Source organism: Nicotiana tomentosiformis, chromosome 12 (genome assembly GCF_000390325.3).
Source record: "Nicotiana tomentosiformis chromosome 12, ASM39032v3, whole genome shotgun sequence".
Classification (NCBI taxonomy): domain Eukaryota; kingdom Viridiplantae; phylum Streptophyta; class Magnoliopsida; order Solanales; family Solanaceae; genus Nicotiana; species Nicotiana tomentosiformis.
Genome location: NC_090823.1, coordinates 84261077 through 84333165, shown reverse-complemented (window position 1 = coordinate 84333165; position 72089 = coordinate 84261077). Strand labels below are relative to the sequence as shown.

The following is a 72089-nucleotide window of genomic DNA, read 5'->3' as shown; positions in this document are numbered from 1 at the left end:
GGCTAACAGTTACGTTCGATTTACTATCTATGCTATGATTGGGAAAGCTACGTCTAGATTAGAGAAGAATTAAAGAGAGCATGATCTTAGCTCTGAGTGGGAGGTGGATTTGTGGTTAGGATAGGAATATACCTAGTCACCATGCTTAATTAAATATCATAATTTTAATGCATTCTTAGTAGATTATTTTCATAGGAATATAGGCGTTAATCTATTTTGAATAGGCGAGTAGTAATTCGGGAGAATACTACGAGAGCAATTGTTCGATTAATTAGCAACCATGAGTAAATTGTATAAAAGGGAGAGTTAATTAGAACACAATAGGATTGGTGAATCGATCACAACCCTGGAATATTTGTCTCTACTAAATACACAATAACTATTTTGTTGCTTGATAAATTAGTTACTTGTTAGAATTATTGCTTAGAATAATCGCACTTTTGAATTTTGATTTACTCGAATGAATAATAATCTTGGTGAAACTAGTGGGTAGTTGACACTTGTCTATGGGGATTCCACACTCGATTTATCACTTTATTACTTGTATGACCACGTATACTTGGGTGTGCATTTTGGAGCAACAAGTTTTTGGTGTCGTTGTCGGGGACTTGAATATTGACTATTTTCTAGTTTTTACTTTAGTTGTTTATTTCGTCAAGTCTAATGTTTCTTATTGGTTGCTCTGCTCTCAGGAACTTTGATTGAATACGAAAGGTCAGAAGCTAGGATAGACTTCAAGGCTTTGACCCCGAACCTGAGAAAATATTTCACAGGAGGTTGCGGGAAGTAAGGGACACAAATAATCTTCAGGCACTTGTTCAATTTCTTGTGGACATGGCAGAGGAGCAACAAATGACTGTTTAGGAGGTGGCGATGTCCAGCATTGCTAATGTCACCTCCAGCATTATGAAGCGCAGAATCGTTGGGCACTTTAAGCTGAAACAGAGCATGATTCAGCTACCACATGAGAATGGGCAATTTATGGGTCTTCTACATGAGGATCCAAAACAACACATCCTGAACTTCTTGGAGATTAGTGATATTTATATCACTAACGGAGTCACTCCAGAATATGTGAGGCTCACACTATTCCTGTTTTCTTTGTTGGGTGAAGCAAAGCGGTGGTTGAAGGCGGAACCAGCTAACTCTATTACATCATGGAATGAACTGGCGAGGAAATATTTGGCATGATTCTTTCCTTCAGGCAAAACTGCAAAGAGCATAAGTGAGATAGTCTCCTTCAAACAGAAGTTGGGGGAGTCTTTATATTCAGCTTGGGAAAGGTTCAAGGGGCTACTCAGAGATTGTCCTCATCATAACCAGACAAATGAAGTGTTAGCTCACACATTCATAGAATGTCTCTATCCAGAGACAAAAATTGTGGTGGATGTTGCTGCAGGAGGTCAAGTATTAGAGAAAAGATTTGATGAAATTTATGCCTTATTGAACAAATTCTCCAAAAGCAACCCTGATTGGCAAGGAGAGATGGGCAGAAACGTAGTGCAAAAATCTGCAGGGATTCTCGAGTTAGATATTGTCTCTGCATTATCAGTGCAGGTTTCTGCATTGGCCAACCAAGTCAATACGATGACCTTGGTTATTAACAAGCAACAAGCTCAGCCAGTGCAACAGTTTCAGTTATTTTGTGAAGTATATGGAGAGAGTCACACGAGCAATTTATGCCCAACGAATCCATAGTCTGTCTATTTTGTGGGTAATACAAATAGGGGTCAGACAAACTAGTATGGGAACATATACAATTCTAACTAGAGGAACCACCCAAACTTCTCTTGGGGTGGAAACCAAGGTGCTCAAAATCAGTACTAGACACAAGCTCCTCAACAGCAATATAGAACACCATAGGCTGAACAACCTACAAACCCGACGTGTCACATTGAGGAGATGCTAAAGAAATTGACAGCTGATCAGCAGGCCCACGTAGCAGCTCACTCGGCAGCTATTCGAAATTTGGAGAGACAAATGGGGCAACTTGCCAGTGCCCAAAATACTCGACCAGTTGGAGCCCTTCCAAGCGACACTGAGGCTAATCCTAAGGCATCCATTAATGTTGTTTCATTGAGGAATAGGATATAGTTAGAAGAAGTCCCATCGAAAAATAGAATGCAAGTGAACTTTAATGGGAAATCATCCACCATAGAAGCAGAATCATAAAAAGTAAAGGAGTCAGAAAATCCAACTGAAGAGGCGGTGGCTAAGAAACCCAACCATTAGTTGCGAGGCCACCTCCTCCGTTCCCTCCGATATTGCAAAAAGTGAAGGATAATGCTGCTTACAAAAGTTTTCTTGATATTTTGAAGCATGTAAAAATCAATATTCCGCTGGTAGACATCCTGCTAGAAGTACCCAAATATGCCAAATACATCAAAGACATAGTGAAAAATAAGAGGAGGTTGGCAGAGTTTGATACTGTAGCACTCACTGAAGAATATAGCTCAATAATTCAAAGCATGCTACCTCAAAAATTGAAGGATCCAGGTAGTTTCACTATCCAAATCTCGATTGGTAATTACGCAATCGGGCGATCTTTGTGTGATCTTGGGGCGAGCATAAATTTGATGTCGCTATCTGTGTTCATACAGTTAGGGTTGGGTGAGACGTGATCACGTCCAAAGCACACTTCAAAAGAAGTATGAAACAGTTGTATACAATAATAGAAACCCAACTAAGAGTCGGTATCGAATCCACAGGGAGCTAAGATGGGAGTTAGGGGTATATATTTCGACTTGAGCAATTGGATTTTCTAGATTGCACTTCCACACAAAGATATATTTTCTATTTCTAATTTTACTCTAATGATTGCAAAATAAAGGAAGAGGACTAGAGAAAATTGTTTTAAAGGTTTTTTTCAAATGGATGAAAAGCCTAGGGTTGTGACCATGACCAAGGTGTTTGCCTAATGGGATAAAGACTTTAATGCTTGTTTCGTTGATTGGGGTGTATATAGCTATCAACTCTAATTTACCCACTCAATACCTCTCGATTAGAGAGTGGTTTTGTCCAATTTGGCTTTCTCAAGACCAAATGGGTATCAAACAAAACAGTTGATAAGATCTCAAGTCGGGTTATTACTATCTCTAGATTGAACCCTTTAATTGGGTTAATCAATCTCTCAATTGACCCAATTCCTTGTTAGCTAAGTTATCCTAGACTCTTTTTCGAGTAGAGACTAAGTCAAATAGGCATGAACTAATATTTGCAACCATTAATTCTATAATTAAAGCATGAACTAAGCTAAATAATAAACAACCAATCATAAATAAGCACTAAATTAGATACCGATAAGGTTAGGGTTAGGTCACAACCCTAGTAAACGTTTAGCTACTCATAATGGATTTTGAAGAAAATAAGAAAAACTAATTAGACTAATAATTGAAGCTAAAAATGATTAAATCTATTGTAAATACACCAAAGCAAAGTAAAACTTCCTAAAATAGTAAATAAAAATGGCTACAGCAACTTCAGAGGTTCAAATTTGACCTAATTTTATGAAACTCGTCTATTTATACAAGGCTGAAAATCTCGGACAAAAATGCGCCTCGGGAGCTTCTCCGGCCGCACAATTCCATATGCGATCCGCAGATTTCTTCATCTGGCAGGAGCTGGAGTTCTGCGGCCGGACATTTCTAGACAGCGGTCGCAAGGCAACTCTTCTGTGATCCGCAGATTTCACACTGCGGCCACAAGGCACTCTTCTGCGGCCGCACAATTCTTGTGCGGTCCGCAATTTAATGAGGCTCTAGACTTGGTATTTTTGCATACTTTATGATCTTCGACTCTTAGCCCAGCATTGCGGCCGCACAATTCATATGCAGTCCGCAATTTACGCAAATATCTTCTACATTTTCCTTCTTTGTTTGCAGCCGCAGATGGAATTCTGTGGTCCGCAATTTCTTCTGCGGACCTGACATTTGTGCTTCCGCGGCCTTTATTGCCTTGTTCTTCATACTACTCCTTTTTGAGTCGAGCTTCATCTCATGAGACCAACTTCCAGCTTTCCTGTAATTTTGCGTAATTTCAATAGTTTTGGGAACACAATTTAATGCTTTTAGACTGAAACAAAAGCTAAAAAGAACTAATAAGCAGTCAAAATCCCCACTTATGAACTCTCCCAAACTTAAGTCTTTGCTTGTCCTCAAGCAAATAAATTAGTTCCCACTTTCAAAAGTTAAAGGTCATTTCAGCGAGTCGAAGGTGAGCCATCCACGCATCAGTTGGGACCAACAATTACCCACACTACTCATGTATTATCAACAAGGAGACAAGTTAAACATTTATGCACATATAGTTCTAATGTGACATTTGAGCTTCAAAAATTGATTTCACTCATCAAGGACTACTGCTCTATCATATAGGTCATGGTGGACTCCAAACGCTTCCTCCTTTACTTTCCATTTTCTTGACTCCCTTAATAAATTTAGAACTCAATCTAAAGATTTATGAAAGGTTCACTCATCTCTCTCAAGAGAATGTTGCAAGTACGGCTTCAAGTACCATAGGCTTGCCCCACATGTAGATCGTCACTAATGTAAGCTCACTCGGCTTGAAATAAAGTAGGGCTTCTTTTGGGATGTAATGAAGGCTTATGGATTAGGGTTGGATACAATATGGGTCAGTGGTTACACCTTTCCTTAAGCACTCCATTTTTCATTTCTCGGCTCACACTTTGCCAATTCTTTGAGGCACTTTCTTTTCCTTGGGGAACTAGAGATACTTAACATCATTCTTTCTTGATCATTACATTCATTTTCTCCCTCTTTGATTTCTCTATGTTTGGGATCATTACCTCTCTTTGAATCCCTTCAACTCTTCCACTTATTCACTTTTTTGCATTTTTCTTTTTGTTCTTTTCTTTTCTTTGCCTTTCCTTCTCATCATTTCTTTTCTCTTTTTGTACCTTAATACCTTTTTCAAGTTCCTCATCTCTCCCCCCAAACTTAAGTTTTTAGCCATTTGATTCACAAGAGTGTTAAGGAAAGCTCGGGTGCCAAGAGAAGGTCGAGACGAAATGGGTAAAGGCTTGTAACATGGTTGTCAAATGAGAAAGGCTCGAGGCTCAAAGGGGTTGACTAGGGATAACAACATTGGTAGGCAATAGAAAACTCAAACGGGCTAAGGAATACCTACAATCACTTCTCAAGCCAAGCATCTCACCCCTCACGAAACTAGATTGTTAAAGAGGATAGAGTCGAGGTCCCACGACGACCACATTCAAGATTGAAAATCACTACGGTTCAATTAAACCACTCGATGGTTTCCAAAGTCAACACAAGAGTCACAAAGTCACTAACTAGAGCTGTTTTTCTCAAAAATCTGGTTTCTAACCATAAGCACGTAGTTAAGTGTGTTAGTACCAATTGAAGAATGTTTGAATCTTATAGCATGACTTAATTAGGTCTTTTTATTCATTGCTATTACTATTATTACCTAAACACCAAAAACGGACTCATTCCCTTAAGAAGGTTGTCACTCTATCCATCGTTGGGATGAGTTACCCGGTTCACACAAAACCTACCTTTGGAAAGAATCGTGGCATTAAGAATACCAAGGGCTTATTATCTACTAGAACATAAAAATAAGCTACTAAATCAAACAAAGAAGCTACTAACTCAAACTAAGAACTCACAAAGAAACAAAAATAAAGAAGCTAATTAACAAAAACTACTAAATATACATAATGAGAGAAAAAAAGAGAATATATACAGAATAAGAAAGAGAAAGAAAATAATATCAAGTTATTACAGGCCAAATGTCTCAGAATGTACCAAATATCATCACAATAAACTACACCCCCTTAATAAATATAAGCATTGTCCCAAATAATATCTATGTCCCTAGCAATGTCACCTCCCTCAGTCTCATCCAACTTAATCTCATCATCCTCAACTCTGGGTGTGACTGGGTTGGTGAACATCCAACGCACTGCCTCGGCAGTGTCGGCAATAGAGTCTGGCTCCTCAGACTGGCCAGTTAGTGCTACCGAGGCTGATGGTGCTACAGGATCTGGGTCTAAAGGGTGTGGGTCGATCAACATGTCAAAAGGGATATCTCCAAATACAGCAAGCTTGGCCACCTGTCTCTGGAGCTTGTCCATTGACTTCTTGCTGGCTTGGGACTTTCTCATTTTCTTTACTTCTTTTCTTAGATCTTTGATCACTAACACATATTGTACTAAGGTAGCCATGATGGTGTTCTGGTTCTCTAGGATATTCTTTAATTTCTCCTAACCTGTCGGAGGAAACTAAGGTACATGAATAGTAAAATGTGCTACAACAGCACTGGATAAGCCAAATAGCTTTGCAGTTGCTGTCTGCATCCAGTTGTTGAGGCTCGCCAATATTTGGGAGACTCGCAGCGCAGAAAGTGAAGCAGTAAGCATGCGCACCGGCTTCAAAGCTGAAGTGGAAACTGTGACAGGAGCTGCAGAAGGGGTTGTGGATGATGGAGGAGGCATAGCTGTAGCACTAGAGGAAGGATCGGCCGAAGTGGATGGAACATCAACTGCCTCTGCAACTACCACAGCTGGATTATCAGACTTGCCTATGGTGGTAGACGGCTGACCTTTTCTCTTTGGGTTGTTCACATCCATAAGTGAGTACCATGAGAAAGGCTTCTTCGTCCTCACCTTTGTATCAAAATCCCTTGGTTCCACTCCCGCATCCGTAAGATACTCTATAATGGTGTTGGGGTACGGGTAGGAAGAGTCAACCTGGCAGGCAATCCCTGATATGTTGGCCAACATTACTGCACCCACATTGATAGGGTACCCGACCATAATAGAGGCAACTAAGACTGCCCAAGGAATCGGCAAGTGAGTCTCATTTTGACTCGAGTCCAGTCTAATGTAGATAAGTGATTGTCACCCTTTTGCTTCGTAGCTCAGTGTGCTCTGGTGGATAGGAACCCCACCGGTGATCCATGGTGGTGGTGACCCTAGTGCAGCTAGAATCTCCGCTAACCAAGGACGAAATGCATCCCCAAGTGCACTCTTTCCAGATATTCTTTTGGCTCAACATCATCAAAGCCCAAGTATGTGTTCAGTGTGTGCTGGTCAAATCGCACTTTGAAGTTTATCACTTTTGTCACCTCTGTCCCTATTTTGATATGTGCCACATTGGCGTAGAATTCCCAGACAAGGTATTCCTTAGCATCTACCACACTTTGGGTAATCCACCCTTTGCGTTCTCTAAACTGCCTCAGCACGGTCGGGTTGTACCTCTCTAAATTTGTCAATAAGAACTATCGCTCAAGTGTTAGCGACCTCGCCGACCACCAATTGCGAAAACTAGTGAAAGCTGCTAAGATGACAAATCGGTCCTCCCAAATATTTTTATTCTTTGTTCTTTCAATCCCAGCAGTAGTGGCATCTCCCCCTCTACCATCATCGGGGATGTCCTGAACTAATGTATCTAGTGCCTCAAGGACAGGTGTAGTGGATGGATCAGAAGCCTGACTAGCACTTTCCGAACCCTTAGAAGTGATGTGGGATGATGACAGCTCATCCCTCAGTTGAAATCTCCCTGATGACCTAGACTGTACTGTCTATTATTCCTAAACAAAAGTTGAGTTTCCCTCTGATACATCCCTAGACGGGGCATATGAACTCGTTTCGAAGAGATCTGCACCTCTTCTTCTCCCGAATGTTGTCTTTTTCTGATTTCTTGCAGTTGGGCACTAGGTAAATCTCTCTTGCCTCATCCCCGAGGAGGTTCACCCCTCCCTTTGGAAGTATCGCCTCTGCCTCTAGATTGAACCATTGTCTGTATCAAGCTAAGGTGGTTGTTAGATGCATTGCAATGTTAAGGCATACATAGGAGATAGGCAAGAATACACCAGAAAACATAGTGAGGGTCACAGACATAATATTCTTGCATGGTAAGGATCTGCGGTCCGCACAATTTTACTACGGTCGCAGATGAAGCCTTGCGGACCGCATAATTTCGCATTGCGGCCGCAGAAGTGAAGTTCTGAAGTTGGTCTTTTTGCATACTCTCTAATCTTCGACTCTTAGCCTAGCTTTGTGGCCGCACAATTCATGTGTGGTCTGTAATTTCCACAAATATCTGCTATATTTTCTTTCTTTGTTTGCGGTCGCAGATGGAGTTCTGCGGTCCATAATTTCTTCTACGGCAGCAGAATTCCTTCTGCAGACCGCACATTTGTGCTTCCTCTGCCTTTATTGTCTTGTGCTTCGGACTACTTCTTTTTGAGTTGGGTTTCATCTCGGGAGACCAACTTCCAACATTCCTGTAATTTTGCATAATTTCATTAGTTTTGGGTACATAATTCAATGTTTTTAGATTTAAACAAAGCTAAAAGGCGCTAATAAGCAGTCAAAATACCCACTTATCAAGCCGCGCCCAACCACCGTGATTTTACAGTTGGTTGATCGCTCCCTTGCTCATCCTGAAGGAGTGATTGAAGATGTGTTAGTTCAATTGGGTTCTTTCATATTCCCTATTGATTTCATTATCGTGGACTATGAGTCTAATCAGGAAGTCCCATTTATTTTGGAGCGTCCATTCTTAGCTACGGGCCGAGCTATTATTGAAGTATGCGAAGGAAAGATGACGATGAGAGTGAGTGATCGAATGGAGATATTCAATGTGTATAAAGCACTCAGATTGCCAGCCCACTATGAAGAGCTATCCATGATTTCTGTAGTGGAAAGTGATGTGATGTCATTGGTGCCTTATATGAGCCCCGTAGATCCTCTTGAATGAGTTTTGATGGGGGATGAAGAAGAAACCGAAGATGAGATAATGGAAAAAATTGAGCAAGTACTTAACATGACTTGCAAATATGTCCATGGGCTTGGGAGATTCGAGGAGTTGGACAGACCTGTTACTCTGACCCCTCCTAAATCATATATTGAAGAAGCTCCAAAGCTAGAGCTCAAGCCTCTTCCAACACACCTGCGCTATGCTTATTTGGGGAATTCTGAAACATTTCTAATGATTATCTCATCCATCTTGACCGATATGCAAGAAGAGAAGCTACTCAGAGTGCTTCGTGAGCATAAAAAAGCTATTGGGTGGATAATTATTGATATCAAAGGAATCAGTCCATCATTTTGCATGCATAAAATCTTTCTAGAAGGACACCACCCATGTGTTGAGCAACAAAGAAGATTAAATTCCATTATGAAAGAGGTCGTGGAGAAGGAAGTAATTAAGTGTCTTGATGCAGGTATCATCTTCCCTATTTCTGACAGCAACTGGGTGAGCCCAGTGCAATGTGTACCTAAAAATGAGGGATGACTGTTTTAGAAAATGTGAAAAATGAGCTAATTACTTCACCATAATGGGGTGGAGAGTATGCATTTACTACAGAAGGCTCAACAAAGTAACCCGCAAGGATCACTTCCCACTTCCATTCATCGACCAGATATTGGAAAAATTGGCTGGGCATGAATATTATTGCTTCCTTGATGGTTATTCGAGGTATAACCAGATTTTCATATGCCCAAAGGATCAAGAGAAGACCACTTTCACATGTCCTTGTGGTACCTTTGCTTTCAAGCAAAATCCATTTGGTCTTTGTAATGCACCGACCACTTTCCAGAGGTATATGATGGTCATTTTTACTGATATGGTGGAGAAATTTGTAGAAGTCTTCATGGATGATTTTTCAGTCTTTGGGTCTTCTTATGATGAGTGTTTGAAGAATTTAGGCAAGGTGTTGGCCCGATGTGAAGAAACACATTTAGTACTAAATTGGGAAAAATATCATTTTATGGTACAGGAAGGCATCGTGTTGGGCCATAGAGTGTCAAAGAGTGGCATTGAAGTTGATAAGGCGAAGGTGGAGTCGGTTGAAAAATTACCTCCACCCATTTCTGTGAAGGGTGTCCGGAGTTTCTTGGGGCACGCGGGGTTCTATAGACACCTTATTAAAGATTTTTCAAAAATTGCTGCTCCTTTGTGTAGGTTACTTGAAAAGGATGTGACCTTCAATTTTGATGAAGCCTTCCTGGCGGCATTCGAGGAGCTCAAAAATTAGTTGGTGGTTACCCCCATTATTGTGGCACCGGGTTATTCCTCACCATTTGAACTTATGTGCGATGCAAGTGACCATACTATTGAGGCAGTGCTAGGCCAAAGACAGGACAAGAAGTTGTACTCCATATACTATGTGAGTACGACTCTTGATGATGCACAGCTAAATTACACCACCACTGAAAAGGAGTTGTTGGTCGTTGTGTGGGCCTTTGAGAAATTTCGTGAATACTTGGTGGGAACAAAATTTTTAGTCCATACAGATCATGCATCAATTAGGTATCTATTTACAAAAAACAATCCAAGGCTAGATTGATGCGCTGGGTTTTGTTGTTGCAGGAATTTGATGTAGAAATACGAGATCGGAAGGGCACAGAAAACCAAGTAGTCGACCTTCTATCAAGGCTAGAAAATCATGAGCACGTGGAGGAAGGTGGACAAATTAAGGAGGCATTTCCTGATGAGACACTTTTTGCTATCACCCAAGACCCTCCCCCATGGTACACAGATTATATTAATTATATTGTGAGTAGGGTACTTCCTCCTAAAATTGTATCTGAGGCTAGGAAGAGCTTTCTACATGATGTAAACTTCTACTACTGGGATGAGCCATTCTTGTACAAACAGTGTGCTGATCAGTTGATGAGGAGGTGCATTCTAGAAAAGGATGTGGAATTAGTATTGTATGATTGCCATGCCTCGCCTTATGGGGACCATTATGGAGGCGATAGGATAGCTACATACGTGCTACAATATGGATTCTTTTGGCCAACATTGTTCAAGGATGCCCGTTTATTTATTAAGAAGTGTGACCAGTGTCAAAGAACAGGAACAATCGCATAGAGGCATGACATGCCTTTAAATACCATCCTGGAGGTAGAGATTTTTTATGTGTGGGGGATAGACTTTATGGGAACGTTCCAATTTTCTAGAGGAAACAAATATATCTTTCTAGTGGTTGATTACATGTCAAAATGGGTAGAGGCAATCGCATTCCCAACTAATGATGCCAAGGTGGTAGCTGCTTTTGTGAAGAAAAATATATTCTCGAGGTTTGGGACTCCACGTGCCTTGATTATTTATGAAGGGACACATTTCTACAATCGGTTATTGAATAACCTTCTATCCAAATATGGGGTCCGCCATAGAGTTGCCACGACATATCATCCGCAAACAAGTCGACAAGCTAAGGTGTCCAACAGAGAAATAAAGCAAATATTAGAAAAGACAGTGAGTGTGAATAGAAAGGATTGGGCTGCAAAGTTAGATGATGCCTTGAGGGCATATAGAACTACATACAAAACACTAATTGGGGTGTCCCCGTATAAGCTTGTTTATGGGAAGGCATGTCACTTGCAGGTTGAACTTGAACACAAGGCGTATTGGGCAATCAAAAAGTTGAACATGGACTTTGAAGTCGCGGGCAAGAAGAGGCTCCTGCAGTTGAATGCGTTAGATGAGTTCGAGCTGCACTCTTATGAAACTGCTAAGCTTTACAAGGAGAAAACAAAAAGATGGCATGACAAGCGTATCAAGCCATGTCACTTTGAACCGGGTCAAAAGGTACTATTGTTCAATTCTAAGCTCAAGTTGTTTCCTGGGAAGTTAAAATTGAGGTGGTCAGGTCCATTTGAGGTTGTGAGAGTCACTCCTTATGGTGCAATTGATCTCTGCACTTTAAATGGTCAAATAAAATTTTTAGTGAATGGGAAAAGAGTCAGGCACTATTGGGGAGGCGTCATTGATCGTGAGAAGTCTAAATTAATACTCGATGATGAGTAAGCGAGGCTCTGCTTCATATCGCGATGTTAAATCAGGAACTTGTTGGGAGGCAACCCAATTTCTATTGCTTTCATAGCTTAGCTTTTCAATTTTTATTTTGTAGTTAGAGTAGACTAAAGTTTTTATTTTCTTTGTAGACATTGAAATCATAGGTAGAATTGTATGGGGTATTTAAATTGGATATATAAAGTGCTCCGGGGGGGGGGGGGGGGTTTCGGGGAGTTCCAAAAAAATGGAAAACAATGCCCAGCGCTACCTGGGGCGCAGAAAACAGAAACATTGTTTCCCCCAGCGCCAGGCCTAGCACGACGCGCTGGGCTAGGGGCAGGTAAGAATTAATTTTTTTTCATTTGTTTGGTTTATTTTCTTTATTAACCCATTCCCATACAACCCGACCCAAATACCCATTTTTATTCACCCCTTAACCCATCTCCTAATACTCATACCCATTTTCCCTTTAATAAAACATAACTCTAATCCCCTAAAACCCAAAGCTCTCACACGTAGCTCTCCTCCTCTCTCTGCCCGCATCTCTGTTTCTCTCCCTCTCTCAAGTTTTTCAAATTTTTTCTCTTGCTTTCATCCTCAATCCTCAAGGTTTGTTCCCTTTTCTCCATAATTCTTTTTTATTTTTTAAGTTAAGATCCTCATTCCCCCTCCCAACGCCCCAATCCCCAATTCTCCCATAAGTTGCTTCTTAGAACTTCTTTCTATGGCAGGTGGCCTATTGTAGACCGAAATTGGTTGTTACAACTTGGTTGTTGTGTTTTATACGGAGTAGTAAACTAAAATTTCCTCTACATCGTTAAAATTTGGGAGGGTCACCATGTTCCACCATTGTTGAATTGAGTTGCACATATTTAATGCCCATCATGTATTTGATAAAATACTTGGAAGAGCAAATTATGCACCGGTGAAGTATGAGTAGCTGAATGTAGCTGTATGTGATATCGGGCTATGTGTGGGGTGTTTGGGGTGGGTTTACATAACCCGAAGAATGTATTTAATGTTCACATGCTACAACCATGTCACCCATACCATGTATCTTGTATTATGTATGTTGTAGCACGTTGTTCGAATTAGCTAGTGTAGTATATTAGTTGTAGAGATTGAGGACCATGTGTTACGTGCTTGCATTAAGACTAAGTCACTACGCCACGGTCGACCACTTGATTTGTGTGGCATAGTTAGTGCATTACAATTGTGCGGCATGGGGAAATCTTGAGTATCCATCGCCTTGTGGTGCAATACTTGTGCGTTTTAAACCAATATTGTGAGTATATTACATAGAACCTTCGGTTTTAAGTGTGGGGTCATCTTTGACTCTTACGATAACCTTAGGCGGACAACTTGATTCATTATCACATTCATGATTATTTGTATTGTAGGTTGATATGGCTCGTGATAGTGCGAACAAAGGCAAGGGATTGGGGGAAGTCCTCAACCACTGCTCCCGCTCCTAAAAAGCGCAAGCAAGGGGAAGGATCATCTCGGCAAGCTAATGGGAAACAAGTTGCCGACAGATCGAAGGAGGCACCATTAGGACCAAGGACTCATTTGGATCTAATTCGTGAGGATGCCATCCAATGGAATGATATATTTGTGTCATATGGGCGGTACGTCTCCGAAATGGGAATTAATGTGAAAACTTTGGAAAAGAACTTCCCAGATGTGCTTGCCCGATTGCGAGAAATGAAGATGGATAAGTTCCTAGAGTGCCCGGGCCATGCAAATTTGAGCATGGTACAAGAACTTTATGCAAATAGGAATGGGGACTTGTTCAAGTCATGGGTCTGTGGAAAGGAGGTTCCAATGGATAGGCGTTCCTTACGCGAATTTTTGGGAGTTGATAGCCTAATCCACAAAGGTTACAAAAGTTTATCAAATGCCCAAACTACCAGGAGATACGTCACACTCTTTGTGGTGTCGATTCTAATGCAAGGTGGACAAGAACTAAAGGTGACACCCATCCTGAGATGATCCGCTTCGACTCAACAAGATCGCCAAGGTGTGGCAAAATTTCTTGCAGGACAGACTGATGTCGGTTGAGCTCAACAGTCAAAGAACTCGAGCTCTAGTGTGTGTGATATGTTTTCCGATAACTGGGAGACCCATCAATGTGGGTGAGATCATGCTAGGGGAGATGGCTTGCACATGATTTGGGCAGAAAATCAAGAGATTCTTCTTTGGCAACTTGCTCACGCAGTACATATTGTCTCGGGGGTACTTGAATACCCCGGTTATGATGACGTTGTGGAGGCTTCTAAGGGGTTGATGGACATCACATCTTTGTTGGAGTCTACGTCTAAGCTTATCGAGGCAGCACGGAATGCGAGAGACGAGAACTTTAACACATATCTATATAGCTCCCTAAATGTGATCATGAGTAGGTTGGGTGTGTCGGACGAGGAGCGTATGCATCTACACAATGATTTGTCCAGTTCTTCCAAAGAGATTTTCATGGCCCAAAATCCAACTAGTCGTGATGGCACCTAACCCAACCCGCCAGGTAAGCCAATGAACTATAAAACAAAATATAATAATATTGATGTGAGTCAAAGATGAGATAACTGAATTTTATACAACTCCCCAAGGACTGGTAGTACAAATCATGAGTGTCTAAGATTTGAATTCTTACAAAATTGAATGGAAATAAGTACAATATCTGTTTGAAATATAATTGAACACAATTCGAATCTAATGCTACCAAGGACAAATGATAGCCATAACCGGAACGCAGGTACATCTTCCGATCCAGCTCCCATCGTACGCAGCAACATCAGCATCCAACATTTGCACGCAAGGTGTAGAAGTGTAGTATGAGTATAACAGACCTCATGTACTCAATAAGTAACAAACTTAACCTTAGGTTGAAAGTAGTGACGAGTTGGGACAAGGGTTAGAGTCCAACTCCAATAACTAGCAACATTCATAACAATAATAATAAAATGGTACATGAAAATAACTCAGAGGTAAGATGTTCAACTCGTTCACAGTTACGGAAAGATAGTCATACTTTTCAAGTATAACACTAAATCCCAAATCTTTCACCGAAAGCACCAAGAGCATATGAATAAGTTTGAAAACCGTGATTTTTCCCAAAAATCTTTCAACAATAAATAAGATGTTTCATTTTCAGATAGCATAGGGAAAATACATCTCTATGCCTACATGTGAATATACAGGTGAAATCATGAATGTCACTAAAGCCAGGTAGCAGAAGGAAATGCATGTTTATGCATGTATCTCAAGTACGCAAGTCAAATGCAATGCATCTCAATGATGAACTCTTATACTCACCCACTTAGAGTACTCCATCTCACTGTCTCGTATTCTCACTCATCATGCTCAATACTTAGCACACTCGGTCACTCAGTACTGTACAGGGCAGATCCAGCTCAAATGCAAATCAACCAAGGCAGATCCAGCCAAAAGAGGCAAATAAACTAGGGCAAATCCAGCCCAATGCAAATAAATCTAAATGTAAATAAACCAGGGCAGATCCAGCCTAAATGTAAATAATTGCTAGCAATTGCGCCCACGGTGGGTGTGCAGACTCCGGAGGGGCCAATCCAGCCCAAGCGCTATAATAAACCAAATCCTTGTATGAATCAATAAAGCATGTTGCGGCTTGTAGCTCGATCCCATAAATATCACTCACAATAAGCCCTTGGCCTCACTCAGTCATCAATCTCTCTAGTCTCTCGAGCCCAAAACACTCATGCTAAGCAGCCCAAATCAATGATACGAGATGTGACAATATACGATAACATAGATTGAGATATGATATGAAATTATAAATGCAACTGAGCACATAACTGCAGTTAAGCAAATAATTCAACAGCAAAGAACGACCATTGTGGGTCCTAATATTATCAGCATATAGCCTAAACATGATTTCTAGCATGAATTACAGCTCAAGTACTCTAACACATAGAGTACAGTAAAAATGTTCAGATAAAATAGCTACATAATTTCATGGAATTGACTAAATCACAATTTATATGGTGCACGCCCACACGCCTGTCACCTAGCATGCGCGTCACCTCAACATCAATCACATAACACTTAATTTGGGGTTTCATACCCTCAACACCCAGTTTAAAAGTGTTGCTTATCTCGAACAAGCCAAATCCAATATCGAGCAAGCCAAGCGATGCTCCAAAAATTCCATCTCGCGCGTACCGACCTCCGAACGGCTCGAAACTAGAAAAACGAAACTCAAATACATCAAATAATGCCAAAGGAAACAAACCCAATCGATAAAGGTCGAATCTTTAATCAAATGCCCAAAATCAACCCAAAAGTCCAGCCCAAGCCCGCGCCTTAGAACTCGACGAAACTTATAAAATCTGACATCTCATTCAATTACGAGTCCAACTATACTAGTTTCACACAATTCCGACTCTAAATCGATGTTCAAAACTCAAAAATTCACTCTATGAAACTTTAGGCTAAAATCCCAATTTCTCCTTAAATTTCATAATCCAAACGCCAAAACGAGAATAGATTCATGAAATATAATCCACAATGAGTAGAGAACACTTACCCCTAATCCACATGGTGAAATTCCTCCCCAAGGTCGCCCAAACCGAGCTCCAAAATCCCAAAAATGTGAAAAGAAAATGACCAAGTCTCTAAATACAGTCTGCCCAGCTTTATCGCATTTGCGATCAACTCGTCGCATATGCGACCCTCGCTTATGCGGTAAATATTTTGCTTTTGTGAAGAATCCCTGAATCAGCAGCCATCGCTTCTGCGATCTTCTACCCCCTTCTGGGATCTCACTTCTATGCACTGAACCACATCTGCAGTCGTGCAAATGCGCCTATGCACCCGCACCTGCGAACCTCATGCCCAACTGTCCCTTTTTGCTTCTGCGAAGAATACCCTGCATCTGTGAAGTCGCTTCTGCGACCAATTGCAACATGCGACGAAATGGTCTGGACCTCATCTGAAACTCACCCGAGCCCCTCAGGACCCTGTCCAAATATACCAACAAGTCCCATAATATAATACGGACCTAGCCGAGACCTCAATCACGCATAACAATATCAAAATGATGAATCGTACATCAATTTAAACTGAAAGAACTTTGAATTTTAAACTTTCAAAACTCGCGTCAAAACATATCGAATCAACCCGGAATGAACTCAAATTTTGCACACAAGTTCCAAATGACATAGCGAAGCTACTCAAATTCCTGGAACCATAATCCGAGTCTGATACCATCAAAGTCAACTCCCGATCAAACTTGTGAACTTTCCAAACCTTCAAATTTTCCACTTTTGCCAATTAGTGCCAAATCCTTCAAGAAATATCCAAATGCAAATTCGGGCATACGCCTATGTCCAAAATCACCATCCGGACCAAACGAAACCATCAAAACTTCATTTCGGGGTCAAATTTACAAAAGTCAAACTTGGTCACCTCTTCCAACTTAAAGCTTCAAAAATGAAATTCATTCTTCCAAATTGATTCTGAATAACCTAAAAATCAAAACCGACAATTCACACAAGTCATAATACATCATACGGATCTACTTATGCCCTCAAACTACCGAGCGAAGTGCAAATGCTCAAAACGACTGGTCGGGTCGTCACATCCTCCCCCACTTAAACATACGTTCGTCCTCGAACGTGCCAAGAGTCATTCCAAAACCATCAAATTGTCGTGTACCCTTACCAGCACATACCCGGGGGTGATACCATGTCACATTATTCCATATAGGCCTGACAATGCAACATAACGGAAAATCATTACTTCAACTTTAGCCCGTAAACCACATAATCTAATTTCCAACATCCAGAATTTCCTATAAGATCTGAATCTCCTATCTACACACTGTATAAGTTTAAACCAGTCGTATCAAGTCATAACCATAACCCAAGACAAAATCATGATATACCACATAACTCGCGTACTTGTAGCAATAACTTCTAATCATAATAACTGCTCAAAACAAATCTGGTACCTGTAATAAACCTCGTATCAAGCAAAACCTCGTTCTAAAACCTTCATACAATGCCAATGATGAAATAAACATGCAGAAACTCACAACCACTTATCATATCAACAAGTCATGGAGCTCCCTCTCCTTCGACAAGAACTATAGCCAATTCTAAGCCGATCAGCGTCATTACCCTTCCATTATACCACAATCAGATCTGCTAGCACCCATTCTAGGTCTGACGACCTCATCTTATCAAATACAGCCGCCCTATTGACGTGCCACACCAATACAACTGTAAGCCGCAAACCGTGCAATCCATGAACCAATACGCAATAATTTAAGTGTACTCAAACATAGAAAATAACTCAAATGAGAGAACCGTCCCGCAAGCTCAACAAGTACCGCCGCAACGAAATGCTAAGAACCCATCCAAACACTGGTCCATATGAAATACCCCAAGCCACCATGCTCAAAATAAATAACCACGCACAATTCGACATCAAGTACCCAAGGTGCATGACCATAACCATGGAGGAACCAATAACACAATACCATAGTCTGGAAAGAACATAACCAAATGCGCAATCAATCATTCAACACCTTAATATCCATCTTGCTCAATTCCACTTTAAGGCCCAAATAGGACTGCACCATGTATGCCTATAACCAACAGATCCCAACCCCTCATAGCATAGAAGGGTAATTCATAGAGCATCTCAGAACATGAATAAACTCAACTCTAACCGAATAGCACATCCCTCATAACAGCAATGTGGAATCAACAAATTCGACCCGGTGTGAAATACACATGATGCCTACCAATGGGCCCCAACTCAACTCTGGTCACCCACAAATAGATAAATTACCCTCCTAAAGTCCACAATGACCTAACCATAACATATGTTATCATCTAGATAGCTTTGTCCACATCTTCACATTCCACAACCATGAAACAATATGTTTCTGAGAACTCCTGGTCTCCCAGTCCATAGAACACATGAATCACCATATCTGATCCGAACTCCGTCGCCCAAATGCCTAACACATGTCTCATACACGATCATCCCACGAGGAATACTTCTATAATTCTTCCTTTCCACATAACAAAAATCTGAATATAAACAGGTAAGCAACCAGGCAAGTACCGCAATATCAATGAAGCATTCGTAAGTCAACACACAGTGCGCCTTCTGAAATGCGCACCCTTCTCAGGAATTACCAAGTAGTTATAACATTCATCAAAATATTTGAAATTGTCCATGCTGTCAAACATTCATTACCTTCCCTCCAAATCCAGACCGTGACATTGCACCTACAAATCTCGTCCCCCATACAACACACCGCATCTATCATGCCATCGTATGAAAAGTACAAAAATCCATAATCAACTATGATTCTAGCAGAATACATACCCGATCAGTCAAAGATCTTCCATTTGATCCCATCCAGGAGAAAATCACAATACGCAACATGCTCCTCACGCCGGTAGGAAATATATATCTCACACTATGGTAAAAACTATCGAGAATACTTTGAAACCCATTTGCACACAATCAATCCGCCAGAGCTGAATTTCTCTAACTCAACCAAGCCATGCAGGTCGCCAACTCCAAGAGTGTTGTCGCCGAGCACCTGTAGAGATTCACCACATCATAAGTACCCAAAGAACCGATCATATCTATTACCTTGCTTATCCAACCTACTACCAAGCTGTATTATTTCTCTAAGTTCTTTGTGAATTACCCTCAAGGTGACACTTCTTATTGCTAGAACACTATGATCCTTAACCAAAACTCACCCCGCGAGCTCCTAAAATAAAACTGCACCGCCTTAAGGCCCATAAGGCGTTATATTCCCTCTTAAGTACCCCAAAATTACCACAACTGAGATACCCATTTTAAAGAGACCTTCTGTGAATCTGAAGCTGTTTCCTCCACCTTTCTGATACCGAAATGTAAAATCCATAATGATATAGAAATACCGCGAGTCACGACACCATCCAATATAAATCTCAGATCCTAGCCATATACAAATTTGGAAATTCACAATTTCTACATGAAAATCTTGAATCCATTAGAATTTTCTCGAGAGTCATCCACCCTCCTCAAATATCAACTGCACCGACCAAACGGGTCGAACGACATGTGCCCCATTAGCAAAACAACTCCCAAAGAAGTAATCCACACCTTTAAGCAACCGAGCAATATTTACTACTTCACACGCATTGCATCCTTCACGAATAATAACTCAATCATCCCATGATTCCCATATACTCATAAAGTGTAACATAACCCATATCCATAAATTTCTTTACTCGAGTCATCCTCGATCTCAACCTCTGCAAGTCATAACCGATCCACAAGTATGCCTCAGACCAAAACCAATACAACACGTAACCATTTAATCAAATCGTCAATAGTAGATTCCCTCACTTAGCTTAATGCCATATAATAGAACATATGATAACTCACCATACCCATACTCTATTACTGCCATAATACCGTATGGAGCTTCAACTAAATCCTTCCTAAGTTCACATAACACAAACCATATAGTACCTCAAATCATCTACTAAGCTCGCATACAACCATATGACGATCATGTCAACTTTCTCAACCAAATTCAAATTCAAATCTCAACACATATACCCTGCTGGTAGAAAAGAAACTCTCCACACAACATTTTAAGGATCAGACCTCCGTATATTACTCCACAGGAGATAACCCACCTGCTTAGCCTCAAATTGGCATCTTGCTATACCCTTTCGCATCCACGATTACTACGCCATCACTTAATCTTCCTGAGTCTGAACTCACAATTAAACAACATGAAAAATCTTTCAACACACTCATAACTCGAGACTATACGTCATATCAAGATAGGAATCAAGCACCCAATAGTCCTTTCTACATCTCAAAGAAACTCGTCCCGTCATATTTAACCCATCTAAATAAATACCGCAGTCACATTGCACACATCATATGGCCATCCAACCACTCATCAAGCTACAAATTCCACTCATGGGGACATTACCGGAAATATGAGTCCAAAAGCATGTGCTCGCACAGCCAAAATCCCCGTGATCAAGCTACGGTCAAAACTCGGTCTCAAGTCTTCCAGACTGGCCTATCATCAACACACTGAAATCACATATCGCACCTCATCCATGGAATCATAAGTCGTCGATACACAACCGATACCGAGCGCTCACATGCGCATACGAATACGTGGAAGGAATTCAAAGAGTTACGCTTCAAGCTGAATCAATACCGCACAATAAGGAAAGAAAGATGGGAAGTTTATCCTAAATGCCTCGTAACCTCTCAAAGATAGCTATGGACGTCATCAAACTGATCCGCAAGACTCTACTAGACACTTACTCATGACTTGTAGAACCTATGAACCTAGAGCTCTGATACCAACTTGTCATGACCCAAAATTCAACTAGTCGTGATGGCACCTAACCCAACCCGTCAGGTAAGTCAATTAACTATAAAACATAATATAATAATATTGATGTGAGTCAAAGATGAGATAATTGAATTGTATGCAACTCCCCAAGGACATGTAGTACAAATCATGAGCGTCTAAGATTTGGATTCTTATAAAACTGAATTGAAATAAGTACAACATCTGTTTGAAATATAATTGAACAGAATTTGAATCTAATGCTACCAAGGACAAGTGATAGCCATAACTGGAACGCAGGTACATCTTCCAATCCAGCTCCCACCGTACGCAGCAACATCAGCATCCAACGTCTACATGCAAGGTGCAGAAGTGTAGTATGAGTACAACCGACCACATGTACTCAATAAGTAACAAACCTAACCTTAGGCTGAAAGTAGTGACGAGCTGGAAAAAGGGTCAGAGTTAAACTCAAATAACCAGCAACAGTCATAACAATAATAATAAAATGGTACATGAAAATGACTCAGAAGTAAGATGCTCAACTCATTCACAGTTACGAAAAGATAGGCATGTTTTTCAAGTATAACAGTAAATCCCAAAACTTTCACCAAAAGCACCAAAAGTATATGAATAAGGTTGAAAACCGTGATTTTTCCCAAAAACCTTTCAATAATAAATAAGATATTTCATTTTCAAATAGCATGAGAAAAATACATCTATATGCCTACATGTCAATATACAAGTGAAATCATGAATGTCACCAAAGCTGGGTAGCAGAAGGAAATGCATCTTTATGCATGTATCTCAAGTACGCATGTCAAATGCAATGCATCTTAATGATGAATTCATGTACTCACCCTCTTAGAGTACTCCATCTCACTGTCTCGTATTCTCACTCATCATGCTCAATACTCAGCACACTCAGTCACTCAGTATTGAACATGGCAAATCCAGCCCAAATGCAAATCAACCAAGGTAGATCCAGCCCAAAGATACAAATAAACCAAGGCAAATCCAGCCCAATGCAAATGAACCAAGATGCAAATAAACCAGGGCAGATCCAGCCCAAATGTAAATGATTTCTAGCAATTGTGACCATTGTGGGTGTGATGACGCCGGAGGGACCAATCCATCCCAAGAGCTATAAAAAGCCAAATCCTAGCATGAATCAATAAAGCATGTTGCGGCGTGCAGCCCTATCCCATAAATATCACTCACAATAGGCCATCGGCCTCACTCAGTAATCAATCTCTCCAGTCTCTCGGGCTCACAACACTCATGCTAAGCAGCATAAATCAATGATACGAGATGTGACAATATACAATAACAGAGACTGAGATATGATATGAAATGATGAATGTGATTGAACACATAACTGCCATTAAGCAAATAACTCAACAGCAAAGAACGACCATTGTGGATCCCAATAGTACCATCATATAGCCTAAACATGATTTCTATCATGAATTATAGCTCAAGTGCTCTAACACATATAGTACGGTAAAAATGTTCAGATAAAATAGCTACACAATTCCATGGAATTGACTAAATCACAATTTACACGGTGTACGCCTACACACCCGTCACCTAGCATGCGCGTCACTAGATTGGTGATGAAGTCATGGGGCCCATGGCTTTGGTGCCCCTGGGAGAGGATGATGATGATGAGCCCAGCGCTACGGCTGGTGGGCATTCTAAGGAGGAGGAATCTGATTAGCAGGGTGTTCTTCTTTCCACCTTACTTTACCTTAAATTCTTACATGCATCTGGGACTATACATATGCTAAGTGGGGGTAGGGGAACTACTTCTTGGGATATAAATTGTATAAATCTATTTTTTTTTATTAGTTTTTCTTTAGGAACCCGTAGTAAACATAGTCTAGTTTTAGAAAATAAAAAATAAAAAAATAGAAAAAAAATCAGAAAATGCTCGGACTTTTTCCGACGATGGATCTTTTGGATAATTTTCTTGAGGGATTAAAGTCCGATTAAAAAAATACTAAAAAGATTTTATTTTTTTTAGGATAGTTAGGTAATATCCCTTGGTTTTTTTTTGGGCGCCGGTTCTTTTCCAATGGTGTAGCTCGAACCAGGTACTTTGTTCTTTTTAGGAGTAGGATGGGAAGAACACTGGGTTGTTCTGAGGTACCCATTAACATGTTTGGTGCTGGCACATTAGGCGATGGCATGCACTCTGTCTTCCCGTATATTTGATTTGAATTATGATGCCTGAGTAAAATAAATAGCCTAATCTATGATGCCTTGTCTCAATTGTTTGACATGTATGCCACCTAGTGCAACATTGCTTAAAATTTCTCAACTATATGTGCTTGCTTGACTTGAGAGTTGAATAGAACCATCTTGATTGAGTCATGTGCAATGTGTGTGTGAGGATTTATGATATTTTGTGTTATCCTGTGTAATCTAGAACTTGCCTTGCATGTTAATCGAAGCGAAACCATTAAGTTGTGCTAGTCTAGGAGATGGACGTAGACGTTTCTTTCTTGATCATAGATGTGTTTGTCACTTAAAAATAAAAATTTTCGTTGCTAGCCCCTTTGAACCTATAGGCCTTTTCTTTAGAACCCGCATTACAAGTCGTATCCCTATTTTGTCCATAATTTGATATTGTTGAACCTTTATCTCCTAAGGCACTTAGTCGCTAAAGAAATAAGGTGAGAGATTGAGAAGTTTCTTTCGAGTGGAACCATGTAAGGGCTCTTAAGGTGCACTAAAATTGTGAAAAAAGGTCAGTAGCCGATGAACCTTAATGTATGGAGCGTGTGTAGAAGAAGAAAAAAGAGAAAAAGAAAAATTGCAAGAAAAGAAAGAAAAAATAATTCAAATAATAATATAGAAAATCACACATCTCCTAATCCTACTAATTGGTGCTAGTGGGAATATAAAAGTGCTTAATTGGAAAAAGGGTTATGATGTATATGGATTGTGGTGAGTGAGTTGGTTGAGAAGAATATGTGCTCGATTTGTGAATGTAGTGTATTAAAGTGCTTAGGAGGGTTAGTCACTATTCCTAAATGTATCCTACCCGTCCCTTAGCCTACATTACAACCTTAAAGTCCTAATTGATCCTAGATTTGGCTAGCTTAGATTAGTAAAGATGTACACTACGGGCAAGCTTATGGTATGACCACGAAATATATATGAATTCTTTGTGAGAGTGAGCGATTTTTGTTCAAATTATGTGATGTCCTTAAATTATGTTCAAGGTCATACTTGAATCTGTGGACTATTCTATATTCACTCTTTTGTTTGTTGGTGAGGGCACATGATCTCATGAAGGGTGATGTTGTGAATTTCTCTTGTTGGGTGAGTGTGCGAGTTGAGGGTGTTAGTGGTAATGAATCGGCTCTTGAGGTAGGGTGGTTACGGATAGGTTGTTTGAATTGGTTGAATTGAAATGTTTATAATTGGGCATGTTTAAAATGGGAAGAATTTGAAATTTGTATGTTAATGCTTTATTACCGGTATCGATCATAGTCATGGGTAGAGTGTATGATTAAAAATTGAAGTGCTCCTATCGAGTTGAGATGTGTACGTTGTTGGGTGTAGTTGATAGTCCCATTGCTCGAGGACGAGCAAGAGTCTAAGTGTGGAGTGTTGATATTTAGCTTAAAGTATGTATATTTATATGTATATCGCCTCGCATTTTACTTAGGTTTCGTAGGTTTCGGATGTGAAATGTAATGATTTGTGCTAATTCGTAATGTTTTTATATGTAGGAATCATTCGAAGGCAATATGGGGGCGAAGGTGCGAGATTGGAGGCAAAAAGGAGAAAAATTGGAAAATGGCCACAAAGTAGCACCACAGGCAACACGACCTTAGGTGCTGGTGACGGGAAATTTCTCCCAGTTCGCCCAGGACAAGGTTATTTCGTCCCAAGATCCCCCCCTCCCAAACGCGTATAAAAGCAAGACTAAGCCTATTTTGAGGGGGGAGACACTACTTTGAGAGGAAAATACATACGGGGAACATCCGGGAGCGAGGATATCTCACGTTTCTTCATCATTTCTTAATATTCTCAATTATTCAACACTTGTAAATTTATTTTGATAGTATCATGAGTGGCTAAAACCCATAGTTTTGGGGTTGTGATTTAGCCATGAATATTGTTGTTTAAAGTTGACATGACCTTAATTACAATTCACTAGTATATGGTTGTTTCTTCAATTCTGTGATTAATTGCTTAATTATCTGGCCAATAGTTAGGTTCGATTTACTATATATGTTATGCTTGGGAAAGCTACATCTATATTAGAGAAGAATTGAAGAGAGCATGATCTTAACTCTGAGTGGGGGGGTGGATTTGTGGTTAGGATAGGAATATAACTAGTCACCATGCTTAATTAAATATTGTAATCTTAATGCATTCTTAATAGATTGATTCCATAGGAATATAGGTGTTAATCTATTTTGAATAGGCGAGTAGTAATTCGGGAGAATACTACGAGGGCAATTGTTCGATTAATTAGCAACCATGAGTGAATTATATGAAAGGGAGAGTTAATTAGAATACAATAGGATTAGTGAATCGATCACAACCCTCGAATATTTATCTCTACGGAATACACAACAATTATTTTGTTGCTTGATAAATTAGTTACTTGTTAGAATTATTGCTTAGAATAATCTCACTTTTGAATTCTGATTGACTCAACTGAATAATAATCTTGGTAAAACTAGTGGGTAGTTGACACTAGTCTATGGGGATTCCACACTCGATTTATCACTTTATTACTTGTATGACCACGTATACTTGGGTGTGCATTTTGGAGCAACAAGTTTTTGGTATCGTTATCGGGGACTTAAATATTGACTACTTTCTAGTTTTTACTTTAGTTGTTTATTTCGTCAAGTCAGTTCAAGCAGAGGCCTTTTAGCTGGAAACACAACAAACCCTTTTGGTTCTAAGGTCAAATACCAGGACTGAACACTCTTGGTATTTCATTGGGGAATCAACATAGAGCTACTGAAATACTCACCGTCCTTCAAGGTACTCTTCAAGTTGGTTTTGTAATCTCGAGTCCTAAAAATCGCCTTATTACTAAGGTCCTTAAAAAATTCCCTATTGGACTTGTACACTACCAACGCAACGTGGGATATGGAAGTGGTGTAGCTATTGTTGCTTTGAGTAGTCAGAATACTGGTGTTATAAGCATTGCTAATGCAGTTTTCGGATCGGAGCCAGATATAGATACATATGTTCTTGCCAAGGCTTTTCAAGTGGATAAAAGCGTAACCGCTCCGATGCAATCAAAATTTTAAGCAGTAAGTTTACTTACAAACACACCTATGGAATTAAGCTTGAAATTTTTGTTATTAATTTGTGTGCTATGTTAAAGGAGAGACATTTTATTGTGCGATTCATTAATAGTTGTGACTGATGCTTAGTTGTTATTGTTGTTGTTATTGTTAACAGATAATCTTGAGAGGATGAATTTAATTTTTCTCGATTTATTTTTTCTACTGTTTTTATTTTGTCATGCCCCGACCTTGGGAGATGGACAAGACACTCGATACTTTAACTTGATCGAGCGAACCAACTTTTCATGTCATACCTTTCATAATTCATGCATTCTTTAGAAACATTTAAGGCCTTTATTGATACAATTTGTCTTCCATAAACGTGAATAAAATAACAAAAGAAGTTATTCATACATACTATATGAGACCTCAATTAGAAATGACAAAAATATAACTTAACTCATTGTGTCTATGAAACCTCTATGACAATATGAATAAGAAAAGATACCGATGACAAGGCCTCAGCTATACCGAAAAGAAGATCTAAATGTTCGTAACATAAAAGGGGTGCCCCGAATATATAATGGGGCTCACCAAAGACCGGATGATGCATCGTAAGCTCCCTCACATAAAATGGGATAAGAAACATATATAAAGAAAAACATGTAGAGATAATATGCAACTTAGAGAAACATTAAATCATTTCATAAAACATTTGAGAATTTGAATTTTAAACAACTTATTATCTTAGGTGGGGGTTCATTAGTTATCGACATTCTGTTAAACTACCATTTGTAAGCATGGAATTCGATCTCGACCTGATCGACTAAGCTATGTTGTGTGGATCGATATTAGTTTGCTAATTCATTAACCCCAGCCAAGGGGGGCTATCTAGTCGTCCAATCTAATGGTACGATCATCGTCCTACATCAGTACATGTAGCTTCGGGTATTAGGCACCTTTAACCTATACTTTCTCGGTTACCTAACAAGACACCCAAAATAGTTCGTTACATTTGACACTTTTGGCCCAAAATCGTTAACTTTAGAGTTAGGCTCAATAATCACAAAACATTCTCTTTCCATCTCGTCACCATTTACATTTATCATTTGAAACACCGTAGAGACATATTCGTGTTCATGAAAAACTTTAATCATTAAAGGATTTTCATCCATAGGCTTGAAACATTTATAATTTCATCAAGTAAAGCATAGCATGCGAGATTATAACATCGAAAGGAAAACGTAAAAATTGCACGGGGCACCCTATTTGGTCGCCCCCATTTAACCTATACCCATATTTTTAAAATTATTTAACATATACCCTAATTTTAACAACTTCAGATGCCTCCTCTTCTTCCTCCTGACCTATGAGCTCCTTTCTTCCTCCTATTCTTGTCTATCAAATTAACTTTTCAACCACTATTTTAATATATTCACTAATAAAATATGAAGTCAAATTAACAACTTAACCTACATTTGATCAAATACTGTCATAAATTAACAAAATAGAGTATTGTTATTATTTTCTATTTAAATTCAGAAACCCTGTCAACAAAAGGTAAAACGTGGGCTTCTGCAAATTTTACAATCATTTATTTTGCAAGCTCGAGATACAAATCCAAATGCATCGAGAGCGCAACAGATACTCTCTAGTTCATCTTGTTATGTGTTTATCTTATACTGAATATACAAAATTTTCAAATCCAGTATGAAGAACATTAAGAATTCTCCATGAGGTAAAGCCCGATGTGATGCCAAACCAGCTCTTAGTTACACTGAAAAGTTAATTTGCCCTGAAGTTTGCATTACAAATTGAAGAACTTCAGATTAATTTGTCTGAAGTTTGTACTATGAAGTGAGGGGGAACTGAAAGTTTCCCCTTGCACTATAAACTGAAGTTCCTGAAGTTTGAACTACAAATTGAAGAACTTCAGACTAATTTGTCTGAAGTTTGCACTATAAAGTGAGGGAAAACTGAAGTTTGCCCTTGTACTATGAACTGAAGTTCCTGAAATTTACACTATAAATTAAAGAACTTCAGACTAATTTGTCTGAAGTTTGCACTATGAAGTGAGGAAAAACTGAAGTTTGCCCTTGCACTATGAACTGAAGTTTCTCAAGTTTGCACTACAAATTGAAGAACTTCAGACTAATTTGTCTGAGGTTTGCACTATGAAGTGAGGGAAAACTGAAGTTTTTCCTTGCACTATGAACTAAAATTTGCGTGATTGCCTTTGCAAGTCAGACCAAATTTTAGACAAAAATATCTGAAGTTTTGCTTTGATAGGGCTACACTTCAGGCAAAAAATTCTCAAGTTCAAACTTCAGACATAAACATTTGCTACTTCAGGCCTGTATACCTGAAGTTACCCGAAAAGTGAGTATGCTTACAATTTTGTTTTGCAAAGTGGGTATAGGTTAAAATGTGATCCAAAAACTGGGTATAGATGCAAATCCTCCAAGGAAAACATGGAGTGTATAATTAGTTGTTACCTATATACTAACAATTTGAAAACTATTTACTCATGAAATCACATTTATAAGACATGAGGATTTTGGGAACATCAATTCTATGAGCGAGGTTAGCTAACATACGTTAAAATATCCCAAAGGAGCTCAGCTTCTTCATTCCCAAGTCACTTAGTAAGAATTTTAATCTATACAACACAATAGGTAGAAGAAATTAATCCCCCAATTCCAACATTCAACTATACTCAATTTACAATTACACAATGTGCCTCCGCAAGATGAGAGCTTTTCCTCCACTCAACTGGCAGCTTCTGTTTTTGCCTACGCAAGGCTGCGTATCCTACACATGGATAAATCCCTAAAGATTCAACTCTCCTTCTAAGCTCCAATCTACTTCCTTGAGCTCAAACTAATCAATATTATGCTAGTGAAATTGCAAGGTTTTATATTCTCCCCACTTAGAAACATTCGGCCTGAATGTTGAAACTTAGCCCTTGTTACGCATGAAATGGAGCTTTACACGTTAACCACATGCCAAACTCCATAAGACCCTCAAATTTCACTAACTCCTTTTTTTCAGAAAAATTTGCCAGAGTTCCTTTGTACTAAGGCCTATCAACCTGCCAGCAAACAAAAGAAACCACACCAAGAAACATTTGTACTAGCCCTATAAAGCATCATAGTAATGTACACCACTAAGCATCTCATCCTTTCCTTCTCCATATCATCAACTGGCATAAATTCTCCAAGCCATGGATAGACACTAATACATGAACTCATACATAGAGTAAACAACAACAACAACAACAACAACAACAACAACAACAACAACAACAACAACAACAACAACAACAACAACAACAACAACAATAATAATAATAATAATAATATATAAGACAAGAAAATTCTAATTCTCTTTATATACTTCCATCTTGTTCATGAAACAAATGAGGATATCTTTTTTCATGTCTTCTTCCGCTTCTCAAGTTGCCTCTTTGACATGTTAATTTCTCCATAATACCTTAACAGAGGCAATTTCCTTAGTTTTCAATTTCAAAACTTGCCTATTAAGAATAGCAATAGGAACTTCTTTGTAAGTCGAGCCTTCATTAATTTCAATAGTCTTTGTAGGTAAAATGAGGGATAGGTCACCTATCAGTTTTTTTCAACATAGACACATGGAACACGAAATGTACGGAAGACAACTCTTGAGGCAATTCAAGTCTATAGGCTACTTGGCCAATATTTTTCGATATTCTATAGGAGTTAATTTTCCCTTCTTCTAAACATTACACTTTTCATGGGAGAAACTTTCAAGAACACCCAATCATCTTCTTTGGACTCCAAATCTCTTCGTCGAATATCTCAATAGGACTTTTGGCGATATTGAGTGGTCTTTAATCGATCTTTGATTATTTTTACTTTTTTCATAGCTTGGTGAACAAGGTCGGGACCTAATAATTCCGCCTCACCAACTTCGAACTACCCAACAGGAGATCTACACCTCCTCCTATACAAAGCTTCGAAGGGAGCCATTTGAATGCTCGCGTGATAACTATTATTTTAAGCAAATCAATAAGTGGCAAGTGATCATCCCAACTATCTTTGAAATCAAAAACACATGCTCGCAACATAAACTTGAATGGCTGAATTGTCAGAATGGAAAGCTATGCTAAGTTTGACTTGAGTACACAAGCTCTTTTGAAACTTTTGTCAGAAGTTAGCTATATATTGTGCACCTCTATTAGAGATAAACTAGGGTACTGTACAACCTGACTATTTTTTTTTATGTACAACTAAGCTTACTGTTCTACAGTGTCAGTAGTCTTCACGGGTAAAAGGTATGTTGACTTCGTAAGTCGATCAATAATCACCCAAATTAAATCAAACTTACGAAACAAGCACAGTAGACCTACTACAAAGTCCATTTGATCACTTCCCACTTCCAAGTCGGGATCTCTATGTTCTAAGCTAAGCCTCCAGACCTTTGGTGCTCGGCTTTAATTTGTTGGTAATTTGGACACCTAGCCACAAAGTCAGCTATATTATTCTTCATGTCATTCTATCAATAAATCTCCTTGAGATCATGATATATTTTTGTGGAACCCAGATGTATAGAGTTCCTCGAGCTGTGTGCCTTAGTCATGATTCTCTCTCTAAGCCCATCAACATTAGGAACACATAATCGACCTTGGTACCTCACCGTACCAACATTCACCCCTAGTGCAAAGGTCGTAGTCTTGTTCTTGTGAATTTCTTCCTTCAATTTCACCAAATAATCATATTGCTTTTCCTTTACCTCTACCACTAGAGAAGAATCAACCCTATTTTGCACAACCACACTACCTTGATCGGAGTCCATGAGTCGAACTTCCAAACTTGCTAATCGATGGACCTCTTTCACTATTGGTCTTTTCGATTTACTATATATGTTATGCTTGGGAAAGCTACGTCTATATTAGAGAAGAATTGAAGAGAGCATGATCTTAACTCTGAGTGGAGGGGTGGATTTGTGGTTAGGATAGGAATATAACTAGTCACCATACTTAATTAAATATTGTAATCTTAATGCATTCTTAATAGATTGATTCCATAGGAATATAGGTGTTAATCTATTTTGAATAGGCGAGTAGTAATTCGGGAGAATACTACGAGGGCAATTGTTCGATTAATTAGCAACCATGAGTGAATTATATGAAAGGGAGAGTTAATTAGAATACAATAGGATTAGTGAATCGATCACAACCCTCGAATATTTATCTCTACGGAATACACAACAATTATTTTGTTGCTTGATAAATTAGTTACTTGTTAGAATTATTGCTTAGAATAATCTCACTTTTGAATTCTGATTGACTCGACTGAATAATAATCTTGGTGAAACTAGTGGGTAGTTGGCACTAGTCTATGGGGATTCCACACTCGATTTATCACTTTATTACTTGTATGACCACGTATACTTGGGTGTGCATTTTGGAGCAACAAGTTTTTGGTGTCGTTATCGGGGACTTAAATATTGACTATTTTCTAGTTTTTACTTTAGTTGTTTATTTCGTCAAGTCAGTTCAAGCAGAGGCCTTTTAGCTGGAAACACAACAAACCCTTTTGGTTCTAAGGTCAAATACCAGGACTGAACACTCTTGGTATTTCATTGGGGAATCAACGTAGAGCTACTGAAATACTCACTGTCCTTCAAGGTACTCTTCAAGTTGGTTTTGTAATCTCGAGTCCTAAAAATCGCCTTATTACTAAGGTCCTTAAAAAAGCTAGGGGACGCGTTTGTTTTCCCTATTGGACTTGTACACTACCAACGCAACGTGGGATATGGAAGTGGTGTAGCTATTGTTGCTTTGAGTAGTCAGAATACTGGTGTTATAAGCATTGCTAATGCAGTTTTCGGATCGGAGCCAGATATAGATACATATGTTCTTGCCAAGGCTTTTCAAGTGGATAAAAGCGTAACCGCTCCGATGCAATCAAAATTTTAAGCAGTAAGTTTACTTATAAACACACCTATGGAATTAAGCTTGAAATTTTTGTTATTAATTTGTGTGCTATGTTAAAGGAGAGACATTTTATTGTGCGATTCATTAATAGTTGTGACTGATGCTTAGTTGTTATTGTTGTTGTTGTTGTTAACAGATAATCTTGAGAGGATGAATTTAATTTTTCTCGATTTATTTTTTCTAGTGTTTTTATTTTGTCATGCCCCGACCTTGGGAGATGGACAAGACACTCGATACTTTAACTTGATCGAGCGAACCAACTTTTCATGTCATACCTTTCATAATTCATGCATTCTTTAGAAACATTTAAGGCCTTTATTGATACAATTTGTCTTTCATAAACGTGAATAAAATAACAAAAGAAGTTATTCATACATACTATATGAGACCTCAATTAGAAATGACAAAAACATAACTTAACTCATTGTGTCTATGAAGCCTCTATGACAATATGAATAAGAAAAGATACCGATGACAAGGCCTCAGCTATACCGAAAAGAAGATCTAAATGTTCGTAACATAAAAGGGGTGTCCCGAATATATAATGGGGCTCACCAAAGACCGGATGATGCATCGTAAGCTCCCTCACATAAAATGGGATAAGAAACATATATAAAGAAAAACATGTAGAGATAATATGAAACTTAGAGAAACATTAAATCATTTCATAAAACATTTGAGAATTTGAATTTTAAACAACTTATTATCTTAGGTGGGGGTTCATTAGTTATCGACATTCTGTTAAACTACCATGTGTAAGCATGGAATTCGATCTCGACCCGATCGACTAAGCTATGTTGTGTGGATCGATATTAGTCTGCTAATTCATTAACCCCAGCAAAGGGGGGCTATCTAGTCGTCCAATCTAATGGTACGATCATCGTCCTACATCAGTACATGTAGCTTCGGGTATTAGGCACCTTTAACCTATACTTTCTCGGTTACCTAGCAAGACACCCAAAATAGTTCGTTACATTTGACACTTTTGGCCCAAAATCGTTAACTTTAGAGTTAGGCTCAATAATCACAAAACATTCTCTTTCCATCTCGTCACCATTTACATTTATCATTTGAAACACCGTAGAGACATATTCGTGTTCATGAAAAACTTTAATCATTAAAGGATTTTCATCCATAGGCTTGAAACATTTATAATTTCATCAAGTAAAGCATAGCATGCGAGATTATAACATCGAAAGGAAAACGTAAAAATTGCACGCGGCACCCTATTTGGTCGCCCCCATTTAACCTATACCCATATTTTTAAAATTATTTAACATATACCCTAATTTTAACAACTTCAGATGCCTCCTCTTCTTCCTCCTGACCTATGCGCTCCTTTCTTCCTCCTATTCTTGTCTATCAAATTAACTTTTCAACCACTATTTTAATATATTCACTAATAAAATATGAAGTCAAATTAACAACTTAACCTACATTTGATCAAATATTGTCATAAATTAACAAAACAGAGTATTGTTATTGTTTTCTATTTAAATTCAGAAACCCTGTCAACAAAAGGTAAAACGTGGGCTTCTGCAAATTTTACAATCATTTATTTTGCAAGCTCGAGATACAAATCCAAATGCATCGAGAGCGCAACAGATACTCTCTAGTTCATCTTGTTATGTGTTTATCTTATACTGAATATACAAAAGTTTCAAATCCAGTATGAAGAACATTAAGAATTCTCCATGAGGTAAAGCCCGATGTGATGCCAAACCAGCTCTTAGTTACACTGAAAAGTTAATTTGCCCTGAAGTTTGCATTACAAATTGAAGAACTTCAGATTAATTTATCTGAAGTTTGTACTATGAAGTGAGGGGGAACTGAAAGTTTTCCCTTGCACTATAAACTGAAGTTCCTGAAGTTTGAACTACAAATTGAAGAACTTCAGACTAATTTGTCTGAAGTTTGCACTATGAAGTGAGGGGAAACTGAAGTTTGCCCTTGCACTATGAACTGATGTTCCTGAAATTTACACTATAAATTGAAGAACTTCAGACTAATTTGTCTGAAGTTTGCACTATGAAGTGAGGAAAAACTGAAGTTTGCCCTTGCACTATGAACTGAAGTTTCTCAAGTTTGCACTACAAATTGAAGAACTTCAGACTAATTTATCTGAAGTTTGCACTATGAAGTGAGGGGAAACTGAAGTTTTCCCTCGCACTATGAACTAAAATTTGCGTGATTGCCTTTGCAAGTCAGACCAAATTTCAGACAAAAATATCTGAAGTTTTGCTTTGATAGGGCTACACTTCAGGCAAAAAATTCTCAAGTTCAAACTTCAGACATAAACATTTGCTACTTCAGGCCTGTATACCTGAAGTTACCCGAAAAGTGAGTATGCTTACAATTTTGTTTTGCAAAGTGGGTATAGGTTAAAATGTGATCCAAAAACTGGGTATAGATACAAATCCTCCAAGGAAAACATGGAGTGTATAATTAGTTGTTACCTATATACTAACAATTTGAAAACTATTTACTCATGAAATCACATTTATAAGACATGAGGATTTTGGGAACATCAATTCTATGAGCGAGGTTAGCCAACATACGTTAAAATATCCCAAAGGAGCTCAGCTTCTTCATTCCGAAGTCACTTAGTAAGAATTTTAATCTATACAACACAATAGGTAGAAGAAATTAATCCCCCAATTCCAACATTCAACTATACTCAATTTACAATTACACAATGTGCCTCCGCAAGATGAGAGCTTTTCCTCCACTCAACTGGCAGCTTCTGTTTTTGCCTACGCAAGGCTGCGTATCCTACACATGGATAAATCCCTAAAGATTCAACTCTCCTTCTAAGCTCCAATCTACTTCCTTGAGCTCAAACTAATCAATATTATGCTAGTGAAATTGCAGGGCTTTATATTCTCCCCACTTAGAAACATTCGGCCTGAATGTTGAAACTTAGCCCTTGTTACGCATGAAATGGAGCTTTACACGTTAACCACATGCCAAAATCCATAAGACCCTCAAATTTCACTAACTCCTTTTTTTCAGAAAAATTTGCCAGAGTTCCTTTGAACTAAGGCCTATCAACCTGCCAGCAAACAAAAGAAACCACACCAAGAAACATTTGTACTAGCCCTATAAAGCATCATAGTAATGTACACCACTAAGCATCTCATCCTTTCCTTCTCCATATCATCAACTGGCATAAATTCTCCAAGCCATGGATAGACACTAATACATGAACTCATACATAGAGTAAACAACAACAACAACAACAACAACAACAACAACAACAACAATAATAATAATAATAATAATATATAAGACAAGAAAATTCTAATTCTCTTTATATACTTCCATCTTGTTCATGAAACAAATGAGGATATCTTTTTTCATGTCTTCTTCCGCTTCTCAAGTTGCCTCTTTGACATGTTAATTTCTCCATAATACCTTAACGGAGCCAATTTCCTTAGTTTTCAATTTCAGAACTTGCCTATTAAAAATAGCAATAGGAACTTCTTTGTAAGTCGAGCCTTCATTAATTTCAATAGTCTTTGTAGGTAAAATGAGGGACAGGTCACCTATCAGTTTTTTTCAACATAGACACATGGAACACGAAATGTACGGAAGACAACTCTTGAGGCAATTCAAGTCTATAGGCTACTTGGCCAATATTTTTCGATATTCTATAGGAGTTAATTTTTCCTTCTTCTAAACATTACACTTTTCATGGGAGAAACTTTCAAGAACACCCAATCATCTTCTTTGGACTCCAAATCTCTTCGTCGAATATCTCAATAGGACTTTTGGCGATATTGAGCGGTCTTTAATCGATCTTTGATTATTTTTACTTTTTTCATAGCTTGGTGAACAAGGTCGGGACCTAACAATTCCGCCCCACCAACTTCGAACCACCCAACAGGAGATCTACACCTCCTCCTATACAAAGCTTCGAAGGGAGCCATTTGAATGCTCGCGTGATAGCTATTATTTTAAGCAAATCAATAAGTGGCAAGTGATCATCCCAACTATCTTTGAAATCAAAAACACATGCTCGCAACATAAACTTGAATGGCTGAATTGTCAGAATGGAAAGCTATGCTAAGTTTGACTTGAGTACACAAGCTCTTTTGAAACTTTTGTCAGAAGTTAGCTATATATTGTGCACCTCTATTAGAGATAAACTAGGGTACTGTACAACCTGACTATTTTTTTTTATGTACAACTAAGCTTACTGTTCTACAGTGTCAGTAGTCTTCACGGGTAAAAGGTATGTTGACTTCGTAAGTCGATCAATAATCACCCAAATTGAATCAAACTTACGAAACAAGCACGGTAGACCTACTACAAAGTCCATTTGATCACTTCCCACTTCCAAGTCGGGATCTCTATGTTCTAAGCTAAGCCTCCAGACCTTTGGTGCTCGGCTTTAACTTGTTGGTAATTTGGACACTTAGCCACAAAGTCAGCTATATTATTCTTCATGTCATTCTACCAATAAATCTCCTTGAGATCATGATATATTTTTGTGGAACCCAGATGTATAGAGTTCCTCGAGCTGTGTGCCTTAGTCATGATTCTCTCTCTAAGCCCATCAACATTAGGAACACATAATCGACCTTGGTACCTCACTGTACCAACATTCACCCCTAGTGCAAAGGTCGTAGTCTTGTTCTTGTGAATTTCTTCCTTCAATTTCACCAAATAATCATATTGCTTTTCCTTTACCTCTACCACTAGAGAAGAATCAACCCTATTTTGCACAACCACACTACCTTGATCGGAGTCCATGAGTCGAACTTCCAAACTTGCTAATCGATGGACCTCTTTCACTATTGGTCTTTTCGATTCATCCAAGTAAGCCAAACACCCCATTAACCTCCGGCTGAGAGCATCGGCTACAGTGTTAGCCTTTCCCGGGTGATAGAGAATGTTGATATCGTAATCTTTGAGTAGCTCAAGCCATCTTCTTTGCCTCAAATTCAACTCTCTTTGCTTAAAGATGTATTGGAGACGTTTGTGGTCCTTGAATATATGAATATGAACACCCTACAAATGATGACGCTAAATCTTCAATGCAAAAACCACCACTGCAAACTCCAAATCATGAGTCGAATAATTCTTTTAGTGGTTTTTAAGTTGCCTGGAAGAATAAGTAACAACCTTATCATTTTGCATTAGGATACATCTCAAACCTATTCCCGATGCATCACAATATACCACAAACTCACTCGAACCAACTAGTAAGGTCAACACCAGTGTTGTGGTCAAAAATCTCTTCTCACAAGCATTCGACTATTGAAACTTGGCTGCCTTTTGGGTTAACTTGGTCAATGGAGAAGTAAGAAAGGAAAAACCTTCTACAAACCTCCTACAATAATCGTCCAAACCCAAAAAACTACGAATCTTCGTTGGCGTTGTAAGTCTTAGGCAATTCTTCGCGGCTTCTATCTTTTGCGGATCAACTTTAATCCCTTCACTAGATATCGCGTGGCCCAAGAAAGACACAGACTCAAGCCAAAACTCACTTTGAAAATCTTGCATACAACTCATTATCCTTAAGTGTTTGCAAGGTCTCTTTAAGATGGTTAGAATGATCATCTCGACTCCGTGAGTACACAAGAATATCATCAATGAACACTATCATGGACATGTCGAGGAAAGGCTTGAAAGCTCGATTCAAAAGATCCATGAAAGCTGCTGGAGCATTTGTTAACCCGAAGGACATCACCATAAATTCAAAGTGTTCATATCGAGTTCTAAAGCCATCTTCAGGTATCTTTCTCTCTTATCTTCAACTAGTGATATCTCGATCTCAAGTCAATCTTGGAGAAGTACTTAGCACTTTGTAAGTGATCAAATAAGTCATCAATTCTCGGCAATGGGTACTTGTTCTTGATTGTGACTTTGTTGAGCTACCGATAGTCGATACACATTCTCAATGAACCATATTTCTTCCTCACAAAGAGAACCGATGCACCCCTAAGGTTAAACACTCGACTGTATGAAGATCTTCTCTAGAAGATCCTTCAATTGTTCCTTCAATTCTTTCAACTCGGTTGGGGTCATTCTATAAGACGGAATAGATATAGGTTGAGTGTCTAGCAAGACATCGATCCCAAAATCAATTGTGCAATTTTTTCATATAGGAATTTTTTTCAATTTTTAATATCCGGACTTGGTCCTCCTCCCCAAACGCGATCACAATTCACTTTCTTGGGCTTCTACTCTAACCTTAAAGCTCCAAATCATCCATTTTAGCTCCACAATTGCTTCCTAACATGGAATCACCTCCTACAAAGCATAATACACGTAATAAGTGCAAATTATCGTTATTTAATTAAGCTCAAACACTAATAAAGTACAGTAATTAGAGTGCAAAATATAGATAAAATACGGGTTCCTAGCCTAACATTAGGTATAAACAAAATTTAAAGGAAAAGAGTGCAAGATCAAAGTGATATTATTTTTGTGAAAATAAATATAAACCTTTAAAAGAGAAAATTAAGAGGCTACAATTATTTTTCTTAATGAAATTTTTTTGTACTTTCATGTTAATCAAACGATTTTTAAAGAGAGATAGAATTAAATAATTTTAATTATAGACAGAACGAACAATCAAAATTGTATATTAATCTTTATAGAAGAGTAAATCATTGCTAAAATTTTATACTTTGTGTATACTAATTATTTGAATCTTTTCTCAAAATCGGCTAAACCTTAACGTTGTAATATTGGAAAAAACATACACAGACTCACACAAAAAGGCAAGAGTCTAAGTCAAGATAAGAGTAATTACTATGGGTGTATTTGGATATGAGTCAAGTTGCTCTCCTGAGTAATCTATGGACGATGATGAATGTGGAGGGAAGGGAGTATTATTTCACTTCCGGTGATGACAAGCTTCTCCATTGTCTGGCATGGATCCCATCTTAAATTAAATTTTAATATTCATAATTTGAAAGGCCAGAAGAAAATTAAAAAGATGGGAGAAGAAGAAGGCTATTGATGATTAGAGTATCGACTTTACAACTATTTTCCCGTTTTTGTACATGAATTTATATAGTAAAAGAGCTCTGAATGAACCGTATTTAAGCAAAGACTTAATTCATAAAAATATAAAAAGTGAAGTTAAGAGAAAAAGATGAAGATCGAATATGGGGATGGATAACTTGGTATAATGGAAGAATTTAAACAGGCTATTAGTATAATATGATTAGTCAAACACAAACTACTTCTCAACAAAGTATTTTTGAAAAGCAATTTCTCAAACTAAGTTGATTTTTGAAGCTTAACAGGCTATAACAAGGTAGCAGACAGCTTGGCTAAAGTTGCAGCAGATGAGCAGGATACCAGGAACTATATTTCTCCGAAGGAATTTGCTCGCTAGAACACTAAACATGATAAAACTGAAGTGTCTCAAAAAAGACAACAGCTAATCACAAGAACAGAAAAGAGACCAACGAAAACTTTCATACTCCCTTTCGTTTCAATTTAAATGATACTTTCCTTATTAGTCTGTTTCAATAAGAATGATACATTTCTATATTAAGAAACAATTTAACTTAAAACTTTTATAGACATACAAATATCTTGGCCCCACAAAGTTTTTGCACTTTAAGCTTTTAACACTGCATATTTCAAAAGGCTTTTTTTCGTTAGACTTTGTTCCAAGTCAAACTACATGATCTAAATTGGAACCGAAATGTATGAAATAGTAAGCATCGATAGTCTCAAAACCAGCCAAATAAACGTTAACAAGAGTTCTTTTCTGCTGCACATCAAACAATTTCCCATTAAAGCAGAGAATTGCCTCCTTTCTCCAGTCTCATGTTTCACTGAACGAGCAAGAACCTTTTTGTCTCTCCCTGCAAAAAAGGAGGGAATAGTAATAAGCACAAATAATTGAAAGCAATTACATTTAGTAGCCAAAAAAAAAACAATTACATTGATCTGGCTATGGAACCATCAGTTAGGAAGCATCATTTTCCAAGTACAAATGACACTACAATCAGGCTTCTGCTAGTTTTAATCGCGGGACAATGTTCATTGATTGGAGCTCCTGGATTAGGAGCTTGCAAGCATAAGGCAACTTCATTGTAGATATATTTTCCCCGTTCTTGCACATAGAGCAAATGCCAGTCTTAAGCTTGTAGTTGTAATATCCCAATAAACCACATTTTCGACAAACCTGAACCTCAAAGGGATCGCTGGAAATCATCAAGCGCTCGTATATTAACATACTTGCACCATATGCAATCAAGCAATCACGTTCCATTTCTCCCACACGTAAACCTCCATTTCTGCTCCTCCCTTCGGTAGGTTGTCTTGTGATCATAACACGAGGCCCACTCCCGCGAGCATGCATTTTATCTAGGACCATGTGTTTCAGTTTTTGGTAATATATTGGCCCCATGAAGATGTATGCTTGTAGTGGCATACCAGTTATACCTGAATAAATAAAGTCCTTGCCATTGTAGCTAAAGCCGTGCTTTACCAGAGTCTCACTGATTGTGTCAACTGTGTCTGCATGGCCACTGGGTTCTCCGAAAGCACTGCCGTAATGAAACCTACCACATGAAACGCCAGCTTTACTTCCAAGAAGCTCTATCATCTTTCCCACTGTCATTCGGCTTGGAAATCCATGAGGATTCATAATAAGATCAGGGCAAATGCCACGTTCAGAAAATGGAAAATCTTCCTGCTGTACAATGGTGCCACACACTCCTTTCTGCCCATGTCTACTGCTGAACTTGTCACCAATCTCAGGCCTGCGGGTATGACGGATCATAAATTTGATGCATAAATTGTTGTTCTTATCAGAGTGAAGAGCTACCCTATCAACAACAGGCGTCTCCCCTTCGGGACCTTTATAAGTTTGTCTACTTGGCTTATATGCGCTATCCGGCAAGCTCATAGGAGACGAGACTGGTGTCCTCGTGACTGTAGGGGACTCCTTGTTGATATAGATATCATGGGGTCTAATAATTTCTCCTGGAGAAGCTAGTCCATCTTCATCCAGAATCTGCATCCTCTCAGCTTCATATCCTTGACGCTGTGGTTTAATTATTCTATCTGATGTGTTGTTCTCATACTTCAGACATGTGGCTGAGTACTTCTTCATCACTATGCAACGCCCAAAACCTCGATCCAAAGAAGACTTGTTCATTACTATTGCATCCTCAATGTCATACCCACTATAACTCATCACAGCAACAGTGGCATTCTGCCCAGCCCCTAGTTTATCATAACCAACCAGCTCTATCGTTCTTGTAGTCAGTAAAGGGCGTTGAGGATACACCAAAAGGTAGATCAATGTGTCCATCCGACTCAACTGATTATAGGCAATGTTTCCCATAGCTTGCTTACCCATCGCACACTGATAGGTATTCCTAGGGGACTGATTGTGATGAGGATAAGGTATCAAACCAGCACAAACACCTAAGATTGTAAAAGGCTCAATCTCAATATGTGTTGTCTCTGGCGTAGCCTCCTTCTCGTATAGAGCAATCTGAAAAACATGCATTTGCGCAGTCAGTACTAGTGTAAATAATACTATAATCAATACACTACCAGAATGCACTCCTCATTTGCTTGACACAAACCAATGAGTTGTTCTCCTCGTTGACATCAAGATATTCTATCAAACCATCCTTTAGAAAGCTGTCGAAGTTGCGCACACCATCCTACAAAGAATAAATTTTCAAATCAGATGCAGAACTGACATAAAACATACAGCTCCGAAGTAAGATCCAGGTAAGATGAGTACCCTCAACTCTTTCATATGTTGTTCCTTGATTCTGGAAACACCTTTGTCAGCAATAACAAGTGGACGACAAACACGTCCACCATCTGAGGCGATGTAGACAGAGCGCTGCAAGAGATAATGAATCACCAGAAAATTCCAAATGATAAAAGCAAAGAGGGAAAATGTAAATATTTTGCCAACAGCATCACTATGGTGGAGTAATGCTACCATAAAAACTATCAGAGATATAGGAATTATCTATATGGCTCCTGATACAGAAGGAACCATTTTCTCCCAGACCTTGGAATATCTATGTTTTGGAAAATTAACAGAATTTAATTAAATCCAAAGACATGGGATCTCCTATTCTCGGAAAGATTTCACCAGCTGATCGGTTTCAGCCTCTCAAATTTTAATATTCTCATTTTACAGTAAAACAAGCAAATGATACCTTAGTGGACATCTATTCATCTTTCCTTCCATTAGTATGAAAAGTAAGACTTCATTTAAAATATATAGTTGCCATGTTCCCTTAGATTTAAGTGCCAAAAGACACCAAGAAAGCCTTTGGTCCCTGAATGCAATCTTCACCCTGATACAGCTTGAACTAAAAGGGATTTCAACACTAATATAGGTAGTTTTAACAAGTGACAAAACCAACACTAGGACGACGATGCAAAAGAACAAACTGTCAAATTACCTGCTTTTCATTCACAAAGATGCTTATAAACTCCCCAATTTTACCAGCCCTCCGTAGCTTCCTCATTGCATTAGCAAATCGCTGATTGAAGAGCAGATTATTGGTGAAAAGTGGACAACAAGCCTATGTTCAAAAACAGATACAGGAAAAAACCATTGCTGTTCCACTTCTCGCAAGAACATACCTGTGGACTCCTGTGCTTGCCTAGAATAAGTCCATTTAATATGATGAGATAGGAACTTGGCATGTGAAGTTCTTCTGCTGAAAGTTGTTCCAAGTCCTCAACACCCAAGCAGTAGCACAGAGAAATAATAGGGTGCTCATCCTCATCTGTCGTAACATGAGTCATCAATGCCAGGTTTTTCACCAATCCACAAGCTTCACCTTCCGGGGTGTCACAAGGGCAGAGCATCCCCCACTGGCTTGGTTGCAGTGCTCTAGGACCACTAACTTTTCTAGACTTCTCAAACTGTGGCGAGATCTTTGTCATGTGGCCCAATGATCCAATGTATGATAACCGAGCAACAACCTGAGTCATGCCTTTCCTGTGCATCCTAAATCGTTTTACATCCCAGTTGCCTGTAGAAAGGGTTCTCTCCATGCCCACAGTAATACTATCTTTGGCTATGAATGGAGAAATGTCCAAACGGCTGGAGCGACTGGGCCTTGCTAGAAGGGCATCAACTGTCTTCCTAGCTTCATCATTCATCGTCTTGAACAAATCCTCAAAAAGGAGAGATAACAGCTGACCGGAGAGCTCCAGTCGTTTGTTCCCAACATAGTCCTTGTCATCCATAGCATCCTTGTTTAGGATTGCTTCCATCATGCGCCTCATCATTACTGCAACATATATGCATTTTTTGCGGAAATTATGTTGATGTACAGGAACATTTGCAAGAAATATGTCACGAAGAATACTTAAAGCTCGCGCTCCCTTCTCAACTGGACCAGCAGAATATGAAGACATTTTCAGCATCTTATCACTCTCGAGGAACTCCAATGCCTGATGTTGCGTATACACCTTGAGATCTGCACACTCCTCGATTGATGGCAAAAGCAGAGCACTAAACCGAGGATCTCTTCCTATCATTTGCACAACCTCTTGATCGCTCTCCATACCCATGGCCTTCATGACAATCATGATGGGGACCTTGGTTTTGAACATATTCAACTCCAAGTACACCTTTTCTTTCTCCATTTTTACAATTGTTTTGCTTTTTGTTTTTTCTGTGCTGCTGGTAACAGATGCTTGCACACACCCTTTTTTATCGGTATCAATGATTATTCTGTTCTTCGAGAGCTGCTCCTGAATCAGAATTACCTTCTCAGTCCCTTTGATGACAAAATAACCTCCGGGGTCAAGTGGGCATTCTCCAAGTTTTGCTAGTTCTTCTTCATCCTTCCCATATAGCACACAGCAACAACTTCTAAGCATAACCGGCATCCTTCCAATGGTAACATTCTTCTTTGTTTGCACTGATATCTGGCCATGACTTCCCGTTGTGTATTCGATATCGACATAAATTGGAGCCGCATAGGTAAGGTCACACAGCCGACATTTCTGTGGATTTAGTTTCTCCGTTACGCCATCAACCATAATTGATGGTTCACCAATATGAACATCATTGTACTTAAGATAAATGTTAGGGTCCAGTATCGATCTAATCTCCTTATTCGCTTGGACGATCTTCTTTATTTCCGTCTTGACAAAGTAATTGAAGGAGTCTAAGTGTTGCTTCACCAATCCTCTCACCTTCAAGAATTCTGGAACAAGCTGATACTTGTCCACCAAATTCTTAATAGGAGATGCAAGGTACTGCTTGTCAATTCCGTGGCTCAAGTCATTTGTCGGATTGGACATGGTGGAATCATCTCCCATACCCATTGCCAATCAATTTTCCAGCAAAAGAAAACCAGAAACAGAAAGAATCCAAATTGAAACAAAGCAAGATGATCCGTTTCACCCTGCAACAACAAACAATGGGCACGATTAAACATAAATATACAAATAGAACTATTAACTATCACTAGCAGCTTTATCCAAGAAAAATAAGGAAAGATGCAGTTATACGAGTGACAAATTTTCTGCTTTATTACAACATATTACTATTTCAAGACCTAATTTTTTGAAAGATAAAAAACTCTTTCTTTCATGCCAGCCTTAAAGCAATCAATTTACGACAATGAAGAATCAAAACATCAGCAAAAATTAGTGATTTTTCTGTATATTTACATAAAAAACTCAAAACCCTAAGATTGAAACAATGGAAACATAGAGGGAAAGGAGGCTTACGATTTCCAAATCCCCTACTTCAGAGCTCTGTTCGAAGGGTTTAACGGAGGCCAGCAAAAGTGAAGCTAAAAGAGAGAGGGTTTTGGGGAAAAACAGAGGAAAGTTTTCCCACTTATGTTTTTTTTTTAGCAGAAAGAAGAATATGGCAGAATCAAATTAATTATTTAATTCTGTAGGCCGTATACCATACAAGTTTTGAGAGAAATTAAGTATTTTACCAAAAATAAAAATATATTTTGACAAATATGTTGTTGTTATAAAATAAAGACAGTAAAATAACGACAAGTATAGAGAGAAACTGATATATTATTCAAACTTATGTATATAATGAACTGAATTCTCATCTATTTATAGAAGAAAGGAAGTTGTTGTGTAAGCTGCTACTGCAAGCTGCTGTGTAAGCTGCTTGTAAGTTGTTGTGTAAGCTGCTACTCTAAGCTGTTGTCCCAGATATAGATAATCTTCTACCATGTGTAATATTTATCCATAACGGAGTACCGAAAGGATAAGCTTCTTCATGAGGCTTATTTCCAATAGATTACTAAATAGATAAACATATTTACGGCGGAGTCTCATATGGATAAGCTTCTTCAGGAAGCTTATTTTCAACGGAGTACTAAATGAACATCCATAATATAATATATTTATAACACTCCCCCTTGGATATTCATTAAAAGATAATATGCCTCATTAAAACCTTACTAGGAAAAACCCTGTGGGAAAAAAATCCCTAGTGAAGGAAAAAGAGTACACATATTTAGTAATACGCATTGCTAGCTGCCTCATTAAAAACTTTATAAGGAAAACTCTGTGGAAAAAAATTTTAGTAAGGAAAAAAGAGTACATCGCGTATTTTACTCCCCTGATGAAAACCTTGTTTCAAATATTTAAGTCTCTGCATTCCAATCTTGTATACCATCTTCTCAAAAGTTGAAGTTGGTAAAGATTTAGTGAATAAATCTGTCGGATTGTCACTTGAACGGATTTGTTGCACATCAATGTCACCATTTTTCTGAAGATCGTGTGTGTAGAATAATTTTAGTGAAATGTACTTCGTTCTATCTCCTTTTATAAATCCTCTCTTCAATTGGGCTATGCATGCAGCATTGTCCTCGTATAAAATTGTAGATCTTTTATCACATTCCAAACCACATTTTTCTTGAATAAAATGAATCACTGATCTCAACCATACGCATTCCCTACTTGCTTCATAAATAGCTATTATCTCAGCATGATTAGAGGAAGTAGCAACAATAGATTGCTTTGTGGAGCGTCATGATATGACAGTACCTCCACATGTAAACATGTACCCGGTTTGAGATCGTACTTTATGGGGATCAGATAAATAATATATATCTGCATAACCAATAAGATCTGCACTATCTTTGTTAGCATAAAACAAACTCATATCAAGAGTTCCCTTTAAATATCGCAAAATATGCTTAATCCCATTCCAATGTCTCTTTGTAGGAGAAGAGCTATATCTTGCTAGTAAATTAACAGAAAATGCTATGTTAGGCCTTGTAGCATTAGCAAGATGCATTAGTGCACCGATTGCACTGAGATAGGGTACTTCAGGATCAAGGAGTTCCTTATCCTCTTCTGGAAGTCGGAACAAATCTTTATTCACTTCAAGTGATCGAACAACTATTGGTGTACTCAATGGGTACGCTTTGTCCATGTAAAAGCGTTTTAAGACCCTTTCTATATAGGCAGATTGATGGATAAAGATCTCGTCTGTTAAATGTTCAATTTGCAGACCAAGACAAAGTTTTATCTTTCCAAGATCTTTCATCTCAAATTCTTTTTTAAGATATTCAATTGCCTTTTGGAGCTCTTCTGAAGTTCCAAAAAGATTTATGTCATCAACATAAACAGCAAGTATAACAAATTCTGAAGCCATTTTCTTTATAAAAATACATGGACAAATAACATCATTTATGTAACCCTCTTTCATCAAATATTCACTAAGGCGATTCTATCACATGCGCCCAGATTGCTTTAAACCGTACAAAGACCTTTGTAATCTGATTGAGTATATTTCCCGAGATTTTGAATATGCTTCAGGCATTTTAAATTCTTCAGGGATTTTCATATAAATTTCATTATCAAGTGACCCGTACAGATAAGCTGTAACTACATCCATTAGATGTATTTCAAGCCTTTCACGTAAGGCTAAACTGATGAGATATCGAAATGTTATGGCATTCATAACTGGTGAATATGTTTCTTCATAATCGACTCCAGGTCGTTGTGAGAATTCTTGTGCAACAAGACGAGCCTTGTATTTTTCAACTTCATTTTTATCATTTCTTTTTTCGCACAAAAATCTATTTATGACCAACTGGTTTTATACCAGCAGGTGTTTGGACTACTAGTCCAAAGACCTCTCTTTTAGCAAGTCCATTCAATTCTGATTGAATTGCCCCTTTCCATTTTGGCCAATCAGATCTTTGTCGACATTCTTCGATAGATCGGGATTCAAAATCCTCACTATCTTCCATAATGTTAAGTGCAACATTATATGCAAAAATATTATCCACCACTATTTCAGATCGATTTAAGTAAATCCCATCACCAATAGAACTTATTAAAAGTTTCTCGCTCACTTGAGTCTTGGGTTCATTGATTTCTTCATAAATCTCAGAACTAATCAGATCTTGGATCTCTCCAGGAGATCCCTTCATAGTATCATTATCATTTGTCGATTTTCTTTTTCGAGGATTTCGATCCTTAGAACCCAAAGGCCTACCACGCTTCAGGCGTGCTTTAGGTTCACTAGCTCTCATGCTATTATATGGTCCAGCTGAGACATCAATTCGGATAGATACATTCTCTATAGGGATATGTGACTTAGTTATCATATTCAAATCAGTAAATGCGTCTAGCAATTGATTTGCTATATTTTTTAAATGGATGATCTTCTAGACCTTGTGATTACATATAGTGGTACGTGGATCAAAGTGAGATAATGATGAAACTTTTCACACAATTTCTCTTTTGATTTCCTTTTTCTCTCCCCCTAATTGTGAAAAATTTATTTCATCAAATCGACAATCTGCAAATCGAGCAGTAAATAAATCTCCCGTCAATAGTTCAAGATAGCGAATAATAGAGGGTGATTCAAACCCAATATATATTCCTAACGTTATTTAGGGGGCCCATCTTACTGCGTTGTGGTGATGCTACTGGCACATATACAGCACATCCAAAAATTCGTAGATGGGCAATATTTGGTTCATGACCAAAAACTAATTGTGACGGAGAATATCTATTATAATGTGTTGGTCTGAGACGGATAAGTGATGTTACGTGCAAGATAGCATGACCCCAAACAGTAGTGGGCAATTTTATTTTCATAAGTAGTGGTCTTGCTATCAATTGCAACCGTTTAATAAATGACTCTGCAAGGCCATTTTGAGTATGAACACAAGCTACATGATGTTCAACTTTTATTCCAACTGATAGACAGTAATTATCAAAAGCTTGAGATGAGAATTCTCCAGCATTATCAAGGCGAATAGTATTTATAGGATAATCTGAGAATTGTGCCCTTAATCGAATTATTTGGGCTAATAACTTTGCAAACGCCAGGTTGCGAGATGATAGTAGGCACACATGAGACCATCTTGAAGATGCATCTATTAGGACCATAAAATATCTAAACAGCTCACTTGGTGGGTGAATAGGTCCACATATATCCCCATGTATACGTTCTAAAAAGGCAGGGGACTCAATGCCAACCTTCATTGGTGATGGTCTAGTGATCATTTTGCCTTGATAAAAAGCATCACAAGAAAATTCATTATTTGTAAGAATCTTCGGGTTCTTTAATGGATGCCCACTCGAATTTTCAGTAATTCATCTCATCATTATTGATCCAGGATGGCCCAAATGGCCATGCCAAAATACAAAAGTATTTGAATCAGTAAACTTCTGGTTTACGATAGAGCGTGCTTCAATTATACTAATCTTTGAATAGTATAAGCCAGAAAATAAAGTTGGTAACTTTTCTACAATGTATTTCTGGCCAGAAATATTCTTTGTAATACAAAGATATTCCACATTCATTTCATCTATTGTCTCAACATGATACCCATTTCGGCGGATATCTATAAAACTCAACAAGTTTCTTCGGGACTTGGAGGAGAACAATGCATTGTCGATAATAAATTTTGTTCCCTTAGACAGAAATACAGTAGCTCTTCTGGAGCCTTCAATCAAACTTATATTACCAGAAATTGTTGAAACATTTATTTTTTCCTTATGCAAATAAGAAAAGTATTTTTGATCTTTGAATATGGCATGAATTGTTCCACTATCAATTACACAAATATCTTTATGATTGGTCTTTGATCCAAACATAATTTGAGGATTATCCATGCTCTTTAAAATGACATAAATAAAATAAATATGATAGTAAATATCATTTTCAAAGCATAACTTTTATTTATGTACAACAATTACATAACCATATTATCTACTACAAACAACAAAAATTAAAATATTTACATTTCTACAGATTCACTACCGATCACATGATTTGTTTCTTCTTCTGGGAGTACAAAATAATCAGCTACATCTAAATGCATGAAGTCTAAATTATCTTCAGAAATAAAATTTACTTCAACATTTTTCTCTGTCTTCTTCAGGGAGGCTTGATACAGCTCAACCAGGTGCTTTGGCGTATGACATGTACGTGACCAGTGCCCTTTTCCTCCACATCTATAGCATGCATTTTCTGGCTTTGCTGCTTGCACCGCTTCATGCTTTTGTTCCTTCCTTTTCCACTACTGGTGGTGAGGAGGTTTCTTTGGTGCATTGTTATTATCACGATTAGAGTTTCCTTCCCGACCACGGCCATGACCACGACTGGGGCCACACCCTATTCTACGCTTATCTTGGTGGAAGTTCGTCTCATTCACTTCAGGGAATGGACAAGAACCAGTAGGTCAGCTTTCATGGTTTTTCATTAATAGCACATTATGTGCTCGGCTACAAGAAGATGTGAGATAAGTTCAGAATACTTTTTGAATCTCATCTCTCGATATTGCTGCTGTAGGAGCATATTCGAGGCATGAAAAGTGGTGAAAGTTTTCTCCAACATATCATGATCAGTAATATTGTCACCACATAGTTTCAATTGGGAAATAATTCTGAACATAGTAGAATTATACTCACTGGTAGATTTAAAATCTTGTAGCCTTAGATGAGTCCAATCATAAAGTGCATGTGGAAGAATGACCATATTCAGGTGGTCATACTTATCTTTCAAATTATTCCACAGTATGACTGGATCTTTAACAGTAAGATATTCCATTTTCAGGCCCTCATCAAGGTGATGGCGTAAAAATATCATGGCTTTGGCACGGTCTTGATTTGATGCCTGATTTTTATCTTTGATGGTGTCTGCCAGACCCATCGCATCAAGATGAATTTCGGCATCAAGCACCCAAGATATGTAGCTTTTGTCCGATATATCCAGGGCTACAAACTCAAGTTTAGAAAGATTTGACATTATTTAGAAAAAAAAAGTTCGTACCTATGATACTTTCAAAGTATTTTCTCGAGATAGCAGAGTCTCGTGCTGATAACGTGTTATAAAATAAAGACAAGTATAGAGAGAAACTGATATATTATTCAAACTTCAAACTTATGTACATAATGAACTGAATCCTCCTCTATTTATAGAAGAAAAGAAGTTGTCGTGTAAGCTGCTACTGCAAGCTGTTGTGTAAGCTGTTGTGTAAGCTGCTGCTGTGTAAGCTGCTACTCTAAGTTGTTGTCCCAGATATAGATAATCTTCATAACGGAGTACCGAAATGATAAGCTTCTTCATGAGGCTTATTTTCAATAGAGTACTAAATAGATAAACATATTTACGGCGGAGTCTCATATGAATAAGCTTCTTCAGGAAGCTTATTTTCAATGGAGTATTAAATGAACATCCATAATATAATATATTTATAACAGTTGCCAATTTATTTATAATTTTATCTTTTTTCTGAAATCCAATATATTTAATTTATTACTATTATAAAAACTTTAAAATCAAAGAAAATATTAGGATTTCAAACCTTTAAGAGTGGGTGCATTGAACTGTAATTTTAGTGCCGAGTTAGCTCCCACTAAAATTACTATGGATTTGACTATATTTTAGCTTGAAACAATCCCGGACTAATTTCTATACGTGATTAAATTTTCAAACTAAAAATCGAATAGGAGATAGAATATTTCTAGTTAATGTTGCAAATTAGCTAGGATTCGATAGCTCTAACTGCATGTTTTCTTGTAGTGAAACAAATCCTGCAAATAAATATTAGATATGGACATATGGTATATATCAAAATGGAACACTAAAAGAATTGACTTTTGAGGCGTAGGAAAAGTCTCGAGTACAATTGTAAGGGAAGAAGCATGTCCCGTATCGGTTTCTTCATAGCTTTTTAATTGGCTTCTTCAATAGATTATGGAAGCTTACACCTTAGCAAGTAAAGAGTTTACTTGGTCATATGGATAATTATCGTTGCTCCATGTAATGACTGTTCTTTGTATGTCCCCTATGTTTACGCATTTAATGAGATGGATTATTATGATACATGTGAAAATAAATAATTATGATTTGTGAATTAGTGGTTAAAATGATACTAAAGTCACCTTTCAATTGAAATATAAAGATTTCCTTATAAATCTGCATCTTATAAATTTTTATGCAGGTTTGGAATAGTCTTGGACAGTACAAAGGGTGAATACACATCTATCATCAGTGGAAAAAATTTAGGATAGATAGTTAATTTTTTTTTTTGTATTATCTACTCATCGCGTAGATACCTAGTAAATAGTGATTGTATGATTAATACAAGTTAGCGAGCTAATTGCATCCTGAAACAAAAATAAGGCTCTGAAGGTATATGTAGTAACCCATATTGTTTTTAACATAAACATACATAATTTGTCCATTTATCCTCTTTGGCCTTTAGCGTCAAATTTGGTAATGTATCCTCTCTTATTTTATGTAAATTTGTATTATGTCGTATGCGTTTAGGAATTAGTCTTGAAAATTTTAAGGATTAAGTGTTTGCAATACGTTGATAATTTAGGAAGCATGAAGTGATTATTTTATGATATTATGCAACCTTGGACTTTGATGATTACATTAATTCATTTGTTGGACTGGAATTTCCAGCATAAGAGTCAAGGCATAGAAAACAAAGAGTTCATATAAGTTGGTTTGAAAAGACCATTTCAATTGCAACTACTTAGAATCCTATTCAAGATGAAGAATGGAGTTCGAAGTGAAAATGATTTGATGGTGAATTTGTAATTTTTATTTTGTTTTTCTTTTGTGTGATAAAATCAAGCTAATTGCATGTTTTCCTTCTATTGCACATATTGTAGAGTCCTAAATATTAATTTTGTTGCACAAAAGTATTGTAGTCCTAAAGATCTTGACTAATTTTGTTGTACTAGAATATTGTTTAATAAGAAGTGCTTTTAGGTTCTTTACTTTAATTCGCACATCTTATAATGCATTGTTTTTTCTTTAGAATTATTCGTGCATCGTGCAAGTGCGTATATTAGTATCTCTTTAAAAGTATTATCGCTTGCATAATCTATATATCTATACTATATTAAAAGCACAAAGGCCCTTATCGAAATATTGTTCGCCTTTTTTACCCTTTCAAAATAGATTTCGCACTAGGCAAAATAGTAATTTAGTTCTTTTTCTAATATTTAAGTGTTTGAAATCAACTAAAATATTGACTACTAAATATTTTCCTATTTTAACTTGTACGAGTCCTAATTTGCACATACATTGTATCTTTAATTTATAAAAGCTTTATTATTATTTCCTTATATTAATTAATTAATTAATTAATTAATACTTCTAAGTTTTATACAAGAAAATTAATTGATTTTTACGGAAGTCAAATCTCCTACTCCTAATAGTTGTCTAACGAAGTAAAATCAAGTTATGTAAAGAAAATATATTTCTATGGGACTCATTAATTAATTAATTAGTACTTTTTCTAAGTTTTATATGAGGAAATTAATTGGTTTTTACGAATGAATCCCATTATGCTACCTCATAACAATAATTACACAACGTTAAAGAGGCACGTAAATATTATTAAATAATATATTTGAATTATAAAATAAAAATTTAAAAAGTATAAGTCATTGAAAATAATAAATAATATATCTCGACTCTCATGAGTGACGATTGAAAAATTTATAATTATTCAAGTTCTTCACTTCTATGTTATTCAAGTAGGGCTATATTTATGACCGGTGCCTATTAAAAGAAGGCAATAATTGAGTTTAATTTATGTAGATGTTAAGCCATCAAAATATACATGTCAAAAGGAAGGTCCTAACATTTTCAGTTTCTGCTACGTGCTTTTTGGTCTATTATTAACCAAAAAGAAAAATAAAGGAGATTGCTATATAATAAACTAAATGTTGCTGCAAGCAAATTCATGTGTATCAAATCAGTATCGCCTTATCGCAGTTCACACTTACTATGCAACAAATCATACCAAAAACCATTCATGAACACACATATACCCCGATAATATTTCATAGACATTTAAAAGTTAGAAGGAACTATGTTATTTTTGAAATGAGATTTGATTTACCTTCTGCATAGTGATGTATCTATAATTCAAAACAAAGAGTACAATAAAAATTAATTTTTTTAAAAAAGACACAGGAAATTTCCCCCAGAAAGGGACGAATGTAAACAACTCGTGGGCATACAAATTGTATCTAATTATGATATTTACACGTACAAGTTTTAATTTACTTAACACTGGAAACAAGTTCTTAATAGTCTAAACAACCTCATAATTTGGCACTTGGCAGAAATAATTTTTTTCCATTAAATAATTTTATCGAAAGTTCCGCAGTCATCTCAAAGTTTGAAATAGTAAAACACGTGATGTATCCTAATTTTATAGATTAACTTTTATCTTCCAACGAAGGCTTGACATATTCGAAACTATTTATCTATCTATCTATACTATACTATATTAAAAACACGAAGCTCCTATCGAAATATCATTCGCCTTTTTACCCTTTAAAAATTAATTTCGTATTAGATAAAATAATTATTTAATTAAAAAGTCCTAATATTTAGGACTTGAAAATTAATTAAGATCTTGGTCATATAGGACTTTCAAATCAACCATAAGTTTGCCAGAGTATAAATTTTTGTAAATCACCACCGCTACAGAGATCATTATTTGTAATGGATTCTAATTGATAGTTCCTCTATGAAAACTTAAATAGAAATAAATTGTGGTTATTTATTCTTACATGTGATTTTTGCAACAATTGTCATTTAATAGCATGCACTTTTTGCGAGAACAATGTGCCATCAATGATAAACGGTAAGAATCTCTCTTTTGTGTATTTGTCACATGAATCTATATCTTGATTAAGTCAGTAATTTTATATGAAAGCCATTTAATTTCTACAACGCAATTTTTTGTTCTAGGTTGCAATGCCTTTATTGGCATAACCTCTGCTAAGTTTTTACGTATATAGTAATATTATTAACTGTATTTCAGTACTCCTATATATATATATATATATATATATATATATATATATATATATATATATATATATATATATGTGGGTGGGTGGAGGGGTGGACGTAGTTTGGGAACTTGAAATTCTGTGTATTCATAATTAAATTCATGAATTGCTTGATTTGATGATATTCCATATCGTAATACTCATTACATCACTCCTATTTGTAGTATTTGTATGTGGTATTCTTTTAGATTGTATGTTATATCACAACATTCTATGATACTTGAATCTTATAAAAGAAGATTCACACAGTTTTAGGTTGATTAGAATTCACAAATTTTAGGTTTGTGTTTTAATTTCTCCTTTCATTTTCCCAAAGTTATCGAACCTACAGTAGCCCGTAGAATGGATTCGTTAAGATAACTTAGTTTGGTTGTTTAGTGGCTTTTTGACGCCTCTACGAATTGGACGATCAAACTTTAAATTGAGTTAGACAAATTAAAAAAGGCCGATTCCCGCCACATTGCTCACATCCAAAATATGTAGGCCAGTCTATTTGGTGCTTTCGAATAGTAGTAGAAGCTGAAAAAAAGTACATTTTCCGATAAGCATGGCCAAAGTGCTTCTAAGCATGAATTTATCCCTAGAATTTACTTTGTCAGTACATTTGCATTTTTAGATAAAGTATTTTTTTTCATTTAAATGACCGTTGTATCTATCTCTACATCAATTGCTATTACACATATTTTATTTTTATTCAATATTCCATATATTTTTTAATCAATAGACGCAGAATACACGTGCAACGCACGTACACTAAAACTAATACTATATTAAAAGTACGAAGGGCTTTAACGAAATGTCGTTCGCCTTTTATACCCTTTAAAAATGACTTCACACTAGACAAAATAGTCATTTAATTATTTTCCTAATTATAAGGACTTTAAAATCAACTAAAATTTTACTTATTATATTTTTTTCTTATTTGAATTATGTAAAAGTCCTTACATTTAGACTTCAACCTACATGTAACAAATTAACTAAATTAAAACTACTTCCAAAGCAAAGTAAACCTCTTTTGTTAAAAATCCTTCAAAATTTAAAAAGTAAAAAAAAAGAAAAGAATTTGAATTGGATATGCCAATATTTAAAAAATATAAATGAACAAATATTTAGGATTCTAAATTCATAATTTACCAATTTTACCTTTTTGAAACTTTTTTTCCTTTTAATTAATTAAAAAGGGATTTTATTTCCAGCTCAAAAATATGAATAGTTCATATTAACAAGTAATATAACACTAAATTTGAATTGGAATAGAAGATTTTAAACTTTCAGTGGTAGCTAAATTCGAATGTGTCAAGCCTTCATCGGAAGATAAAAATTAATCAGTGCAATTAGGATACATTTTGTTTTACTATTTCTTTTTTATTAATTCTAAGGGTCTAAGAAAAATTATTTCATCATCTAAATATTGTTGAACGTTTATAATAAAATAAATAATAGTACTAATTTTCTATTTAAGACGGCATACAATAAACCCTTATGGTCCGGCTCTTCCCCAAACCCCGTATATAGCGGGAGCTTAGTGCACTGAGTTGCCTTCTTTATTAATTTTCTACCTTAAATTTTTTATGACAATTATTTTATTTCAATCTAGAAATAAATTTATGTGGATTTGAATAGTACCATCCAATTAAATTCTTTGTATGATAACTAAACTTAATAATATGAACTCTCTTTTTATTTTTCGTATTTTCAATTTGAGTTCCAACAGAAATACGATGAAATTCATATTAGGTACTTGAGCAAATACAACTCATATTTCTAAGACAATGAAGAACATAGTATTGTTGCATTATATTTAAGTACAAGTCAGCATACTATAAATTCGACTCTGAGCTACTAAAATAAATGCATAACTCATACATTGAAGTTATAATAAAGCATTAGATTACTTTTGTGTGGCATAATTCTTCCCCCCTATTAAGTTGGCTAAATAGGATCAGTATTAAATATTTCCACAGTTTATATTTTTTAAAATTATATTCAATAACTCAATTACATGGTTTAATAATATTTGCGTAATTTAAAAATTTTATACTCATTAATATCCTAAAACTAGTCTAAAACAAAAGTTTGGGCCATTCACCTGCCAATAAAATTTTAACTTTCAAGAAATTAAGTACTCCATTAAACTGAATATATAAAAGAATACAACATATTACTCTAGAATAAATAAATAGATCTAAATGTATCCTCTTGGAATTACATTTTCATGAATCACACAGTAAACAAACAAATATAAATTCACTCCTTTAACATAGCACACAAATTAATAACAAAGATTCCAAGCTTCATAAACATCTGTTGCTATAGCTGGATCCACTTGAAAAGCCTTGGCAAGAACATCTGTTGCTATAGCTGGATCCGATCCGAAAACTGTGTTAGCAATGGTTATAACACCAGGATTCTGACTACTCAATGCTGCAATTGCAACAGCATTTCCTTTTCCAACATTGCGTTGGTAGTGAACAAGTCCAATAGGAAATACAAACGCGTAGCCTTTCTTAAGGACCTTAGTAATAAGGCGATTTTCAGGACTTGATCAGGTTATGAAACCATACCTTCAAGAACAGTGAGTATCTCAGTAGCTCTATGGTGAGTGTGAGGAGCGTTGATTCCCCATTGTGCATAGTCTACGCGAACCAATGAAATACCAAGAGTGTTCAGTCCTGGTATTTGAGCTACATTAAGAGGAGAGGGTTTGTTGTGTTTCCAGCTAAATGTAGGCCACTGAAGAAAAAGTTCTCTGCTTGAACTGACTTGGGATCTTTGCAAGCTAAAGCCGTTTACCCTGGCTGAAACAATGGAAAAAATACAGTGAGAAATTTCATAAAACCATTCATTTTTTTAAAAAATAAGAGAAAAATGTAATACATGCTTATCGCGCTATTCACTGATTTGAAATACCTAGGCTAGCAGGATCGGCCACACAGATATCTTGCATTGGACTTGGCTCAAAAACTAACACATTAACACAGCAAAAATTTACTACGGCTATCAGATTCAGCAGGAGAAGAAAGATGTTTAATTGTGGGATGATATGATTGATAAGTTAGCCTGCTTATATAGAAGAGAGGAAAGACTTGATGCATGTAAATGTACTTGAGAGTAATTTGTGAAAAGACTGTGAAGGGCCGTCCAAGCACATGTGAAGAAGACTTTGACAAAGATTAGCTGTCATTTGCAATAATATGATAGAATTCTTGCAGAAACAAGACATGAATAAGAAGAGGTTAGCCGGCTAAGACAAAAGGAAATGGTCCAAACTGTGTTTTAAGGATTCACTTGGATGGACAAGTGAATGACTAATTCAACTGAGATATGATGGACTGCTTGTTTTAAAAGTTTATCCCAATCCTTCAAATTGATCAACTATCCTGCTCTTCACTTGTTCTTATCAATAGTAGTGATGTTGTAGAGTTATTTCTATAAAATAAAGTTCCTTTTCATTGGTTATCTGCAGAGATCAATGGGACCACACGAATCATGATATATCCTTCCAAAGAATATGCTAAAGTTACAAAGTTTGATAATACAGGATCATAGTTTTATGATTTTCATTTAGTGCATGTCTTTTGATTTACAAGAAACTACCTATGATATCACAAATTCTTAATAATATGTTGTCAAAGTTATTGAAATAGCTGCCTCTGGAAGTTGCCGCTACATATGCGCGCTTTTGAGCAAAATTCCCCCCTGTTGAAAAATAGGTTCAACTCATATCAAATCGAACATAGAAATGTTTTTCTTGTCAAAACCCTTCTCAGCGTTCAAAGGATTTGAAAGAAGTAATTTTTCAAAAACATCAATAACTTATAGAGCAAAATTCATTTTTTAAGCAAATCTAACCTAAACCTACAGAAGTTTACCAAGGGAAAACCGAAAATGAAAGAACAGAGGTGTATCAGAAGTATCACTAGAAAGCATACATATTCCATCAAGCTACAAAAGAAGCAAATAAAATTTTCAGGACTAATCACTAGAAGATCCATCATCGTCTTCATGCGCTGCCACAACCTTCTCGAGAAACCTCTTCCTTACTCCATCCAGCACAGCTTCTCTGGACTGTTCCTGCCTGCTACACCCATCATTTAGAACAGGATCTGACTGGCAGAGTGTCAATGCAACACCTGAAATTAAGGAAAATGCAGATCAATCATTTCATCACCCAAACAGGGCCAGCAGAAAGTAGCAAACATATTGTTAATACAATACTTAGCACCAGTTCAAAATTCCAAAGAGATTATTGAACTTAACAGCATAAAGAACTAGAGTGACTATCAAGGTTTGCTTAGAATGGTTAGATGCACCAATCGACATTTTCTAGAAAGAGGGCTGCGATCCACGGTTTTTCCAAGGGCATAAATACTATCACATGATTCATTAACATTACTGGTTAGGTTTCGCATGTACAAGATTAACTGCTATGTGACTTACAACAATTCAAGGAATTCTTCAAATACTAGCAGGCAAATCGAGGTAACAGGAGAGAACTTGCCAAAGAATGACAAAACCTATGAAAAGGTTATGAAGGTCAATGGGCACAATTCCAACTTCTAGATCAACCCATGATCACAACCTAAGTTGCTCTGATTCTTCACGTTCGGTGCCGCACCCGTGTCGACACGACGTGGGTGTGGGATCCGTACTGGATCTCGTCAACCGATTTCGGGTACTTTGACTAAAATCGATGGAGAAATCAGGACAGATACAATGAGTTTTGAGAACAAAACAAAAGCTAGGGTGATGTTGAAGAAAATGGAATACCTTCTATATAAAATTTCTATGTCGTGCTTTTCCTTTTATCTCTTTCTTGGATTCTCCTCTTTTTCAATATCTTCTCCTTCTCGGAATACCTTGTAAGTTTTTCACATAATGTCCCATAATTTAGACATTTCTATAATTCTATTTTAAAGATTTGAATTATTTTTAGCCGAATCCCGCCACCTGTATCGGTACGTGGATCCATACCCCGGAATCTTAAAATTTAGATCATGAACGATTTGTCCCCCACACTAGTCCGAGCAACTTAGGTCACAACTATGTTGAGATATCTTATTGACCACTAGGCCACACCCTTGGGTGCATAGTCGGTGTGGTTATATTTGAGTATCATGAGAGATACGCTGATGGCTACAAGCCTACAACACGCTCTTGAAGTAATTTGAGCAGGTATCACCTAATTTCAGTAGTAGTACCCACCCACAGCCCCTCTTGGTGCCACAGGACCAACTCCCACAAAAGAAGAAATAGACCATGTTGCAATGACAACAAATGAGAAAATAAAAGAAAGGTCCTGCTCAAGCTTTACAGCAATTATACAAGATCTTAAGAGAAAATTCCCAGAAAAGAAGAAAAGTTTTGTTAATTGTACAAGCCATGGTTATATTATGGATTATACCCATATTGCGTCTGAATGAACATCCTACACAAAATATTCATAGGAAGGCAGATGGCAGTGGGCACAACACTGTAAATGAATCCAGCAAATTACTACCACTTGAAAGAGAAGTAAAAGGAAGTTGAGCCAGAAAGTCAACAACTTCGTTAAATCATGCAAAAAGAGAAAGAAAGAGAAAGAGTTGGGTAGCAATGGGACAACCACAATGAGGAACATACCTTCGGGTGTGCATCTCCGACCAAAACTATGAAGCCCAACATAATTTGACTTCAACGCACTGTTGTTGTACACCAAAACAGTTGGAAGATTACAATCTGGATAGTTCGGAATGCAATCTGTAGAGATAATTTTGACAAATTTGGTTGCAGGGTATTTTGTTGCCAATTCTTCTAAGCACTGCAAAAGTATCTGGCAGCCTGAGTATCTATAAAGAGCATAAAATGCTATCAGAAAGACTGGCATGGAGCTAATAGAGAGAAAAGAGTACCATCTAGACGTAAACATATTTGAAGCTCAAGAGCGCGATGTAAGCTGGCTACGGTGATGAAGAGATGAAAGCATTACTTACCCATCCTTATACAGAAGAACAACCACCCAGATATCTTCTGGAGCTTGGGAAACCTCACGCACAAAATCCGATCCAGAAATTGGTATCACTGATCCAAATCTCACAACCTTAGCAACTTCTTTCATCTCGGCCAACCTCTTCATCCTTTAACGATAACACAGGAAACACATATAAGACACCCTCAACTTCATATTACTCTCAAGCTATATGGCAATATCTCATAAGTACTATATCAGCATAATTGCATGTGCACTTTTGCATTGTGTAGCTAATAAGGAGTAAAAATGAAGTTAACCAAGTTGAAACAAAGGCAAATTCTCAAGAGCACGTCAACCACTAACAGAAGTATAATGCCAAAACAGCTGTTATACCATAGTTTCTTAAACAAGACCCAAGAAACTAATCTCACCCAAAGACGAGTACAAGAAAAAAAATGCCACTTGGTCTGTTAATCATAACACAACTATAATGCTCACTTCTTTGCTTTGGAAATAGTTTCTTTATTTGACTTGCACTCTGAATTTTGGTTTTATTGAACAAAGGACCAAATCGGCCAGACTTTAAAGGATGGATACCGATGTAGAGGATGGAGTATGAATAGATAACACAACATCCGTTGAAACACATGGAGATACAAAGGGATGCAAGAATGTAACAACGTAGAGTCAAGGGAAATTAATGAATATTTGGAAAACCTCTAAAGGAAGACACTTTTGAAAATGAAAAGACCATCTGATGGAACTAAAAGTAGTCTGAGAGAATTAGTGATGGGTCGGCTAGTAGCAGTACGGGTACATGTAGAGGCTGAACAACTATTAGGCTTACCTCAAACAGAGTGCCATGTTTTAGAGGTCCAACCGACTGCTTTGCAAAGGAAGTGGTACCCCATATATGTTTGTTTTATCGTAAGTACCTTATATATGTTCATTAAGGTGGGGAACAAATGATATACAGTCCCATTACAAAAAGCAGTTCAAGAATGGGACATTAATCTATCATGTCTCCTTATTGCATTTTGAAATAGATGGGTAGGAATGACGGCTATACTGTAGTCCATGGACAATTCTCAGTTAGTAAATTTCTTAACACTCTTTTTGTGCAGTTTTAGTTTACTTTAAAAATGCTTGTTACTTGAAAAATGATTATGAGGTGATTTTTTCGGAAAAACTGATCTTGGCAAGTTGCTGTTACATTGACAGAAACAAGACACTTAGAAGACAACTCTGAAATGCTTATGAGGTGATTCTTTTATGGCAGTGACGTTCCAAAGGGAGTAAATGCCATTCCAAAGGTTCAAACAATCTCTGTATAGCCTTAAACTGGTGACGCATGAACAAATATCCTATTTCCCATCTTAATTTGTAGCTTAGGATGAGAAGCCAGCACAGATGCTTCTTTTATGATTACATCAGCTTTGCAGCTGCTAAGGCCACAGCTACCTCATTCATCTACAGCCACATTTCGGTACTTAGTTTTGTGATACAAAGGAAAAAGACCACAGTTTGTACTAGGTAATAACTCAGCGTTTTATAAATGGCACTGAAGCTCCTGACACTTTCTATAACCCCAACAAATCCTAAGGTTTGATTAGTCTGTGTCTGCTAAGAAAATCAGGAAAAAGATGTAAAGAAACAATTTTGAACACTAACAAACTCAATAAAAGAAGGATCTTGACTTGATTTAATCTATGTCTCATCCAGAGGTGGGTGTACAATTAAAGCTGTAGCTTTGGCTCAAGTCCTGTATATGAGTTACAAAATCTACTAAATATGTACAAATATTTAATTTTGGGACCCAGTAATTCAAATAATCAGCGACCTCCTGAACCCATAAAATTCAAATACTATATCGGCTCTGATCTACTAGGAGCGCACAATTAATTGCTAATACCCCTCAATTGGACTATATGAAGTGTGTATATTGAATTAAAGGAAAATTGGGAGGAAGAAAAAAGGGACCTGTATTCCTGGAGGAAGCGATCGTCATTGAGATCGGGGTCATCTTCGAGATCGTCAAGCTCATCTTGGGTTTTATCATCGATCCAATCTTTGTCTTTGGATTTGGAATTGGAATTTTGATCCTCAGAAGGAGTAAAAGGGGCGGGCTTGAAAGCGGGGGGTTTTGGAGGGAGATTTCCGAGCTTCCTCTGAATATCATCCCACTGTGTTGATGCTCCTTCCACATCCTTGTACACGAAATGGTAATCCCCCATTTTTTATTTGATTCTCTCTTTCTCTTTCAAAGATTTGATTTTTTCACTTTTTCTCGTTTGCTGGCGTTTCTGTTAGCCTTCGATTCTTAACCCGGATACCCGTCGCCCAACTCCTCACTTGTCCAGAATAAATGAGCCCCAAACAATCAATTCTCAAAATAGCTACCTAAAGAGTATATTAATAACATGTTTGGCCAACCTTCTTCGAAGGCCAAAAGTTTTTTTTTTATTTTTTATTTTTAAAAGCACTTTTTTTTAACTTTAAGTTGTTTGGCCAAACTTTTTTGGGGAAAAAAATTACTTTTGAGAAAAAACAGAGAAAAATAGCTTCTTCCCAAAAGCAGAAGAAACAATTTTGACTTTTCTTCTTACCAAAAATACCCTTAACAAAATATAATATATACTAAAATAACCGTTAAACCTAATACTTAGAATATTAATGTATAATATTTATTCTTATTTTTAGGATAGTTTTCTAATATATAGTGACTTTAGGGGTGAATGTTTTTATATTTGTTGAATGACTTTTAATATATTTGAATAATATTAAAAGAATTAAAGTACTTTTTAATTTTATTTTCATATTTTACTTAAATAAAATAAAAAAATTTAATTATTGCTTGTAATAACAAAATTTTGAGATTATTTATTTACTTATAGTATTAACTATTAAGTAAATCTAGTCATGTCCTTATTTGTAATTTGATACTTAAAAGCACTTTTTGAAAAGTTTGGCCAAACACAAATTCTTGCTCAAAAGTGCTTTTTCGAGTGATTAGCCAAACGCAAATTACTTCTTTCCAAAAGTAATTTTTTCAAAAATAATTTTGAAAAAAAATATTTTTCAAAATAAGCTGATTTTCCAACTTGGCCAAACAAGCTATAATTCTGTTATGAAAATAATTATAATGTGGATGTCCATTTATTACTCCGCTATACATAATCTTCCTGAAGAAGATTATCTGTTTGGTACTCTATTGAAGTTTATCTACAAGTAGCTGATGCATGCAGGTTGCAAGCAACTCAATGAAATGATTTGCAGCAGTTTCTTATTAAACAGGCAAGTTGCAAGTAGCTCATGCAGACAACTTACAAGCCGTCCAAGAAAAGCCTCGCAGCTGCTTCCTTTCTTCTATAGATAGATGAGTTTTCAGTTCATTATGTACATCAGTTTGAAGTTGAATAATATATCAGTTTCTCTCTATACTTGTCTTTAATTTACAGTCTTTATTTTATAACACGTTATCAGCACGAGACTCTACTAGCTCGAGTAAATACTTTGAAAGTATAGAGGTACGAACTTTCTTTTTCTAAATGATGCCAAATCTTTCTAAACTTGAATTTGTAGCCCTGGATATATTAGGCAAAAGTTACATGTCTTGGGTGCTTGATGCTGAAATTCATCTTGATGCGATGGATTTGGCAGACACCATTAAGGACAAAAATCAGGCATCAAATCAAGACCGTGCCTAAGCAATGATATTCCTACGCTATCACCTTGATGAAGGCTTGAAAATGAAATATCTCACTATTAAAGATCCAATCATACTGCGGAATAATTTGAAAGATAGATATGACCACCCGAAGATGGTCGTTCTTCCACAGGCACATTATGATTGGACTCATCTAAGGCTATAAGATTTTAAATCTATTAGTGAGTATAATTCTGCTATGTTCTGAATTATTTCCCAATTGAAATTATGTGGTGATAATATTACTAATCATGATATTGTATTGGTAAAAAATAAATGTTACACGTGGAATTATATGAGAATGACATGGCAAGATAGGTGGATCACTAAGAAGATGACAACTGGAGTGTCGCATTAAAAGATTCACAATGTACAACAGGTACGAACAAATCACTCATGAGGCGAAAGGGTACGGTTACTCGAGCCTAAATTACTCAGTGAAGAGACACAGGCAGGATGAATTAAGACAGTAAAGAGGGAAGATTCATGAACCTCTAATTAATGTGGAAGAAGAATCGGAACCGTTACAGAATCTTCATAAACAGTTACGGTTGCCAATTATAACATTTTATTAATGTCATTAATGCTCATAATGATTCGGTCATAAAAGGGAAGAAACGTTATATTTGTAAATTCCTATATAAGGGAAGGGAATTTCACTTGTAAAGACAGGCCCTGATTATTATTGGAATATAACTACTTTCTTGTGCTCTCAATCGATTATTTTATCATTTCTTATTCTAATTTTCTTTCTTATTTCTGAGAGAATATTAAATTTCTTGATTATCAGTAATCCGAGTACTTCTAAAAATAGGCTTTGACTGAGAATCAAATTCTTTGGTTAAACAAATTGGTTCCGTTACCGTGAATCTGATAATTTTCTCTTACTTTCCAAATCACTCTATCTCAATTGAATCATGTCGAATGTCAATGACAACAACCAATAGGTGGAAGGAACTCCAGTTCCATCACCTCAGGAAACCCCACGCAATTCAAGAGAAGCATCACCAGAAAGATCCACTACTCATAACAATGATCAACATGGAAATGAACAAACTGTCGAGCAGGATGCTGTGAAGCAGTTAATTGCTGAGTACGTGAATGATGCTCTCCAGGCTTTCGTGAGGGGAGTACCAGCTGTGCCACCCACACCTTCACCGAACAATACTACAACTGTGGAAATTCCACGGTCAGGGTTGGTTAATTTTGGAAGCGGAGGAACTCCCAACGAGTCACTTGATGGGAGACTAGGTACGCCTAATAATTCTGATTTACAAACTTTAATACTAACCTTGTAGAAACATGTGAAAGAACAAAACGACCGTATTGAGCAAATACCCGGCGTACCACCTGTGATCAAAGGAGTTGATTTCGACAAATATTCACAACAACCATGGAAACCAAGCGCAACTCCATTACCAATTCCCAAAAAAATCAAAATGCCTGACATCCCAAAATACGGTGGAACGACCGATCCACGTGACCACATTACTGCATTTACCACGGGAGTAAAAGGCAATGATTTAACCAAACAGGAGATGGAATCTGTGCTGGTCAAAAAGTTTGGGGAAACACTTACTAAAGGAGCGTTAACATGGTACTCTCTTTTACCTGAAAATTCTATTGACTCTTTTGCTGAGCTTGTAGATCTATTTATAAAAGCACACTCGGGTGCACAAAAAGTTGAAAAGAGAATGGAGGATATATTCAAAGTAAAGCAAGGAGATACAGAATTGCTTCGAGAATTCGTAGAAAGATTCCAACGTGAAAGAATGTTGCTACCAAGAGTACCCGACAATTGGGCAGCCATGGCATTTGCAAGCAATTTAAACGAGAAAAGTTCAGAAGCTACGAGGAGGCTTAAAGAGAGCCTACGAGAATTCCCTGCCACGACATAGAATGGTGTCTATAATAGGTACAGTACCAAATTATGAATCGAAGAAGATATCGTAGCTCAGTCAATGGTTGAAGAAAAAAAAGGTTCGAGGCGGTCGGAATCTGAGAAGAGGTCCGGTAAGAATAGGTACGAGCCTTATATGGGACCTTCGGGGCGAGAAGCTCGTTCCAAATTCGAAAACATGCAGGCTGATCGCAGGTTCGCAAATAGAGATTCAGGTTCGTCATCGTCGAGATTCAGCAAAGATCGAGGTGAACACAATAGAGATGCTAATACAAACGCAAGGATTGGGGACTATAATTTTAACGTAAGTACCTTCGAGTTGGTCGCTGTTTTAAGAAGCGTGGGGGATAAGGTACGGTGGCCTAAAGAGATGAGATCAAATCCAAATAGAAGAAACCCAGACTTTTGGTGCGAGTTCCATAATGACCACGACCATAGAACATCAGACTGCAAATTATTACAAGGTGAGGTGGAACATTTATTGATGCAAGGCTATCTGACGGAATTGTTCAGCGAGAAAGGCAAACAAGCTTACATGAAAAATAGGCAAGAACCCCCAAAACCTCCATCTCCAAAGAGAACAGTAAATGTGATAAACGGCGGAGAAGAAGTCAGTGGCGCAACCTATACAGCTACGAGAAAAACAACAAAGTTCACAATAACTCACGGGAAGCGAACTCGCCAAACTCTGGAAGACGGCAACATAACCTTTGATGATGTAGATGCCGATGGATTAATGATTCCTCACAACGATGCACTGGTAATATCTTTACTTATACATGATACTAATGTAAAACGAGTTTTGATTGACCCAGGTAGCTCTGTGAATATCATTCTATTATGAGTGGTGAACGAAATGTTGATGGGCGATCGTGTAGTTCCAAAAGCATGTTCCTTATCCGGGTTTGATAACTCAACCGTGGTTACAAAGGGCAAGAGTGAACTAAGCACATACGCAGAAGAGGTCCTCAAAGAAACAAAATTTCAAGTGATAGACACGGATATGGCCTATAATGTGATTCTTGAGAGGCTGTGGATTCGTGATATGGATGTTGTGCCATCCACATTACATCAGGTTATCAAATTCCCTTCAAAATGGGGAATTCAACAAATTCAAGGAGATCAACAAACTTCAAGGAGCATCAATTCGGTGATACAGCCAAGTCAAAAAGATACGAGTGCAAGTCAAAGAGATACAAGTGCAAGTCAAAATGATGCAGAGGAAAATGAGAAAGATGCGGTAAATCAAATTTCAACAGAAACTGTATCAAAACAAACAGACGTGAATCAGATGTAATTCAAGAGCCAGAGGAGAACGAAAACATTAAAACAACGGTTGAGGAGCTTGAAGCTGTTTCACTTTTCGAACAATGGCCAGATCGAAGAATTCATATCGGAGCAAGGTTAAACCTAGAAAGGAGAGGTAAGTTAATTGAATATTTAAAAGCTAACGCGGATTGTTCTGCATGGTCCCATTCAGATATGACAGGTATACCTCCGAAGGTGATGACTCATAAATTAAATGAAGATCCATCATTCATACCTGTCAAACAAAAGAAGAGAAAGCAAGGATCATTCAAAAATCAAGTGATCGATGAAGAGGTACAGAAACTCTTAAAGATTGATTCAATACGCGAGGTAAAATATCCTAATTGGCTAGCTAATACTATGGTTGTTCCGAAAAATAACGGTAAATGGAGAGTTTGTGTGGATTACACTGACTTAAATAAAGCATGCCCGAAGGATTCATTCTCTTTACCGCATATAGATCCATTGATTGATGCTACCATAGGCCACGAATTATTAAGCTTTCTAGATGTGTATTCTGGTTATAATCAAATAAAAATGGACCCCTTAGACGAAGAAAAAACTTTATTTATTTCAAACAGGGGGACTTATTGTTACAAAGTCATGCCTTTTGTCTTGAAAAATGCTGGAGCCACGTATTAGAGGTTGATGACCAAGATGTTCCAAGAACACCCGGGGAAGACGATAGAAGTGTACATTGATGATATGTTGGTCAAATCTACACAAGTGGAAGGTCACTTTCAACATCTTTCAACTACCTTCGAGATCCTCCGTAGATATAATATGAAACTGAACCCAGAAAAGTGCGTTTTTGGCGTAGCTTCAGGTAAGTTTCTAGGCTTTCTCGTATCTAATAGAGGAATTGAAGTAAATCCTGCACAGATTAAAGCTATTGAAGAAATAGCTGATATACTCACAAGCAAAAAAAAAGTACAAAGATTGACAGGTAGGATTGCAGCTCTGGGAAGATTCATTTCAAGATCTTCAGAGAAAAGCTTTAAATTCTTTTCAGTTTTGAAGAAGCAAAATCAGTTTGAATGGACTGAAGAATGCCGACAAGCTCTCAAAGATTTGAAAGCATACTTAACAAATCCTCCCCTACTGTCTAAACCAAGGGATGGAGAAAGACTATTTGTATATCTTGCAGTTGTAGAAGTAGCTGTAAGTGCAGTTTTAGTAAGAGAGGACAAATGTAAACAATTTTTTATTTATTATGTTAGTAAATCTTTATTAGATGCCGAAACTAGATATCCTCATCTAGAAAAACTAGTTTTAGCATTAATCATGGCAGCTAGGAAATTGAGACCATATTTTTAATACCATCCTATCTCCGTAGTAACTGCATATCCATTAAGGAGTATTTTGCATAAACAAGAATTGTCAGGCAGACTAGCCAAATGGGCAATAGAACTAAGTGAATATGACATTATTTATCAACCTAGAACAACAGTAAAATCTCAAGTTCTAGCAAATTTCGTCGCATACTTTAATACAAAAATAATTCTTGAAGTAGAAAAGGAATTACAAATTTTTACTGGAGCTAATCCAGGTATGTGGACTTTATTTACTGATAGCTCTTCAAATGTCATAGGAGCTGGTTTGGGTATTGTCTTAATCCCACCCTCAGGTGAAATATAAGACAAGCAATTAAATGTTACCCTATTACTAACAATGAAGCAGAGTATGAAGTTGTAATTGCAGGTTTGAAACTAGCATGAGAACTCTCTATAGAGCAAATCATGATTAAAAGTGACTCTCAACTGGTAGTCAATCAGATGCAGGGGACTTACGCTGCTAGAGAGCCACGAATGCAACAATACTTGGAAAAGGAACGAGAACTGGTCAGGCAATTCCAATCATGGAAGATCGTGCAAATACCTAGGGAAGAAAACACAGAAGCAAACGCGTTGGCTAACCTTGCTTCAGTTGCAGAAGTAACGAGGGAAGAAAATGCTATTGTAATACATTTATTTCATTCAGCACTTGACTAGGATAAACATGAGGTAAGCTTTAACAATTTAATCTGGGATTGGAGAAACGAGATTGTTAATTTTTTGCAGTACGGGATCGTACCTGAAGGCAAGAAAGAATCTCAAGTGCTTCAATGAAAATCTGCTCGTTACTGCCTAATTCGAGATAATTTATATCGAAAAATGTTTGGTGGTCCTTTAGCAAGGTGCCTTGGACCCAATCAAACGGAGTACGTGATGAGGGAAGTACATGAAGGACACTGCGAAAATCACGCAGGTGGAAGATCTTTAGTTAAAACACTAATCGGGGCAGGATACTACTGGCCTAAAATGGAAGAAAATGCGAAAACCTTTTTAGCCAAATGTGATAAGTGTCAACGATATGCCAACAATATGCATCGACCTGCAGAGTTATTACATACAGTTATTTCCCCATGGCCATTTATGAAATGGCGAATGGATATAGTAGGGCCTTTACCACAAGCTAAAGGAAAAGTACGGTTCTTATTAGTATTAACAGATTACTTTTCAAAATGGGTAGAGGCAGAAGCTTTCAAACAGGTACGAGAAAAGGAGGTGAAAGACTTCATTTGGCGAAACATTATATGCCGGTTTGGAGTTCCAAAAGAAATCGTATGTGATAATGGCCCACAATTTATAGGCTCGAAAATCACGGAGTTCTTTCAAAGTTGGCAAATCAAACGAATAACCTCTTCATCTTACCATCCCGTGGCAAATGGACAAGCTGAGTCAACAAATAAGATTATCATCAATAATTTGAAGAAGAGACTAGAAAAATCAAAAGGGAATTGGCCTGAAGAATTACCAGGAGTGTTATGGGCTTATAGAACCACAGCAAAAACAGCCACGAGAGAAACTCCATTTTCGCTTGTGTATGGTTCAGAAGCTTTAATCCCGGTTAAAATAGGAGAACCAAGCTCGAGATTCATATTGGCAACCGAAGAGTCGAGCGATGAGGAATTAAGAACAAACTTGGACTTACTCGAAAAAAGAAGAGAAGCAGCTTTAATACGGATGGCAGCACAAAAGCAAATCATAGAACGATATTACAACAGAAAGGCTCACCTCAGGTACTTCAAAATTGGAGACTTCGTTCTTAAAAAGGTTTTCCAATCAACAAAAACAGCCGGAGCAGGAAAGTTAAATCCAAATTGGGAAGGACCCTATAAAGTTTGAGGTATCGCTGGAAAAGGTGCCTACGAGTTAGAAACCATGGATGGAAAGGTTTTACCCTCGAGTTGGAATGCTGTTCATTTAAAGAAATACTATTTCTGAACAAAAGAAATACCCACGGTGAGGTATCGTTCAATTATGATTTTTGTTTTGTACAGTTAAAATTATACTAACAATTTTAGATGATAGGCGAAAAGCTAGCCCACGCCAAATGATGATATTAGACCTGAAGGACATGCAGAAGCAGCATTATTCCCGGTCTAGGGTTGCAACCTTTCTGATGGAAATATAAAGGGTTAAGCAGTCATCATCTAAATTATATATACCTCTGAGTCCCGTATGTTTTTCCTTTTCAGGAAATGGACCACATGGAAGGAATAACCAAGTGCTCGAGATTTCATACTTCAAAGCTCAAACACTTGGGGGACTATATATATATATAAGGAAGGCAAATAAGACTGGAAAAGTCAGAATTCAGGTCAAGCCTATGGTCTACCCAACAAATCGAAAGTTAAGAGCAAAGTCAAGAGCCAACAACGCAAGCCTGATTCAAAAACCTATGAAGAATACACTCGTGGATGTAAATTTCAAAATCTTACGAATGTTTAGGTTAAAGGCAATATTAATCATGGGTTGCAAGATATACCCTTGAATTTTGTAAAATCTGTTGTAAAGAAAACAGTTACGAAAGAGTTATAGATGATACTTGAATACATGTAAAGTATTATACAATTTGAAAGTTCGAATGATACAAAACTTCCTCAAAGTTATTCAAAGAAACGTGTGTGTTCCTATTTCTTTCATATGTTTACACCATTATGAAGTTGAGATGTCTTCTTCATTACGTGTCGTTTATAAAAGGACCCTCTTTTATAATTCGTGCCTGTTCAAAAAGTCACGGAGTATTGAAGTATTTTTAAATGCATAATAAAAGAGTAGAACAGAAACTCAAAATAAAATATTATATAAACCCAGTTAAAACTAAGTGTAAACTTAGTTCAAACCAAAGTATTTGATATTGAACCCCAAAACGGATTAGGGGTAAAACTTGCCGACCATTCCACAAATAAAAAAACAAATCTAATAAACTTTCCAAACACAAGTTCATTATGGGGTAGATTCTAAAGTAGTACTATCAGCAGCGAGAGAAGTCAAGATGGCATCATCATCAGCAGCAGAAGGTTCGACTTGAGCAGAAGAGATTTGAACACTAACTTCACCAGGAGTAAGTTTATCACCCTCGGGAATGCCGACCTCAGGTGAAGAAAAGTTTTGGCTTTGCTGAGTTTTTTTAATGGTTTCCTTAGTTTTTGCAATCTCAGCAGTCAAGTCAAAACCTTCCTGGTTAGC

At 37.2% G+C, this 72089-nt stretch overlaps 2 protein-coding genes, 1 non-coding gene and 1 pseudogene across 4 annotated transcripts; all 4 read right to left on the bottom strand.

Moving 5' to 3' along the window:
* Positions 1-1215: 1215 nt before the first annotated feature.
* Positions 1216-1322, bottom strand: LOC117277452 (small nucleolar RNA R71). Its single transcript, XR_004507760.1, has one exon. It is a non-coding gene; the product is annotated as a small nucleolar RNA R71 (small nucleolar RNA).
* A 38527-nt stretch (positions 1323-39849) lies between these two features.
* On the bottom strand, positions 39850-45244 carry LOC104099159 (DNA-directed RNA polymerase III subunit 2). 2 transcript variants are annotated; one of them, XR_011413140.1, is made up of 7 exons: positions 45109-45244; positions 43000-44780; positions 42816-42896; positions 42137-42241; positions 41973-42053; positions 40315-41878; positions 39850-40235 (listed from the first exon to the last, which is right to left on the bottom strand). XR_011413140.1 is itself a non-coding variant. In XM_018771769.3 (6 exons), exons 2-6 carry the CDS (start codon positions 44698-44700, stop codon positions 40379-40381), a joined length of 3468 nt encoding a protein of 1155 aa, XP_018627285.1. In that variant the 5' UTR covers positions 44701-44780; positions 45109-45244; the 3' UTR covers positions 40311-40378. The 2 variants fall into 2 exon arrangements, 1 of the variants encoding a protein (XP_018627285.1); XM_018771769.3 differs by lacking the exon at positions 39850-40235 and having other exon boundaries at positions 40311-41878.
* An 11575-nt stretch (positions 45245-56819) lies between these two features.
* Positions 56820-57757, bottom strand: LOC104099164 (putative germin-like protein 2-3; annotated as a pseudogene).
* Positions 57758-58413: 656 nt separating this feature from the next.
* On the bottom strand, positions 58414-63045 carry LOC104099158 (uncharacterized). Its single transcript, XM_009606073.4, has 4 exons — positions 62642-63045; positions 60684-60827; positions 60334-60539; positions 58414-58844 (listed from the first exon to the last, which is right to left on the bottom strand). Exons 1-4 carry the CDS (start codon positions 62893-62895, stop codon positions 58687-58689), a joined length of 762 nt encoding a protein of 253 aa, XP_009604368.1. The 5' UTR covers positions 62896-63045; the 3' UTR covers positions 58414-58686.
* Positions 63046-72089: the final 9044 nt, after the last annotated feature.

What these genes read in the sequence shown, in the direction of transcription:
- LOC104099159 (XM_018771769.3), bottom strand. Translation starts at nt 44,700, where the DNA reads ATGGGTATGGGAGATGATTCCACCATGTCCAATCCGACAAATGACTTG. An exon ending in TCTTTGTGAATGAAAAGCAG is followed by an intron (nt 42,242 to 42,815) that starts GTAATTTGACAG and finishes TATCTCTTGCAG; the next exon opens with CGCTCTGTCTACATCGCCTC. An exon ending in ACGAGGAGAACAACTCATTG is followed by an intron (nt 41,879 to 41,972) that starts GTTTGTGTCAAG and finishes CATGTTTTTCAG; the next exon opens with ATTGCTCTATACGAGAAGGA.
- LOC104099158 (XM_009606073.4), bottom strand. Translation starts at nt 62,895, where the DNA reads ATGGGGGATTACCATTTCGTGTACAAGGATGTGGAAGGAGCATCAACA. An exon ending in GTTCTTCTGTATAAGGATGG is followed by an intron (nt 60,540 to 60,683) that starts GTAAGTAATGCT and finishes TGCTCTTTATAG; the next exon opens with ATACTCAGGCTGCCAGATAC. An exon ending in TCGGAGATGCACACCCGAAG is followed by an intron (nt 58,845 to 60,333) that starts GTATGTTCCTCA and finishes CCTTAATTTCAG; the next exon opens with GTGTTGCATTGACACTCTGC.